Below are 72,089 nucleotides of genomic sequence, written 5' to 3' on the forward strand. Positions count from 1 at the left end.
GGAAGAAGACAAAAGGAAGAGCTTGGGAGAGATGCATGTGACGTGGGATGGGAGCTTGATTTGAGGGAAGACTTGCATCCAGCTGTGGGGACCCAGGGGTTGTTCTAGTGGGGAGACATTTGAAATCGACACAGAACTATGGCTGGGATTTTACTAGAAGGGGATGGCTGGAGAAGGGAAGAGCCTGAGCAGTGGCAGGGAAGCAAGGTGTGTCTAGAGAATGTCAAAAGTGTCTACCTAGCAGAGGCAAAGTGCACAAACAGCAACCAAGGGTGAGGGAAGCCCTCCAGGTAAAAGTAGATGGGACGTAGTATGAAGTTGTTATGGTTTAGATGTGGTGTCCCCCCAAAGCTCATGTGTGAGACAATGCAAGAAGGTCTGGAGGAGAAAGGATTGGGTTATAGCTTTAATCAAATCAGTGAATTGATCCCTGGTGGGATTAATTGAGTGGTAACTGGAGGCAGGTGGGGTGTGGCTGGAGGAAGTGTGGTTCATTGGGGGGTGGCTATGGGGCGTATATTTTGTATCTGAAGAATGAAGTCTCTCTCTGTTTCTTAGATCATCATGTGAAGCTGCTTCCCTCTGCCACAGTCTTCCGCCATGATGTTCAGCCTCACCTTGAGCCCCAAGGAATGGAGTCTGCTGTCTATGGATTGAGACCTCTAGAAATTGTGAGCAACCAAATAATCTTTTCCTTCTCCACAATTGTTCTGGTTGGTTCTTTTTAGTCGCAACAGCAAAAGAGCTGATTAAGACAGAAATTTAGCAAGTTTGGACTTAACTTTAGAAGACAATGGGAGCCTGAAACACCCCTGCTCCCACACATACACATCTATTGACTCCCACCCATGGCAGGTCATCATCATCTTCTGGGAGTCTATGAGAAAGATCCTGAATCACCCTACATCCATTAAATAAGACTACCAGGGACACTTGAAAACTATTCTCCTGAATAAATAAATAAATAAAAATTAAAAACTTCAAGTGATTTTTATTTTCCAGTTTGGGGAGTCACTTGTGGATCATTCCTGACCAGAAAATGCTATTTATTCATCAAAAAAAAAATCTATTGAGTCCTTCTGACATATCAGATATCATATGAATTACTGAAAATACAGAGAGGAAGCCAACAGACACTGTTTCTGTTTTCATATGGTTAGCAGTCTGGCAGGCCTAATCAACACTAAATGGGTAATTATATGAATTTTATAACTGTCCTAGTTACCATTGAGAAAAAGTGTGGGGTTCTGTGAGAAAGTGTAACAGGGGCTGAAAATTCTGATTAGGGGAGACCACTGGGAGGAGGTCAAGTTTGAGCCAAGACCTGAGGGCTCAGGTAGGAGAAAAAGTTTTGAAAGCCACTGTAAGTAATTCAGGGTACAATGGTGAAAATCTGAAATAGGGGCTGAAGAGAAGAAGAACACGGACCTGCTTCTGCTTGCTTGGCATGGTCAAATTAAGGGAAAATACTACTTAAAACAGAAGAATAGTGAGCTCTCCTCTTGGTAGGACTGTGTCCACCAGGTTTTTAATGAGAACTGATGCACTGTCAAAGCACGTAAGGCTTGGCTGGAGGCTGGAAGGGAATCCTTATTAATCTGTCATTTAGTGCAACAGAAAACCATGTTTCTGCTAGGACATTTAAAGTCTCCAGAACAATCTTATACATTACTCATGTACAAAGTACAAAAAAAAATCACTGTTTTCCAATTTTAGGAGAAAAAAATGCCTGTGAGATGTCTGGGTTCTAAAATATCTCTCTAGGTAGAATTTTTGTTAGCCTTTATTGAGTTTGAGCTACCTATGGAAGCAAGAAATGTTAACAGGGACTTTAATTCCTTTTTATTTACTTGTTATTTAAACTGCATGACTTTCTGTACTCATTTCTATGGAACTAATAATTTCTTCTATTTAATTTGTATTTACATTAAAAATCTAACTATTTAATCTGCGTTTAGATTACAAGCTTAGATTTCTCTTTGTGTTAGTTTTCTGATTTATATACAGACTTATATCCCTGCACAAGGCTTAATAATTTGCTTTGGTATTTACAGCATAAAAATAATTCCTGACTTGCTGTTCAATTCGTATGGAGGGTAGAAGGAAATGGCTGTTTAATAACCAACTGATTTATCAGGTTCTACCATTACAAATTTAGGGCAAATTCAGGTTACAGAATTAGAGTTATCTTTCTCAAATGAAGCCAGTTCTAAATTTCACTTACATTCACATGACTTTACTCCTAGACTAAAAACTTCTCTTTCCTTTGTTGTTTTCCTCTTCAAGGAAGTTGTAACCCAATTTGGAATCTCTATTTGGCTCACCATGATACCACGAGTCACATCTGCTCCTGGAGGCTCTTGGAAGCTAGCAAATTTTATGGCATCCCAACTGAGTGCTTAGTCACACTGATGGGATAAGGGCTGGACCCCATTCAAGTCAGTTGGGGTCTTTTTCCTAGGAATCTCGAATGCACTAGAAAAACATTTATTTTTTCATGTGATAGATATCTTCAGTTCTGTCAAAGGAAAATGTAAGAAGTGGCTTGTTACATAGGAAATTTAATTGGAGAGCACTTTGCTCTTGATGATAGAAAAAGGAGGAGCAGCACAGTGATAAGGGAAAAGTTATGCTTGAAAAGTTAAATCAAGAGACTCCTTTCAAGTTCACTGTGGTATCAGCTGGTTAAGGTCAGGCTGTGTTGGTTTCCGCCCAGCTAAGCAGTCCCTGAGCTACGTGTAGCCCTCCTGCCTTGTGGTTTCTGTACTCAGGGATGGTGAAAAACAACTTAGGGAGGACATCCAGACTTGTGTTTTGAATAGCTTGAAATGTTCTTATGATATACATATATAAGTAGAGATATCAGATAGGCATTGAATGTGGGCCTTTGAGACTATTTTGAATGAAAATATAAATTTGGACTTAACCTCATTAGGGCAAATCTAAAATTCTACCACTTAACTTTCCTTTCCTACATTGAGCCTCTAGTTTTTATTATGTGATTTTTTATAATAAGTTTCTTCTGGAACAAACTTTTGCATTGCTAGTGCAATACTGTACCAGTTTACCAAATGTACCAATTTATCTTCTTCATGGAAATGTATGACAGTTCTTATTTCTGTGCATCATTAACACTATTATTCTAAAAATCTTTGCTAATTTTATACATAAAGAATAATGGAACAATCTGTACTTCTGTGATTGTTAATATTGAACACTTTTCATTTGTATTTCTTCGTTACCAAATTGCCTCTTCTTGGGATTTTCTCTTAGGAATTCAATTTTTAAGTTAATTACTTGTGAAAGTTTTTTTTTTTTCACATAGCAAGACGATTGTTCCTATAAATGCCATTTATGTTAAAACATTTTTTCCCAGCTGTCATTTTACTTTTAATTAAATTTTTTTTATTGTTGTTGCTTTAAACTGATATTTAACATTTTTTGTAGTTCAACCAATCATCCTATTATTTTCCTTTGGGATTTAAAAATAAAGTTATACACCAAATATTATTTTAATATTTACTTGTTTTCTAGTATATTAATGATTTCTTTGAAATATTTAGTGCAATTCAGATTTACTTTCATAGATAGATGAGACCAAATTCTATTCATTTTTTCTAAGTAGCTAAACATCATTCTAGCACAATATGGTTCTGTTATGCATGTTTGTTCTTGATAGCAATTTAGGTCACTTACTTACATAGAGAAAATAACATACCTAAATAGTTTAACATGAATATGCCTCTAAAGGGATTACAATATTTAGTGATGATTTGGAAAAGGTGTACTCTCTAGTCTTTGAGAGTAAAAATAAAGCCACTTAACTTTATTCTTCCTTGACTGTTTAACTGCTATTTCTACCTTCTCTTAGTAGGAGATCAGCCTCGCAGAGGCCATAGTGAGAAACCACTGGTCAATGTCCTATAGTCTTAGCTTTCCAACATCTCTAACTTAACCCTTTCCCTTCCTGTTCCCTCTGTTGGTACAAGATGAGACCAAGCACATATCTTTAAGACTCTAAGTTGCTTCTTATGAATTACTCCTCTGTGGGAAGCAAAATTTGGAAACAAGAACAGTAGATCCATTTCTCATTTCTTTGGAACATGTTCTATTAAAATATTTTTTATTTTATGCATTTTTTTATTTATAGTGTCCCTATAAATCTAGAACAAAAAATCATTAATCTTCTTGTAATGGGTTAAATATTTATAGTTCTATTTTATTAAAGTAGCATAGCCCAGAAGTAAATGTAATTATTTATTCATTATATCTATGACTACCTCTCTTTGTATAGCTAGCAATTAAAAAATAGCAAAATCTGGTTAGCAATAAGGGAATCCTGTACAGTGTTTTACAGAGAACACTGGGCAAATAAGCATTTGTAGTTCATAGATACCATGAAGATAATGTTTATAAAATAATATTTTCTTTTCCTTTCATAGTCTTGGATTCAGAGAATGATGGCTTTCAAAGTGATTATTGTCCATTACAAATCTGATGATATCTTCTTCAGGTGAGTGTTTTCTATTCCATCCTTTTCACTTTTTTTCCCCTTTGTAATCTTTGTTAATCTACCCACCAATTAACAATTCACTGAAATGTGGATTCTCTCTCTCTCTCTCTCTTTTATTTGTCATTTTACATCTTTTCTACAATGGGAGTTTATCAACTCAAAGTATTTGAAAAGAGAAAAAAACAACAAAAAGATAATTCACTAACTGTTCCAGAATATATTATCATTCTATCTCTAGGCACTTGCTGTAAAGAATGAGCAGAAAAAGCAAAATTTCATGTTACATTAGGAAGCAAGATCAAGAGAGACTTGGAGCTCTTTGTGGTCTATTTTTTTTAATAGTTTAGAGCAAGGGTCTTATGCTGAGGTCCAGAAGTGACTTTGTGATGTGGAAGGAAGGAAAAGCATGGGTTTCTAAGTATTTTAAAACCCACTGCAAAATTTGGCTACATCTGATTATTTTTTGGAGCGGGAAGGAGTTTTGTAGCTTTGATCATGTATTCACAGGCATCTGTGACCACAAAATAGTGAAGAACCACTAATACAAAGTAACTAGAGTTATAATAAATAGACATATGCTCTTTTGAGTCCTGTAAGGAAATTAAATTTAAACAAGATATTTCTTTTCCTTTTTTTCCTTTGGCTTAATCCCCACTTTGATGAATTTAATATCATTAGAGGATTTTTTTTTTTCTGAAACTTAACAGAAATGAACAACTTAGAAAATACTTTGAGCTCCCTGGACTCGTGAGTCAGCTGAAGGGTGCTAGAAGTATTCAGTACAATCTTTCAGAAAAGGAGGGGATAAGGCAGCAATCAGCAAAGTGGAGAAGTACTTTTCTTTCTCTGAGCCTGTGCCCTGCCTCACCAGCTGCTGTTGTCATTCTGGAGGCTGAGAAGCCCAACAGATTTAGCATAAAGAAGGTTAACTGCCAAGCATCATGGAAAAAACAGAATCCTTGCAGGATGTTCAAATCCCCTACCTAAGTCGGCGAGAGGAGGGCATACAGTAGGAGCATGAGCCAACAAAAAATACGAGCTGAATTCCCAGAAGGTCCAATGCCTAGTGCACACTTCATCTCTCAACACCTGTTTTTATGAACACTTCAGAGAGAAATGTGGAAAGCACTCATAATGCACCCTGCAAATTCTGCCACAACCATGACATTCTGGCAGAAGCAGAAAGGGGAAATGAACTCCCCAGTGGGCATTCAGCTTAGGGGTTAAGTTTGATGATCATCGTATATCTCCTGTCACCTGTTTACCCATTCTATTATAGGACTCATGGACTTATACATAAATCTTGGAATCCATTTTTAATCTTCTTAAAAAATACATGGGTCATCAGTTCAAGTATATTTCAGCTCTTTCCTGTGAAATTTATTTCTAAATTGTTTACTTTCTTTCCATAAATGTTTCAAATATTGTAAGTCCTGAACATCAGTTGTAGATGTATTTCTCAAATTTATATCCCTCTTTCTTTGGCTCTCATGATGACCTTTGGGAACTTTCAGATTAAAATCCAATCAATATCTCAATATCACAAATCAATATCACTAAGAGATCACAGGATAGGTAACTATTTTAAGCTTTCTCAATATTTAGCAAATGCAGAGTAGTTTATACAGATTATCTTTGCAAAGAAAAGTATTTTGTATTTAGAGAAGCTTATGGGAGAAGAGGTAATGTATTACTTGGGTCCATATTTTAATAAAGAGGATTTTAATGTAAATTCTGGATTTCAATTAAAATATGTCAAAAGAAGTCTGTTATAATGATTATTAGGTGCTAAACAAACACAGCCTCCATGGAGGAAGACCAAGATCCTCAGAGCAAAGAAGAATCTGCTGCTTCTGTCTAAATTTGATTCTAGTTATTTAGGGGTTTTGACAGATCCTGTGATATTAGACAAAACAAAACATTGGGATTGGCTTTGTTCTCCAATATGATTTTTTTTCCAGATGAAAGAACTAAAGTAAACCACAAGGCTAAATAGTGGGCAAAGGATTTATAAAATTCTGAATTTAGGTATAGCTATGGAAAAAGTTGACTTCAGGTTAATGGCACAAAAGATTGAATGATGTTTCTCTATGATTCTACAGCCACATGACAACTTCAGAATTTTTTTCTTCTCCTCCTCCCCCTCCTCCTCCCCCTCCTCCTCCTCCTCCTCCTCCGCCTCCTCCTCCTCCTCCTCCTGCTCCTCCTGGTCCTCCTTCTCCTCAGCCTCCCCCTTCCCTTCTTCTTCTTCTTATTCTTCTTCTTCTTCTTCTTCTTCTCCTTCTCCTCCTCCTCCTCCTCCTCCACCCCTCCCCCTCCCCCTCCCCCTCCCCCTCCCCCTCCTCCTCCTCCTCCTCCTCCTCCTCCTCCTCCTTCTTCTTCTTCTTCTTCTTTTTGTGGTACTGACATGCTAGACATAGACTCACTAAAGTTGCCCGGGCTAGCCTTGAACTTTGATCCTCTTGCCTCAGGTTCCTGAGTTACTGGGACTACAGGCAAGCACCACTTTACCAGGCTCTTTCAGTGTTTTTATAAACAATTCACTTGTGTCTTTTTTTCTCATTTTAAAGTACAGATTCTGCCTGCAAATTGACTAGTTATAATTATGGCAAAAAAAAAAAAACCCACACAACACATTGATCTTGCTATTATAAGGAGAAAACGTGGAAGTAGTATCTAGAAACATCATCTTGGTATATAAAAGATATCATTATTATCACAGGGGAAAAGATGGTAGCAATATTGGGCCAGCATAGTAATATTACATGTATATGTCATCTTTTGTTCTGTATTTGCCTTCGAGAGTAAGCAAATGAATTTCTCAATATCTCACCTCAAGCTTCTTAGGTTATTACATTGAAGGCAAAATGCTTTTGCAAATAAGATATTTAAGATTTTTAATGTATTTAGAGAACAAAGTTAATGGTTTTTATAGAATCTATAATAGACAAGAAGGAAGAGATCAAACTATTTTATTGTTTTAGCTAAAATGAAACAAAATTAGAGAAAGATACAAATCACTAAATTGCAATTGTAAAATAATTCCACAAAATAAAGTTGAATTGAAGCATAAATTTCTGCGTACAGATTATATATTTGCAGGCTTACAGATTTTTATCTGAGGCTTTAGGACCTAAAATTAATATTGTTTTAGTTCTACAGATTAAATGTTGCAGGCATGATATCTTGTTAATATTGAAATAAACTTGTTTCCTAAAAATCATTATTTTACTGGATTATGTCAGCTGCAGGTCCTCTCTTGAGAAAGGATAACCTCCTTCTTAAGCCAATCAGAATGAAGCTCTCACAATCCTGCCCTTCAGAGGCTGGGGTGGTCGGTTGTTGTGCTGTATAGGGACAGGGTTTTCTCCTTCAGCATTTGAAAGAAGACTGCGGAACTGTGCCAGCTGGAAGGATGAAATATAAAAGAATCAAAAGCAAGCAAGTCACACAAAGCACTTTCCTTCCATATAATGAACATACTGTAATTTAGAAAACTGAGTTGAGGATTGCAATATTTTCACCATTGGGAATTGAGGAAGACCAAGATCCATTATGGTCCTTTAAACTAGGTATTTTGCTTAAGTTATCAATGATTGGGTTACAGAACACCAACTTTCTCACTTGTCAACTGGGGGACTTTGGGCAAATGACATATACTTGGTGCCTCACTTTTAATATAGTACCTACTTCATTGGGTTGCTGTAAAGATTAAATGGGCCCATACATGGATAGTACCTAAATGTGCTCAATACTAGAGTACCTACTATGTGCTTGATAAATGTCAGAGAGCAATAGATACGGGGCTTGTCCTGCATGTGTATTATGAGAATTGTCTGACAAAACACATGCAAGACACCTAATAAAAATATTGTTCAATCAATGATAATTCTTATCATCATCATTGTAAAAAACAATTAAAGAAACATTTTTAATATTTAAAAACTTGAGAGTAGTGGGAGTTCTGAATTCCACGTTTTCTATTTTATGCACAAAGTAAAAACAGTATAATAAACATGCTTTTTTTGGATAATTCAGAAGAGCTATGCCAGAAATGAATCTTTTTCAGTTGGAAAAGAAAATAAACTCCTCAGAAACCTGATTGAAATTATAATAGCTCCAGCTGGCACTGTCAATTGAAGAGATAGTTCTGCTTTGCACTCCCCATTCCCACTCATTCACTCGGATACGCTACCTGTTCTGGGCTGATGCTGATGGTCTCTCTACAGATGAGCCAGGTTACACTCTCATGGAGAGGAGGATGAGTCAGAGAGCCAGCATAGGTCCAGTAATCCAGGGAGGAGGGAAGGAGAGTGGAGGGGTCAAAATTTGTAAACGGGGCTCGTTTGCCCTGGGAAAAAAAGGAAAAACCTGTATCATTATTTTGTGATATAAAATAGTTATATCAATGTTACACATATGTACTATTTACCTTGTTATATATTATCTAGAGATTTTAGCTAAGAGTTGAATTGACTGTCTATATATTATTTCCTGACTGGTATGTTTGTGGATATACAAACTAAAAACAATGGAAAAGGCAGAAGATGAACTATATAGATGTTTTAACTAAAAATTTTTCATCTTCATTTGGTTGAAGATAAACAAAAGTTCAAAAAATATTTAATTTCCAATATAAAGCATTTCTGTGTCTCTAGAAATGATGCTAGATTTTGTTCTAGAGACAGAGATATTTATTGACATGCAAATTGGTAATATATTAGTCTTCTCCCAGTTTCTTTTTGATTGGTTTTTTATTTGTATGTGAAATAAACTGATATTTATACACTAACCTTTTATGTATAGGCATTTTTGCCAGACTTTTATATCTGTTCTGTTTTTTAGCTGATTCTTTTGAATTTTCAGGGTAAATGTCAATTATTATATTATTTGTCCATAATAATAGTTTTATATTTGCTTTCCCAATATTCATCCCAATATTTGCCCTTATTTCTTTACTATTATATTTATTCAGACTTTTAATTATGATGTTTAATTGTGATGGTCACAGTTGGCACCCTGTGACCATCACAATTAAACATCATAATTAAAATTAAAATCTTTCTTCATTGAAGTAGAATGCTTCAATTGTTTTAAAATTAAGTTTGATGTTTGATTCTAGTTTCTAGGTAATAATCCTTTTTAAAGTTTTTATTAGTACATCATAATTATATGTAATAGTGAACAATATTCTTCATCAAATTCTAAAAGTTTTCATTTATTTTGTTTTGTCCTCAAGAATGGGTATGGAACTGGGTATGGTGGCAAATGCCTGTAATTCCAGCGGCTTGGGAGGCAGACGCAGGAGAATCATGAGTTCAAAGTCAGCCTCAGCAATTTAGTGAGGCCCTAAGCAACTTGGCAAAATCCTGCCTCTAAAATATATATATATATATATATATATATATATATATATATATATATATATATATAAATATAAATACTGGGGATGTGGCTCAGTGGTTGAGTGCCCCTGGGTTCAATCCCTGGTACCAAAAAAAAAATAAAAAAATTCAATACCCATTCTTTTTATTCTTCTTTTTTTTTAATCTAATGCTCTTCAAGCATGTAACAAGTTGGTGATATAATTTCCATCTTTAATTTGTTTATATAATGAATTATATTTAGAGATTTTCTAATATTAATCACATTTTAGGATAAACTCTACTAGTTCAGAAACATTACTCTCTTGATACAATGTTGAAGTTGATTTGCTATAACTAATTTTAAGATTTCTTTTACCTATATTCCTAAGAAAGATTAGCATACAGTTTTCTTTTTGCATTATTCTTATCTGGTTTTGGTATTAAGTGTAATTAAATTGATGGGGCGTATTTTCTCTGTTTCCTCACCTAGGCAACTGATACATGATTATTTCTTAAAGGCTGAGGAATATTTTTTTCCCTAAAATGATCTAGGCTCAGAATCTTCTTTTAATGAATATTTTTTGACAATCTCTTTGATTTATTTTTAGGCTTTTGGTCTACGTAGGTTTTCTAGCACCCTTTGAGTTAGTTCTCTTCATTTTTTCACAGATCATCCATTTTATATGAATTTTCAAATTTACTGGCATGATGTCATATTTTTTTTCTTTTATATCTTCAGTTATATCCTCTTTTTTTATTTCTAATAATATTTTGTAATGTGCCAAATTTCCACTACCAAATTTGCCAAAATATACTATTTTTTGTTGGTTATTCTAAATCATCAACTTTTTCTTTATTGATGAAAATTTATTTTCTATTTAGTTATCACTTTTCTTCATTATTTTATTATTTTGAATTCTGATATTTATTCATTATGCCCTTATATTTTCTTTTCATATTTTAAAATATATCTTGGGTATTTTTAAATATTCTTTTTTTCTCTTTATAATATACTTATTTAGCTTTAATCTTTTTTGGAATTAGCACAAAACATACTTATTTTATATAAAAATATCACAGTTCTCCAAGAAATCTCTGACTCCGTGGTTTGTTTGCTGTAAAAGTGGGAAAGCTAAGGATGGATATTTCAAAAAACCGATTTTTTTTAAAGTTTTGTTGGGAATCATGATTTTCAAACATTGCCCATTAATGGTATCTCAAAAGTATACTCTTTGTGTCTAAGTTTTTGTACTTCTGAAAAAATATAGATATGTTTCATGAAGTAGAAAAACATTTACATTTCATTTGGGTTTAGTTTTTCAAGCAAATTTGGTTGACTCAGTAACCTGCTTTTCCATAGGCTTCATCCTGCTAAGACAATAATATGAAAATGAAACAAAACAAATCCTTGCACTGGGGTTTTTCTTAGACACAGACAATTTGTAAGTAGGACTTTGATTTTCAAATTAGCTTTTACACCAGTCTTCCTACTCCCACTTCAATAAGCAATTAAATGATTTTTTTACTTCCCTGGATTCTTGTTCTCAGAATTTAACTTAGTTTATTTACCTTGGTTTTAACTGCATTTAGAGCCTCAAGTATTTTCTGGAGCTTTGGGTTGGCCTGACCAACCTGGAGATTAAAAAAAAAAAAGTGATAAAGATTATAATCATGAGAATATTGTTGAGCTAAATCAATCCTTCTCCTCCCTCCCTCCCTTCTTCCCTTCTTTCCTTCCTTTCTTTAATGTACTACAGTAAATGAAGAGAGGTTTGGTACTTTTCTCTCTGCTCTAGGGGAAGAAATTTTGTTAGTGTTTGTCTTTGTAGGCCCTTGTACTCTATAGATCATTCATCAGGTATACTGGCAGATAAAGTAGCAAACAGATCTTGTTTTAAATTAAATTATGAGCAAGATAATCAAAGCTACACAAGACAAAGTGGATATTTAGCAAAACTGTGATATGAAAACCAAACTTTTATTTTTGACCTGTTCTGTTTGTTATGATTGGCATGTCTTTGGCATACTCTGAGTGCTCAATCAAGGTTAACTTGAATTATATATTTAATTTCAAAGTCATAAAACTTTCCAGAATAGAGGATTTGAGCAACATTCACTACTTTAATAATCAATTGAACTTTCTAGGGAAAATTCTCTTAATATTTCCTTCCTGATGAGATAGTAAATAAATAATCCCTGTCTATGAGGTAGGAAGTTTAGAGAACAGGTAATTTGGTATAAGGAGCCTGCTTATCTGTAGTTATAAGTAGAATAGAAATGTTCTAAAAAGAAGAACTCAAGTATCTTTTGCCTTCTGTCATCCTGTTCTGAAGTCTGATTGGTAAGAAATAGCATTAGCAGAGCAGGGTGACTACCTGTAACTCACCTTCATCAGAATACCAATAATCGCCAAACCATCAGCCTTGGAGACTGCTTCTGCAATGCTAGGATACTTTGCAGAATTCCAGTGAACAATGTGACACTAAAAACGACAATGTGGTTAGTTATTTATACAAAGGTAAAAGCAAAAAGTAAGTTGCAAGTCAACTTGACCATATATGATAATGTGTTCAGACAGACAAAATGCATGGGAACTTTTATCCAGTGGGTAGGAAGGTCTACATTCCACTCTTAGGAAGAGTGTACTGATGACAACTCCTAGGACCAATAGGTAAGATTTATTTTCCTACAATATCATCAACTATTCAATGTTAGTCCTTTAACAAAAAGATCTCTCTCTGGCATGAAAAGATCAGGAAATCTGATTGACTAGCTCTAGGACAAAAACTGAAGTAATTTCCCTTCACATGAGGTAATTTGCGGTAACTTTGTGAGAAGGGCTGCCTGGCTTGCCTGGGAGCCATGGCCAATGACAGAATCTCTTGGGCACATCAGAACTCTTGATTCCTCCTTGCCAAACCTGCCTTATTTTTCCCTTCGTAGGAAAAGGTAATACTATCCTCTAATTAATCAAAAAGTACCACAGTTATCATCAACTTCTTATTTTCTACATCATATCTCACAGAGGATATCTCTTCACTTGATCATAACTTTGAGTCTTTGCATTGGCTGTTGATTTTCTCTGGGATTTCTTTCCTTATGGTCTTTGTATAGCAGACATTTGTCTTGAGTTAAGGCTGAATTCAAATACTACTCCTCAGGGAATCCTTTTTTGATTATCCAATATAAAATGACCATAAATCATTTCTCGAAATATTGCTTATCTAATCTCTCTTTTTCCTTTGCTTCCTTCCTTTTAACATTTTTCTTTATCAAAATGAAAGCTCTGATAGCAAGTATTTGCTGAAAATAATATCTTGTGTATGGCAAGTGTGCTCGCTTGTTCTCTCTCTCTCTCTCTCTCTCTCTCTCTCTCTCTCTCTCGTGTGTTGTGTGTGTGTATGTTCTTTAAAAACTTATTTATTTATTTATTTTTGGTACTAGGGATTGAACCCTGGGGAATTTTTATCACTGAGCTACATACCCAGCCCATTTTATCATTTTATTTTTTTGAGACAGGGTCTCACTAAATTACTTAAGACCTTTCTAAATTGCTGAGACTGGCCTTGAACTTTCGATCTTCCTGCCTCAGCCTCCATAGTCACTGGGATTGCAGGCCTATGCTACCATGTCCAGATCAATAACAATTTGTTGAAAGAAAAAAGAATAATTAGTACAATATATCAAGAGAGGTCACTTCCCAGTCATACTTGAAGTGTCATCTCATTACTTATTAGAGTTTTCTTTGGTGCTGCCAGTCTAGATTCTGTCTCTACCCTTGATTATTCTTACATCTATATCCCCAGAGTGCTTTCTGAATATTCACACTGGTATTTACTACTACGTTTGTTTAATCATAATCACTTATGCATATCTGTCTTGGTTGAGGAGTACTTGCTTGTGTCTTATCTGCAAAAATGTAACACTGCTGAGCACTTCCAGTGTGAAAGGAGCTGACCTAAGTGTGCCTTATATAGGTTTACTCATTTCTTTCTCTTCAACAGTTGTTTCAGGAACATACTAATATATTATCTTCACTCTCTAGATAAGAAGATTGGGACACACAGTAATTTCTCCCAAAGATGTACCACCAGTGAGTGGAGGAACTTTGTTTTGAACTCTGGAAATCAGCTGAGGAGCTCGCATTCTTCACCCCAAGGCTGTGCCACCTCTTAACCTGGAGTGTGATAGGTACCCACTTAGGTTTATTGAATGACTCGTTGAACTTTGTGACTAACTGTCTCTCATCATTAGCCTTGATTTTATTTACTTTTCTCCATTTAGATGAGAGAATCACTGATTTAGATTTCTTGAATACTACCAAGGATCCTTCCAAAAGCAATACTAATTTAGATTCCTAGTTCATTTGATTTTAATCTACCTTCAATTTTCTGGGTGAGAAATGGCAGATGAACATTTAATAGATTTGTGCTGCATCAAAAGGTATCATCCAAACATTACAATAAAACACAAAGCAAGTTATATTTGTGTACAGTTCCCAAATCCTCTTTCATAATAAAAGATGCATTTACTCTCTACTCTCGCCATCTCTTTTGTGAAAATTTGTCCTGCATAATCACTTTCACTGGTCCATGAGATACAAGTATGATGCTATTAATTATTAAAGTATTTTTTGTAAGAGAATAAGAACACAATGGAATAAAAATCAGAAGACATTATAATTATCCACCAATAGGGGCCAATTAAATAAATTCTGATGTATTTATGGAATTGAAATAATACACAGATGTTAAACGAGGTGTTAATAAACCTTTTGATTTGGAAAAATAATCATGATAATCTGCAAAGTGGGAAAAACACCAAGTTTCAAAAGTATATGTATTATAAAACTTATTTAATATAAAGTTAACCTGTATATATGGGCATATATGTATTATAGATTTGCACATAACCTCCCTTTGAATCTTCCAGACCCTGGGTTGAATCTAATGCACATGTGCATATTTTTTTCTGTAGATACACAGATAATAATGTCTTGAAATGATCACAGCCTCCCATATGAGGGCAGTTCAGGAAATGATAGTCATTGGGTAGAGGCTGCTGCAGCTAGAACCTCACTAGGTGTGTGCTCCTCCCTGTGACCATTGCTGGGATTGAACTTGACCTCCTTGTAGAGACTTATTATTGAAGTGTTTCTGCCTGGCCACACCCACAGGACAGGTGTGTCCAAACTTGAAGTCTAAGTACAAAGAGAATAGTGATGTTCCCACTTAGGGTTAGAATTTCAAAGGAAGCTGGGCCATCAGTGTTATGTTAGGTCATTGCTATTTTAGGCATTTTCAGAAGAGGTAAATTCTGGGCTCAAAGTGCTGCTCCAAGTTCAGCTATGCCTTTTCACATGAAAAATGTCCCTCAGTTGCCAAACATAGTGCATCTGTTTGATTTTAATGGAGACTGGGAGTTCCTCACAGAGACCAGAATGCTCACTCCTTTGAAATCATTATGATGGTGACTTATGTAGTAGCGGAGCTACTTTGGGGAGTACTTGCAGTGTAAGTATCTCTTACTGAATTACATTACCTCTCCAGCATATTTGACTCCATCCACTGTGTGCTCAGAACCATACTCATTGGTACTGCCCCAGTGAAAATGGAACTGATTGAGTCTATAGCTGTCAGAGAGAGGACCACCTTTCAGCACTGGAAGAAAAGGGAACTTCTGTTAGTTGGATGATCATAAATGCCAACTTATCTTTGCACTTTTTAATATACCAACACAAATTTTTCTTTAGTAAAATGAAAGCAAACAGCATTGCCAAAGTTTTCATCTGATTTCTAATCCCTTCATCTAGGACAATGGCATGTATATGTATGGTGTATCTCTGATTGTGGCTTGATAAGACAGAGTTCATGAGCTATAGACAATTCCCAGCACATGAGCACAATTTTATCTATTTATACTTCCAAGAAAGTATACTGTGACATGAATGGATTGTATGATTAAGGGCTTTTCATGAATCTCTAATTTGCAAGTTTATTCATTCCTTCTTTCAACAAAGATGGCATGTGTTGAAGGCTAGAGCAGTTTATTTTGAGTATCAAATTGCTTATCACATATTTTGTATTTAATCATGACATAACCATGCATGCTAGCTTTATTGAGAATCCCTGGCCAGGGACCAAAAGAAAGCACCTGTGAGGCAAGGTTACTTGAAAAACTTTTATATTGAATGGCCTGTCATTTTGGAGAGTCTTTACAATCATAAGTACTTAAGCTCACATGATACCAGACCTAATCTAATATTAATAAAAGACATAGCACCCAATGTACCTTAGGATTGGAACCTCATAGGGAAGTGCTAAAACAAATTTAGCTTTATCATCAGTAGAACTATCTTTGGGAATTGTTACAACCTATTCAACAAACATTTATGAAAAGCTGTCTATGTAGCAGGAAATATGACAGATTTCAGGGTAGGAGGATAACTCAGTTGTTTCCCATCTCTTTTCCCTACTGTGTTCACCCTCATCTCAATTAGAATATGTTTGTCTTTTTAGTTTTATATTCATAATTATTTGTCCCTTAGACTTTTGGGGAAAAAGTAGTTTATACTGAGAGAGTGAAGTGAGCCTAAAGATCCTGGGATGGCCAGAAGCGACAGGATGGTGTCATTGAGGAGGAGAACAACTGCTGGATGTGGTGGTGCATGCTTGTAATCCCAGTAGCTCAGGAGTCTGAATCCGGAGGATTTCAAGTTCAAAGCCAGCCTCAGCAAAGGCAAGATGCTAAACAACTCAGTGAGACCCTGTCTCTAAATAATAACACAAAATATGGCTGGAGATGTGGCTCAGTGGTTGAGTACCCCTGAGTTCAATCCCTGGTACCCCCCACCAAAAATATCTTTACCACTTGGCCATTTTCTAGAAATCCAAAATGCCTCACCAGATAAAAGCAATGTTACACATTTGCACAAAATACTTGGGGTGGCAGTTTGTGTTTCTTAGCACTTTTGTTTCAATTTCCCCAATAGATTCTAAGGAAAAAAATAACAGAATAATTTTAGGGCTCACCTGATTGGTTATCATTGTCATCAAAAGTCACATGGAAGGAGTGTCCCACATTGATAATTTCCTTAGCAGTTGCTGGATTGTAGGAGACACTGATAGGTTTCAGAGAGGTGTCATGTTTGGTTTCGCTGGTCTTGATGTCAATAGGAGACTGGTTATTTCCATTGGCAATGGGATACAGCTTGCTCCATTGCTCAGGACCTACCAGGATGAATATATGTATACAATTAACACTTTATACCGAATGCTTGATTCTAAGTTTGAGGACTCTACCTGTTTGCTTATTATAGTTTATTCAGCTGTCTTAAATGACATTCTGTTAATTGGAAATTCTGTCTTTGGCAGTGTCCCTTTTCTAAATTATCCTGTAAAAGTTTGTCAGCATCAGTGATATAGGCTTATACACCTAGTCTATAAGATTAGACTATAAATATCTTACTATAAGCAATAGAGTGCAACAAGCATATATCAAATACCTTTTATAGATAGAGGTACTCTAAAGAACAGCTAAAAGTATTTGCAAAGATATTGTAATTATTCAAAACAGTCAACTCAAACTATTGAATTGTATATTATTTTAAAAACTTCATACCTCATCTATTAGAAAAAGGAATAACTGTGGCTGTATATTATTTTAAAAACTTCATACCTCATCTATTAGAAAAAGGAATAAGCTCTTATTTTGATTCACAGGAAAAGCAGTACTCTTACCATTTTCGGCATCGTATCCCCAGTCTAAACTTGCCATGGTCTTCTAGTTTTCTTTCTCTGAAAACAAAAATAATACCTGGAATAACCAACTGCAACTGTGCAACTTTCACATGGGGTTTTTATAGAAACTTCTCTGCCCTTATGAGGCCACTATTTCATCATCTCTCTCCTTATCAGGAGGTATATAAAAAAGGTGTTGTAACAAAAATGTCTGCAAAGGTTAGCTCAGCTCTAATTATTTTATTTTACTATGAAAGATATCAAAATTATAGATTTTATTATACCAAGTCCTCTTTCTCTTAGGCTATTCAAAAATATTGTCAAATGAAATTCTTTGTATTTTCCAAATTAAAATTATTTCATGTACTTAAGTTTTCCAATTCCACCCTTGCAATACTAGATACTATAATCTAATAAGAAGATTAGTTTGCATGTTTACAGGGTGAACTGAGCTAGTATCATGAAATTAATTTAGAATTAGATAATGAAATTACTATTTGTAATATATATTATTCATAAAGCCCTTCATTCTGGAGCACTATTGGAATTCATAAATGGAGATTTATTAATACCAAAGTGAAATATTACATATATTTATTTTATATAAAATAAGTCTACTAGGATAAAAGCCTTCTTATTTGTAGTTCCATACAAATTTATACTTCATTTCAAGCTATTTTATTTTACTAACACACTCTATAGAGTAAGAATTACCATTTTGTAGTAGAGAGATGTTCAGAACTTCACTTCAGCTAGCAAGAAGTCAAGACTTCTGCCTCCAGTTAACTTGCCTCCCTCACTGTATCTCTGCGAAATGCCACGCTGGTGAGTTATGAGGTGGATGAGCCCCTAATTCTCCTTCTTTTCCCACAATTCTCTTAAGATCAATTGATAACTCACATCTATTGAGGTATAAGAAGGTCCACAGGACTTTTCAGGGAGGCAAAGATAACGGATTAGGATGTGTTGGTCTCTGGCTAGGTCCTTGTTTTTCAAGGCCTAACATGTACTCACTGGGGCTACAACCAGAAAAATAAGCTTCCAAAATAACGAGAGTTACACTTCGTTTCACAAGCTGGAATTGCCTAAGCTGCCTGCAACCCCTGAAGGAAGAGGGGGTCAGGAGCCATTTTTGGCAAGACTGACTAGTTTGCTCCTCTGTCCTGATGGTAGAACTCGGCCTTGTGTGAAGAATGGACAATGGCTCATGAATAATACTGAGTGGGAAGAGGCTAAGCTTCCTTTCTATGGCATTAATAAGCATAGGGGGACATGGCTTAAAAGGGACCTTCTAAAAATTTTAAATTTTAATTTACTAGTAAAAACTGGATATTGCTGTATTTATTCTGATTATAGATGTTTTTATTGTGTACAACGTGGTGTTTTGAAGCACACATACATGTGGAATGGTTAAATTTAGCTAATTAACAATTGCATTATCTCACATAGCTATATTTGTGGTGGTAGCATTTAACACCCACTCTGCATTTTTTAGTAATACAATAAATTGTCGTTAACCATAGCCACCTCACTGTACAATAGATGTCTTGAAATTATTCTTCTATCTAACTGAAATTATGTGTCCTTTGGCCAACCTCTTTAAACTATAAAATTGAATGATTATATTAATCAACATATTTGGAAAAAGACAACCCCCACTTCATTACATGATTACAATATGATTCATCACATGAATGCCTTAACATTCATTTAAAGTTTTAGGTACAAAATTACTTAACTATTATGACCCTTTATTTTATTATATTCTTAGGGTGTGTTTGAGTACTCCCACAAGCATAAAATTAAATAGAGGATGTAAAATTTAATGAGCACCTATAGTTTAATCCCTAACATCCTCCAATTTACCTTGATCCCTCTTTTTTTGCTCAGAGTCTTTTCCTCTCCCAACTTAATATCTACACTAAGTTCAAGATGTTTAATTTTGCATTCATTTCAATTTAATCCATAGACTTCTTCCAGTATGCTTTTCCAGGGTTATAATCTTTGAACTGATATATCAAGAACGTGTTCAATCTACATAGCCTCTGGTCTTCTAAACTGCATATCTCCTAAGGTGATCAAATCCAAAAACATATATGGGAGAAGGTTTTTTGTTTTTATGGATAGACTGTTCTGAATAAATCCATATGCAATTAAAACTTAATCTTGAGCAACAAGGCTGTTTAATATCTATAACCATCTCTAAAATGATACCTCTATGATGGTAGGACCTCGTCTATTTTTTTCACCACTGAATGCTCCTTATCTATAATCTGGCTGGAAAATAGTGGTGCTCAATAAATGTGGAGAGGAGAGTTATATATCATTTTTAACTTCAACTATTTTATTTTTATGAAGACTGGAAGGACAGAATGCTCCTCAGGGACTAAGCCTGCCCAATGCATTGATCTAAACTCAGCAGTGTGTGGCACACTGATGTGTGAGCATGTGAGTGAGCTTTGCTAGAAGTAAACTCATGATCATATTTGGACTAAGGAAAAAGAAAGTTTCCCCTCGCTGTTCTATTAATGGGAGAAATGAGGTGACCAACTGTGTCTGTCAGTCATTGCTGGGAGAGTGACAACCTTGGTCCTTGTAAGTGTCAAATTTTTTAACACTTTATAAATGTCAAACTTTAACTCTTCAAATATGGTTTGAATTTTTGACATCTACATTTTAAAAGTTCATAATTCTTAAGGATTTTATTACCATGATTGAAGGAAATTTCCAACCTTGTATTTCTTATCTGAGAATATTTTATTTTTGAAAACAATTTTCAAATCTGCTGATGAATATTTTTTATTAACAACTAAGTCAACTCTGCTGGATAACCACTTTAATCCATAGCATAGACATAAACATATTCATAGTGTCTTAAATATTCATGCCTCTGAAAACTTTGAATTTTAAATTGTCTAATTCACTGACAAGCTTATTGAAATTACTGGTTGGAAAGATACACTGAGAATATGGGTTTGTCAATTTTTAAGATAATAGTTAGGGATTTCTTCTACTGCACGAGTGGCTAATGTGGATGGGCACGTTAAACATACCATCCTCATATTTATCTTTAAAACTGAGAAATATCATTTTTATCTTGTGTTTATAATTAGTTGGGGAGTTAGTATGCCCTCCTATAACAATGACAACATTAAGTAGCATTTTTCATTTAAAAAGAAAACAATATAAATGCACAATGCTTTGTAAACCATAAAACACTGCACAAATTTAAGTGGTCAAGTTAGCCTCAAAAAAAAAAAAGTTGATTTTAATTCTCAGGAAAATAGATGATTATATAAAAACAAAACAGTGCAAGGGATTGAATGTGGTCTGAAATTCAAACAATTGCATAACAGATATTTGCTTGTGGCATATTAAACTAAGCTCTGTGTGTTTAGAAAAATTCTTAAGTGTAAAATTTTAAAGGAGGTCAAGGTCAGTCCTGTCAATCATTTTTGTCCTAACTTCTTTCGTGAACCTTTTTGTGGTGTCTATCTAAAATTATATTAACAAATGTTCCAACTCACCTAATAACTTCATTAGCTCCTAAACCTTTTTATCAAAGACTAGATTTCTAAAATACATTCACAATTAAATATGTCCTTTTTCAATCTAGTATTTCTTAATGTATAATTTGCAGATCACCTGCCTCAGATTCACCTGAGGGTGATACTAAAATTTATGTGTGTGTATCTAACTCAATTTCTTACTTTGGTGAAATGATCTTAGCCAATTTGGGTGGTTAACAAATATCAATCTCTTTTTTGTAAATATAGCCTTATTATAGATACCTTGGGGAATATTTGACTCTACCCCCCAAAATCTATTACTGAGAGATATATATTTAAATGAGGGCAAGTCTCTGGCCAAGTTCCTCATCTGGACAGCGTTATTAGCAAACAGGCACATAACTTATCTGAAGTTGCAGGATACTTGCAAGTGACGCTAGCCACTGGGACCCCTCACAACACTGAGGAATGGGACCTCTCTGCATGTGAGGCCTGGGATCTGTGGTTTTTTTTTTTTTTTTTTTTACCAGGCCTTTCCCTGGTGATAGTTGAGAAACACATTTGGGTACTTCTACAACTCCTTTTTAAATATTCTAAATGACAGCTGATGGACATGCTTTGTCCTTTAGGAAACAGTGAATTAATATTCATTTCAGCAGCCACTTCACAAAATACTCATTCTTGTATTAAATTAGTCTCTTTTCTCATCAGATTTCTTAAGTTTATAATGCATTTAGTAATATCCAGAGAAAAATGATTTTTTTTCATTCATTTTTGCCATACCCTTTCAACTATCCAGTCAGTATGTTAAATATGGGCCAGTAGCTTGCTCTGCAGTAGTGTCTGTATCAAAAGCTCAGGTCAGATCCATTATTAAGTAGACGCAATGCTATTTGGCAGGGGAAATATCCATTTTTGCATGCAGGTGGTTGTCATTTTAATTTGTTCTTATCTGATCCTCCTTCTAGTAGATTTATTTAAAAATAAAAAAGGAGGCAAGTGTGCTATTTGAACTAGTAGTTTGCAGAATGACACCTTATCCAAGGGCAGAGAGAGAAGTATATTATGGAGCTTCTCTTCACTGATCTTAAAATAGTGAACAAAAATACATAATGGACTGAGGTGACATTTACAGTGTTCCTTCAGTCCCAGACTTCTTTTGCTTCACAGCTATTACATTAATATAGAATTCTTTATCTGTCTAGTGCACTTTCTTTCAGCAGTGCTATTTCTTTTGTGTGTCTGTGTGAACTTGGGTTAACTCACCTTGAAGTTTTTTTTTTAAATGAGTATTAGAGATACAGGCAAGCAGCAGATACACTGTAAGAGACTTTATTTTTCCTGGGTGTACTAATCATACAGAAAGCTGTGTGGGCTATGCTTGAGTAGGATGGGGGAGGTAACTGCAGCCAGAGCGAGGAGGACCCAGGGCTCTGCCAGAGCTTCCAAGACTTCAACTGATGGATGAAACCTATTAGCTAATCAACCCTGAAGTCACAGGGCATAATCCTCCCTAGGGATTTTTCTGAGAAATAGCTAAGGGGTAAACAGAATGATTACAGCTGCTTTTCAAGAAAGAAGTACTTTCTTTTAGAATAGTCCCATAGAATGGGGCTTTATCCAACTATAGGTTTAACTCACATGATCCTATTTATTAACTTTTAAGAAACCTGTGATTTGGTTAATATAAATGTCAGTTTTTCTATTTCAAAATGAAAAAAAATGAATTTCACAGATGAGGAAGCTAAGCCCCTTGTCGAAAGTCAGATACAAGCATTAAAATTTCTTCAAACCCTCTCAAGAATTCTTCCTTATGACAAATTATTGACAAAATCAAACTAACAATAGCTTTTTTTCTTCCATCACTTTTTACTTTATTATCATAAAGAGTTCATTCATATGAGAAGCTATCACTTCAAAGCAGTCATTATAGTTTCCCTAAAATAGGTCCTGTATGTCCATGTAGACAGGGCTTGGTTCTATCTGTGGGAGGTGGTGGTGGGATATGGATCATCCTCTCTCCCAAATGAATGCATGCTGTGGACTCTCCCATTTCCAGAGCCAGCCTGCCCCAAATCATGGTGCTCTCTCATGTATTCTCACGGGGCTACTTCAGTGCCTATCTTTCCTATTTGTTGTGGAGAAACCAAGCTACCAAGGTTTATACTCCCTTATCCCAGTGTAGCTTGGGAAGGCATATTTCTGCATTTCCATAAAACCTTCATTTTTTTCTAGTCTTGGGGTAAAGGATCAGAGCACAAAACAGAAAAGAATAGTTCCTCCTTCCTTCTACTTGTTGGATAGAAAGCAAGCAAGCAAGCAAGAAAACAAACAAAAACTAGTAAATTTGTGTTAGAGTCCCTAAAAGAAGATTTTAGAAAAGATCCCTATCCTTTTAGCTAAAGCAAACTAGCAAGATTTAAATGAAATTCCTTTTTTTAAAGTCTCTCTCAATATTTTATTTTCTTTTTTGATTCCTTTTTGATCCTCACTCCCTTCTGCAAAGGATTACTTGGGAAATTAATTGTTATGGTTTAAATAAAGGTGTCCTCTGAAAGCTCTTGTGTTAATGCAGGACTATTCAGAAGTGAAATGATTAGATTATGGGACTTATAACAATCAGTTCAGCCTAGTTTGAATAGATTGACTGGGTGGTTATTGTAGGCAGGTAGGGTGTGCCTGAGGAGGTGGGTCACTGTGGGGATGCCCTGAAAGGGTTCTCCTCTGTGGCCCCGTCCCTCTCTCTGCTTCCTAGCTGCCATGAATGGAGCAGCTCCTTCACCACACTCTTCCTCCATGATGTTCTGCCTCACCTTGGGCCAGGGCAATGGAGTTGGCCCACCATGGACTAAACCTCTAATATTGTGAGCTAAAATAAATTTTTCCTCCTCTAAGTTCTTCTTGTCAGGTATTATGGGCACAGAAATAAAAGTATGGCTAACATATTAGTTTAGCTGATAGAGGCCAGAATTTCCTCTGTTTTTCTTTCTGATTTTTTTTTCTCAAATTGTTCTAGACCAAAGAGAGTTACCTGAATATATAAAAAATATAAGCTGATCTCTAAGATAAATTTAGCTATAAGTAGATGATGGGTTTTAAGGACTTTTAAAGATCTCTGGTTATTAGAGTATGACTCTTCCTTAGCAACAATTCCCATAGAAAGAGGGCATAGGATTTGGTCCTCTGGTTTCTTAGAGCTCCTTTAGTTTATGGAATCAGAAAATTTTGGAGAAGCTACTTAGGCAGCAGTTCTCAACTGGGATTTAAAGGCCTTACGTTTCAAAACTCCAGGGTTATAAGTGAAAAGGTGTTAAATGAAAGGATTCTTTTTGTATCCCCTCGCACTGAGTTTATCTGGCACTGTGGTGGAGTCCCTCAATAGGCAATACTTGGAAACTGCAATGATAGACCTAATTCCTTTAAGAGCGTCCTGGACTCTGCCTTCACTAGTTGGTAAGCTTCCATATAACCTTTGTGCAACTGCCTGAGGATTACAAAATGAGGGAATGACATGTTGGCAAGTGTCATAGTTTTCCATCATCACCTAGGAGGCAGCCGGAACCAGTCTGGTGAGAAAGAACTCCAGGAAAAACACCTCCCAGGTTCATGTCAATAACACTTTTAAAATGGAGACCCATAAGGTCCAAGGGAGTCCTAAGGACCTTAATAGTTAAGAACCATACTCTGGTTAGAATGAAGTCATGAGTGTAGACTTCTTAGAACAAATAAAGCTGGTTTTCTACAGTGATCTGATCTGGGGAAGATGAATTCCTGGCAATGTTCTCAGTGCCTCCTGCTGGTAATTCCTAGGGGCACTGGCCAGCCAGGGTTCACATTTGCTGTTCTTATACTGTGGTCTTTTGTTGCTCCTGTGGAAAGCTCTGGGCATTCTCGTAAACTCCCCTGCAGATCTGGACAGAGTTTTACTGTGCAGTTGCTTGCAGCTGGCCCCAGCTGTTGCTACTCTTTTCTATCATATTTTATTTTTGTGTTTTAAGACTGTTTTTCCATTCCTCCTCCCACTTCTGATTACTGGTGAACATGATATTATTTATAAGGGCCACTGGCTTCTTCCAAGGGATGCTTGACTATTTATATAAAGCCATGTCTGGATAGGGGACGGACTGTGCCATTTCATTTGCTTAATAATTTTTAAAAGAACCATTTTCACTTTAAAATCAGAGGCACTCCATGAAGCTTTGCTTAAAGCTTCCAGTCTCTAAAATGTGTTGGAGTAGTAGTAAGGGTGCAAGGAAACATCTTTTAGCAGCTGCTAGATATAATGAAACTTGAAGAAAAGAAAGATAGGGTGTCTTTTATTAGATCAAATATTGACAGCAATGTTCTGACATGATGGACATGCCTTCTGTATGAGCGAGTATGACATCCACTCAGAAAACAGCCCAGTGGGGAGAGAAATGCCAACCATAATAGATGTGACCTTTCAGTGCTTTGGCCATTGGCATTGCCCAGGGGTAATCCTAGATCACCCATTTTTCCATTTGGATGTAGCTAAGACTGACAGGGCAGGTGTTCTGCCTAAGGCAACTGATTTATGATCAGTTTTCAGTCTCCTTCCTATTGCCTCTTCCAAAGCAAGCTCGACAATCCAGTTCTTTTCACTCCCTCTGCAGAGAACCCAGAGGCAAGGACCAGATGTATTTGTTATTAATTATAAGGCTGCTTGCTGTCGAACCAACGTAAAGATCAATAATAAATTGTTGTACCTTAGAGATATTTGGCGTTGCTATTAAATTCAGTAGGATTAAAATGCAGCTACTGACAGAGGACTTGAACCAAGTGTCTAGATGAAGCTAAATTGAGCACAACTTAATCCTTTCATCATAATACGAACAAGCAACAAAACAAATGGTACCATAGCAGTTGGGCTTTGCCTCAGGCACTATAACTCTGGTTGCTGAAATAAGCTCTAGATTGATTTTTGCAACATAGTTACTCATGCAGTGTCACTGATGTCACCAGCCTGTCTCCTTAAACATAAGGGTTGCATCCAAACCAGTCAACCCATTTCTAAGGGATGGATGGAGAGTTTGGAACTCAAAGACCTATGACTTCAAAGAGAATAAGATTTGGAATAGATGTCACTGAAAATGGCAAGGGAGAAAACCACATTTGGCTCTAATCCGTGTGACAAGTGGCACTTGCAGAATCCTGCTCCTTCTTTTTATATGTCCTCAGCAGGGAAAGAGCTTAAAACCAGTGCTGGGGACATAAATTCTAGTTACATCTTGGAATAGACATGTGAACCTGTCTTTTCTGGTAGCTGAATTTAGGTTAGTTTGAATATCAGACCTACACTTTTATGCCTGGTCTCTGCTCTGTCATTTGTCATCGGGAACAACTCAGCTTTCTGGACAGGCTCTAGTCCTCCAATCTGGACTCTGACTTTGCCTTTGACGTATGGTTGGCCTGTGTCACAGCCACTGACTGCTGCCTGTCTCAGGACTCACGCTTCCTCTGCCTGCCAGTTCAGCCTGGCTTCTAGTCTAGGACCCTCTTATCCTCTGCTGTTCAAAGACCATTAATTGAATTCAGGCTCAGGTAACAGTTTGGAGCATTGGCTGAGTTTAGGTCTGGAGAATACTGTCCAGGGATCCAAGCCTTAGGGAAAGAGTACATTCTAGCTTGAGCCAGGTACAAAAGGCATTGTGTGCATGCCAGTGGTGGAAAATGTGAGGAAAAACATCTGGCCTAAATGGGAGAAGAAGAATATGGGCCATTAATTGTGTGTCACACTAAAACTACCATAAAGCTGTGAACTTCCAGCTCAGCTGACTTGGACAGCATTTGCATCTTGAGTTTCTGATCCATTGTTAAAAAAAAATCACCCATAGATGTTTTAATGTATAACTTCAATTCTTTTTAATAGGCACTATGTTCCTGTGGTTCTAAGTTCAAAGGTACAAAAGGGTTTAGAATACCCTTTACTCTTATTGAAAGTTTGAGAACCATCCATAGAACAGAGGAAACGGAATTGGAGGAGGAAAGCGGAGAGGGAAAAATAAGGTACTAGGGAATGAAATTGATCAAGGTATATTGTTATATCCTGTTGCATGTACATATTTGTACATATTTGTACGTGCAACAGGATATAACAATATACCTCAGGCTCAGGAGGCTGAGGCAGGAGGATCACAATTTCAAAGTCAGGCTCAGTAACTTATTGAGGCCCTCCGCAACTTAGCAAGACCACGTCTGAAAATAAAAAATAAAAAGGACTGGAGATGTGGCTCATTGGTTAAGCACTACTGGGTTAAATCCCCAGCACCAAAATAAATAAATAAAAACATTAATTAATTTAAAATTAATTTAAAATATCAGTGTTTCTTAAACTGCTTTCCCCCATTTCATTTGAAAATTAAATATCTCTCTACAAGAATAATAATTCAAAAGTTCCATTGGAATTAAGTGTGGTTAGTAGCCAAAAATCAAGAAACAAAATTGCTTTAAAGAAAAGAAAGGAAATAAGGCACATAAAAATCTGCCAATCTGTGTGTTGGAGGAAAATAAAATACAATTCTTCAACTCTTAAAAAGCTTGGTGAACTATAAAGCCATTCACAAATATAACTTATTACAAATTCCTAGGTGCTTGTCTGAAACCCTGGGGACACACATTTCAGAATTCAGAATTTTTCAGATTTTATGAAAATAATACAATGCAAAGTCTAAACTACGTCAGTAATTTCCTTCATAAGGCGTGAAGGAGCATATTATTATTTCTGTAGTAAAATGTGTGAATATTTATACTAAGTAGAATAAAAAGTAGATTCATGTCAGCTTAAAGCAGGTTTTACCCACAGATGAGTTCAAGTTAAGCCACGTCAGGTTTTTGCAGGAAAACCTTTGGTTTTTAGATATTGGGATTTCAGGACTGGAGATAAGAAATTGTGAATTTGCATTTTCAGCCCCTGTGCTGAGCAGGTCAACACAAAGGCAATGTGGGTTGCAGGAAGACCATATAGACGCAGGGGATCTGAACACATGATCTCCATTTACTCCTCAAATATATTGTCAAAATTATTCAGTTCTATAAGCCTCCGTGTTTTCCTCTGAACACTGAGGGAAAGACTCCTACTTTGGAGGATACAATGGTCAGCTGCTATTATTGTTCATGAGAGGTGGTTTCTAATGAAGTAGAACACAAACTCTATTTTTTTATTGTTTCAAATTTGAAGGAAGCAGGAGAAAAGTTTAGGGATTTAGTATAAAAATCCCAACAAACTTCTTACAGAAAAAAAGGATGAAGCCCCCAAAGCTTTCTCTCTGGCACTTAATTTTATTAAAACCTGTTGGGCTTGGCAGGGCAGCACTGATTGAAGCTCAGAGTCAGGGAAGTTCCAAATAGCCACTCAAGTGAATCTCCAAAAAGGGTACCAAGGAACTGCACAGTGAGTTGATCCCAACCTTAACCTGGGGAGAGAAATCCAGACCCAGGTGGCCTGTCTCTACCCTACTCATCATCTTGTAGTTCTATTTTTAGCCTGTGAGAGTGACTGTGAATTTATTTATTTCTTCATGTAACAATTCTTTTTGAATGTTGACTAAGCAAACTTATATGGAAATATTCAAGAAATACATAGACATGGCCCTATGTTCATGGGTATTATAGTTTATTGTGGACTCACAGTGCACAAGAAAATAACAGTAGCCGCCTACAAGTTCTGGCACATTCTCTAAAGGAGTTAACTGGGTGGGTGGTGCTAAGGGCCCCTGCAACCTGGCAGTTACATTGTAACGATGGGGCAAGATCCATGACTGTAGAGGCCCGAGCTGTTTCTCCTGCCTATAACACTCCACCTCTGTAGAGCCACTGGTCTGGCTCTCCTCTTTAATCAGGTTTCAGATTTAGCACCACCTCTCAAAACAGCTTCCTGACCTCAATTAATGTCTCCATTTTTGCAAGTTACTCTCCACCTGTTACCCCAGTTTATTTCTTCAGAGCTTTTTAAAATCATTTAAGATCATCTTGTTTATTTTTCACTTGTTTATTATGTGCTTTCCTCCTCTAGGAAGAAAGATTCATGAGAGTCATGAACATTTTATCCAGTATCTGTGGATACCTAAGCATTGGTTGAATGAATAAAGGGAAGAGACATTGCAAAGGCCCTTCGGTAGGCAAGAGCTTGGAGCCTTAAATAGAATTAGATGTTTCAGTCTTGCCACTTGAATGGCTCCCACTGAATCTGGGCCCCCTGCCATTCACACCCTTACCTTGTTCTCCCCTATGTTTGGTCACGTGACTTTTTAAAAATAGTTTAAACTGCTGAATTTTTAAGGGGTTTGTTGCATGTGAAGGAACTGAAACAGAGCTAAGGCACTGTAGAGAGGTGGGCTATGTCCCCTCTTCATAAAAAGGTGCTCTGAACTCCCATTTTTACCCCGTATACAGATTGCAGAATCACATCAGTTACACATCCATTGATTTACATATTGCCGTACTAGTGTCTGTTGTATTCATAACCCACTTGAATCAAAGTGTGAAATATGATATATCAAGAACTATGTAATGTTTTGAACAACCAACAATAAAAATTAAAAAAAAAAAGGTGCTCTGAGACTGTAATGGGTCACTAACCAGGGCCTGGATACAAAATAAACTAAGGACACTGTGAAAATTAGTGCCTGGGAAAGGGAGAGTTCCCCTTCCCTCTCCTCCCCTTTCCAGACAGCTGGTTTTTAAGGAAACTAATTAGCAACATGCACTCTTACATTTTGGATACAAAGGACTTTCCTTAGGATCTAATAATTTCCTTTGAAAAAAACGCCCCTTTGAAGGCTGGGGTCCGAGGCTAGAGATTTACCTTGTAAGAGGATCAGTCTCCTCTATTGCAGTCAGCTTTTGTAAACACACTTCCTGCCTGGAAACACACACAATCATATATCGTTTTTTTGAAACCTTGTGCACAACCATGTATCATTTTAGATTAGAGAATTTATGACACTAGGTAGTCTATAGACGTTGGGAAAAACTGGTTAAGGGACTCTCAGAGTCTGTAGTGCTGATCTCCTCTGGGCCCGCCAGTGTAAAACAAAGTTTGGTTTCTCCCACTCTTCAAGTGCCCTTTGCTGCTTCTTGCTTGATTTTCCCAATAAGATGAGCTTAGGGAAGTGGATAGGAGCACCTGACATGTGTATGGTTATTTTATATTAAACCCAATGGTAAATTACTAACAAATTTAAAGGGGCAAGATCCATGACTGAAGAGGCCGGTGAGGAGGCTATTCCAATGATCTATTGCTGCTTTGACTAACGGTGGAAGAGACCCTATGCCAGTTTCCAGGCGCATCAGGGACATCGGAGAAACTAGTTTCCTTTTCTTGGAACACTCTCTTGGAGGCCTGCGCCTCCATTCAGAAAGCTGGTTATTATACTAAAGAGATCACAGGAGAGGCCTTAAGTCAAAGATCACCCCATTCATGAAGAGGGGACATAGCCCACCTCTCTACAGCCAGAGTCCAGCCTGCTATGGAAGGCCTCAGATATCATCTCTTATTCCTCAAAGTAGCACAATAAGGTGATTAATATCACTCTACGAGAAAAATGAAACTTAGATGGCTTCTAGAGCTTTGTTCAAGATTTCACAGAGGTGGAGGTGGTATTTTAACCCAGAGCTTGACTAATTCCAAAAACCAATGTAAGAGGTTGGATGGCTCTGGATTAGTGAAATGTGAGGATCCTGGTGATATGTGAGAAAAAGGAAAAGTTGTGTTATAATTAGAAAGAAGAGGAAAGGAAGGGATATTCCAGGAAAGCAACTCTTCATCTTGATTCTCTTTACCCAAACTGTATCCCTCCAAAGAAGTGTGACTTTCAGTGACAATGGCTCCTAAGTCTGATCTCTGAAGAACAGTCTCATTTAAGTTTTCCATACTTAGGATTGCTTCAAGTTATGTTAAAACTTGTTTGTAGTAGTTAATAGCAGAAAACTAAAAACAAATTATATGTCAAACAGTAGAAGAGTGGAGAAATACATGTGGCGGTGTTATATCATGGAGTAAGAACTATGCATCATGCATCAATATAGATAAATCTCAAAAATATAATTAATCAAAAAGCCAAATTGTATAAAATCAATTATATAAAGTTTAAAATATGCATTAAAATTAACAAATAACTTCGTTCCATACTATGTAGTGACAACATAAACAGTGTACTTGAAAAAAGTAGCCACCAAATTCAGGTCATCACAATCACCTCTTGGGGGTGAGGGAAGAGAAAGAGAATAGAAGGTGAAGATTAAAAACATCTTATTTTCTTCTTCTTCTTCTTCTTCTTCTTCTTCTTCTTCTTCTTCTTCTTCTTCTTTTCTTCTTCTTCTCCTCCTCCTCCTTCTCCTTTTCCTTCTCCTTCTTCTTCTTCTCCCTCTTCTTCTTCAAAAAATGAAGAAATAGGACAGGTAGAAACCAAAGAAATGGTCTTTGAGACGGATTTGGCGAGATCAACAGTCAAGGTAAAGTTGCTCTGAGGGTCCAGGTAACAAATTGCAATACCTGGGGCACATTCATCCCATTAGTTCACAAAGTACAATATAGTAGCTTGAGCACAGCCAGGACGGAAAGAAACACAGTGTCACTTGATACCTTGAAGTCATAGAGAAAGTAATCACAGATTGTGCCTCAGTCAGGAAAGCCACATTCCAAGTACAGTTATCAGCAGCCAAGATGGAGGGAAAGTGCCTTTTAAAAATGGCTTTTGAGGTAATAAAAGCCATAAGAGGAAGGCTGGATGTGTGGACATGAGCAGACTTGTTTCTGAGCACAGGAAATATCCTGGAGGGTGCCAGTAATTGACTGGGTGATGTTCTCACTGGGGTGGGGTGTGAGGAGGATCTGTTCTTGCGAGCCAGATCTATGAATCAGTGACTTCATTTGGTGGATGAGGCCTAGGGGAATTCAAATAACACTTAAAAATAGAAATACCTGAACTAGCTAACATGTAAGTAAAAATAAGGTTCGGTGAAATGCAAATGATGACTTCAGGACCTGTCTTATTTTGATTGGTCAAGAAGATCTGGAAGAAGAAAGATGATGAGCTTAAAACTAAAAGAAAGGCTGACATGAAGATGGAGGGAGGCAGGAGGGGAAGCTGGAGGAAGAGAAGACCAGTTTCACTGAGGGATAGCTTCTGTTCACTTTCATCTCTGCAAGAATCCTGTAGAAGCAGGTTGTGATGGGACCTCACATATCATTGACAACTTCGTGGGACAGTGGGGTTGCAACAAAGGTTCGTTCCACTAGTGTCCGTGATAGTTGCACATATATTATGACTGATCATTGTCCCCTTTCTATACCCTAGGACATGCATCTATTCTAAAAACTGAGCCTGGAGTAAACTCTACTGGATCAAGACCCATTTACTGGTGTTATACATGATATATCAAAAAGGAGACTGAATTCCTTGGAGGAACATGGAGAACAAATGCTGACGCTCCACACAGATTACATTTCCTGGTTGCAGCATTTGGTTAAGAAGAAGAAATTTAAAAAGAAACAAGAGATAAAAGATACAGAAAACAACAACAACAACATTCAAATCCCATTAAATCTTTGCCAGTCAGGTTTTGGAAACTCATTTCACAGTTCTTCTATAAATCTTTCCAGAAAGTGTGAAAGTTTGTACTCTTTTATCTCCTGCAACTCCACTTGTTTGAAATATTCACTCACTCTTTGTGTCTTAAATAAACCCAATCAGATTTTGTTTATATATGAAATACAAATTTTCCCTAAAAATACGCATATATAAACACCAAAGTCACTACTGACCTTTTCTTGTCAATCTATAAAGTAATTGAAATTATTCTGGACACTCAGCATTAAAACTTTTTAAAAAATTAGAATAAAGTCAGAAGTGTATTCAAAATGTAATGTGTAATTCTTGTCTTCTATCCCTCACAACTTTTCCTCTCTGTAAACTCTCTGTAAATGGCACTAGCACCTTCCTTGATGCTTTCTTGATGAAGAAATCTAGGAGTCTTCTTTGAATATTTGCTTTTCCCAAACATACAGATCAGGTCTCTGGCAATTTTAAAAGTCTTTTCCTCCTAAATGTAGTTTAAATCCATCTGCTTTCTCATCATCTTCTACCATCGCCATTTTCCTTTTGTAGAACCACCAGACCTTGGCGAGCTGGCAATTGGGAGAATTAATTCATGGTTGGTGATGGTCAGTGGCTACTGACCTCTCTGAAGTAAAGACCACCCAACTTAGAAATTTAGGACTTCCCACGTCATCAAACAATGAGTTCACACTCAAAGACCACGAGATACTCAAGAAGACAGTCATTGGATATGTCAAAGATATTTAAAAGGAGAATAAAGCAGAAAGTGTCAAAGAGAGAACATACACAGAATACTTGGTGCGGTGTCTGGAGTGCAGTGGGTGCTCACTGTACGAAATCTTTATTTGGATCCCTCTCTATCCTTTCGGCTCTGGATCAGTGCTGTAAGCACCAGTTCTCCAGCTACTGTTATCCTGAGGACTGTGCTGATTATGCAATTTGTTCTCTCTGAATAGGCATTCCACAGCTTTGTGTTGCGAGTTTATGAAACATCACATGTAGAGGTAATGTAGTAGTTTTCCATTGCTCCTATGATAAATTACCAAAAATTTAGTGGCTTAAAACAATATAAATTTATCCTTTTAACACTTCTGGGGGTCACCAGTCTGAAATTCATCTTAGAGGCTATATTCAAGGTGTCAGAAGTGTTGTACCCCTTCTGAAAGCTCTGGGGGAGAATCTGTTTCCTTGCCTTTTTCAACGTCTAGAAGCTTCCTGTATTCCTTGGCTCATGTTCCCTTCTCCATCTTCAAAGTCATCAACCAAGAATATTCTCTCTGGCTTCTCTTCTGCCTTCCTCTTATAAGAACTCTTACACTTGCATCAAGCCCACTTGAGTGATTTAGAATAAATCTTCCCATTTCAGGATACTTAATTCAACTACATCTGCAAAGTCCCTTTTGATATGTAAGGTAACATTTTTGCAGATTCTGGGGATTAGGATGTGGATGTCTTTGAAGGCCAGTATTTAGCTTATCATAGGTAGGGAGAAAGGGGCAACTTCTCCAGAATTCATTAAGTAATAGTAGAGATTGGGGGTGGGAGTGGATGGGCTACCCAGGAGTAAACAGGCCAACTGAGTGTCCAAAGATGAAATTCTGCACTCAGTGTGATTGCATTGGCATGTTTAGGTGGGAGATACAAGGAAATTAGCTCATACTGACCAAAAAAAAAAAAAAAAGGTCCAGGGAATTTGCTTTATAAAATGTGGGTATAAGGCTCATTGAAGAATCACATGGCCTGAGTTCAATCCCTAGCACTAAATAAATAGATAAATAATAAAATGTGGGTATGAGGGATGGGGCTAACAAGGGCAGATACTGGTAGTTGAAATAATAGGGTGAACTAATAAGTTTCATTACTACTATGAAGGTGATCATTCTTTAGATATTTTCCCACTGTTTTTAGTTCATGTTAAGTGACTAATTATTCATCCATTATTCTCTTTTTTTAAGTGGATAATACATCATATATTGCTCTGAGGAAAGTATCATTGCTGATGTCAATAATAAATACTTGTGCAGGAATAATTAAGAAGAACTGAAAATGTTTGGCAAACTGATTATCAATAAAGCCATTTATGTAAACTATTCACCTTTAATTCCCCTGTGGCACAGTAGCATGAAGAGGAGTCAGATCGATTTTGGTGTAAGCTGTATTTTATTAGGGCTCTTAAGCCTACTTAAGTTTGCTTAGCCATTGAGGTTGCTATTTTGTGGCAAATCCATCCAAAATTTAGGGGAAAAATAAAACATTTTCCCTTTCCTTCCCCTTTCCTTTTCTTTCCTTTCCTCCTCTTGCTCTCTTCCCCTCTCCTCCAAGAAATAACACTTCTCTTTTTCTCTCTTTCTCCTTCTTTCCTTCATCTCCATTCCTCTCTCCCTCCTTCCCTCCCTTTCTTCCTTCTTCCCCTCTGTCTTTCTTTCTCTCTCCCTCCCTCTTCTCTTTTGCTTGCAGAAAAGCTCTATTTCAGGCTGGGGATGTGGCTCAAGCGGTAGCGTGCTCGCCTGGCATGCGTGCGGCCCGGGTTCGATCCTCAGCACCACATACAAAGATGTTGTGTCCGCCGAAAACTAAAAAATAAATATTAAAATTCTCTCTCTCTAAAAAAAAAAAAAAAGAAAAGCTCTATTTCTTTTTTTATTCACATATATTGCACATATTAATTAGGCTCAGTATGATATTTCCATACATACATACAGTATTCACTAATCACCCCTCTTCTTTCCCCACAATCTCTGGTAATTACTATTCTGCCTTCAGGTTACCCTTTTTTAAAAAGGCTTAAATGAAATATTTTCTTTTCTCAACACTTTTGCTTTAGGTAGCTGCATAGTTTTACTACTAATGACAGAAATTCTAATTTTCTAACATATCATTTAAAAAACAAACTTGGCCCATTGTGCTTCCAACCCCTGGAGTGCTGTGCTCAGGAGCACAGCACAACAAATATTTCTGTTCATACAGGTGATGAATGATGTCAACAGGTCCATCTGCTAATCATTTAAAAATGCAAATTTACTTTCAAAGTGTTTCTATGAGAATATTATTTCTTTTTTTTTCCAACTCAAAACTTTTTATTATCCTGCTAGGGAGCCCTTTACAAAGGAGCCCATGGAGCAGTGGGGTGAGGTGGCAGCACAGGGACTTTTCTGACAGCTTTAAGTGGGGAGTTGTAGTCAGGTGGGAGGAAACAGCCCGTCTCCTGCTACCTGACGGCACTGACTTTGGCCCCAAGGGGACAAAGTGTGGGTCTACATCACCTGGTATACAGAGCCACTCTGCACATTTCAGCTTCACTCACCTTACCAGCCAGGCCCCAAAGTGCAGGGGAGATGGGCCCAACTGCTGGGAGGTCCTGGAAAGGGGAAAGAGGAGGCTGCATGGGTTGGAGGGCACCGGCAGATGGGCACAGCATCCCAGTGCAGCTTCTGGCAGATATCTAAAAGAAGGACCTATCCAGCCTTCTGGAACATTCTAGAGGTCAAAGGGGAAGGCTCCAGGGTAGTAGTACACCCTATCCCACCTCAGAACTACTGGGAAGAGGGCAGTTTCCTAATCCACCTCTGGTCAGGGTGTTGCCTTGTCTGGTGGGTCCTTGTCCACAGTGGGCATTGGGCTGTGGCAAAAGGAGCTCTAGAGCAGGCAGGGTCTTCTCAACAGGGGGACAAGAGGGTGCTTCAAGGGCAGGGTCACAAGCCTAGGGGAAGGGGGCAGGGAGCTTCTGAGTAGTCAGTGAGATACAAGCAGAGAGCCCTGCCCTACACTCGAGAATATTATTTCTTAATTACAAACTTGTCTGCTCCTTCTCTCTGATTAAGGGTCAGCAATGCTAGAGTAACTTGCCCACACTCTGGGCCCTTCTTGCCTCCACAAATGCTGCCTGCGCTGATGGGAACTGTTTTCCTTTTGCCTCCAATACATCTATTAATGGTGCTGCCATTATTGAGGGTCAGAGTGTAGCCGTCTCTCAGAGCTATCCTTCCCCTTCCTGAAGTTCCCAGGCAGGAATTCTGCCCATATCGGTCCACTTGTCCTCTGCCATTCCTTCCTGTTTTATTCTCCTTTCCTTACCATTGCCTCTCACCTGCTGGCATAAAATCACATCCTAACTGGCAGCACGGCCTGAGCCTTTGTTCTTTCAGGTCTACCTCAAGTCACACTGTGAGAATCATAGTCCTGAAGCCCAGTTCCAATCAACTCATTCACAGTCCAGGAACTTTCAACAGCTTCCCACAACTTTGCTTAATAAGTGAACCCCAGACATAGCACACAAGGGCCTCAAGCCCACTTTTCTATATACATTAGAAGTTTCCTTTATATTGTTGATTTTTTTAATAAAACAGGGCTGTCATGTCCAGATTTACACTATACGTCTCTCTCCACCTTCAGTATTTGACATCTGCTGCTCTTTCATGTGAAATGCTCGGCTTCCCATTCAGGACACACATGATGATGTGAGATTACACAATGTCTACATAATGAGGTGAAGTGAGGTGAATGATGTAGGCGTCATGATGTATGTTAGGCTAGTATGTTAGGGTTACTTGAACACAAGCACTGCAATACCATGATAGTTGATTTGTTAACTAGAGGGCTAGTAGGTAGTATGGATGGGTAGTATATAGAGTGTGGATACAATGAACAAAGGAATGATTCACATTCCGTGTAGGATGGCATGAGATTTTATCACTACTGAGTGTAACTAAGCACTTATAAATGCCTTATTTCTGCAAATTTCCATTTAATATTTTTGGATGATGGTTGACTGCAGGAAACCAAAACAGAAGAGAGTAAAACCAGCTGATAAGGGGGAACTACAGTATTTCTTTAATGAATCCTTCCATGAGATTCATGAAAGTTGGAAGCATCTCTACATGCCATAGAATTTGTATTGTATGTTCCTTATGACCCTTTTCACATTCAAATCATGATTATATATATATATATATATATTTGTCTCCCCATCAGATGATAGACTATTAAGTACTTGAAATCAGAGACAGAATCTTATCAATCCTAGGATCCTTCATTTTGCTAAGTATATATTCATAAATACTTGTTAGATGTTGGAATGAATTAACAAATGAATTGATTTTGCTCATTTATCTCCATGGAAGGTTAGTGATAATGAGAACAAACCATTTGATTTCGCTCATGAAAAAGATCCATTTGGAAGTGGAATAATAGAACTTTCTTTTTTTTATATTTATTTTTTAGTTTTTTTTAGATGAACACAATATCTCCATTTTATGTTTATGTGGTGCTGAGAATCGAACCCAGTGCCTCATGCATACTAGGCGGTTGCACTACCACTTGGGCCACATCCCCAGCCCCAAATAATAAAACTTTCAATGAAGCAAAACAGCTATACGACACACTGAGCTAGACAAAAAACAAACAAAAACCAATCTCATCTCTGGAAAACATGCCAGAATCTTAGTACACCATTTTCAGCAAAGAGATACCATCTCTCTACCAAGACTTGGTCTAATCTTAGTACTAGAAAACTGAAACCTCCTAACTGGAGAATAAATGAGTTCAATTTTCATTAGATCATAAACTGTGACAGATCTGAGGGTATCAAATTAGCCCAAGCAGTAGGTCCTTCTTAGTGCCACCTAGAGGTATGTGGAGAGAGAGGTGCTGGGATGGGGGTAGGTGCTCAGCTTCCACTCATGATACTGGCAGCAACAGCTGCCACATGGCTCTCTCCCTTGGTTCCCAAAAGACAGATGAGAAAAGCTCCAAGAACGGAAAGATCCAAGATGAAATGGGGAGGTGTTTGGTGAGCTGGGGTAGGTCTTAGGAACAGGATTCAAGGTTAGGTCAGAGATGCAGCTGAGCATCTCCTGGGGAATAAACTTCCAGGTGCCACATTTCAGAGCATCACGAAAAAATTACAGGCACATAAATCTGAAAGTAGATAGCTTCAGTTCAACCATCATGGATGTTGAAAGGTGAGATTAAATGATTCTGAAACTTTGCCTGGCCTCATGAACCTCTATGACTTAAGAAAGTGAACCCTGCTTGGCTGGACAGAACTTTCCTAATATTATTATGGGAAAAGGAATTTCTCACATTGCAGGCTGGGGAAGCCAAATATGGTCTTTATGCTGCATGCAGTGTTCTGCACTCATCTGTACATAGGGCTTTTTCTTTAAAATTAACATTTGGAAGGATTGGAAAATCACTTTACATACTTTGTGTTTTATTCTAGATAAATTTATAAGAGGGTGACCAACTTTTAACATCTTCTCTATAGCCTTTGCTTGTTAATTTATTTTTAAACACGGGGAGAACAATTGTGGCCATATACACATAAGAAAACACAAGAGATCAGGAAAGATGACAATTTGCCTATCTATGGCCCAATCTCGATGCCAACATCTGACTGGTAAGGTTCAACCAGCAGAACAAGCAAGGCCCAGGAGCCTCCAAAATATAGTCTTAATAACAAACAGGTATAGGTTTTGTTGTGTATAGGCTCAGGTAGAATGCAGGGGCTCCCAGCCAGGTGGAGGGTTGCTAATTTTGCCTGAGGTGAGAAACTCAGAACTCTGGTTCCCTGAATAGGTACTAGTTAAACCTAATATATTCCTAAGAATTTTTAGAGAAAGTTTTCCTCTGTCAGTTTCCAATGTGTAGCCTGCTTTGTGCTGGTCAACTCTAACATCCTGTTGAGGAACTGTGATTTTGAGCAGAACTGATATCAATCCCCACAGCTGAGCAGCAGGGAAGCCCACCAAACCCACTCTCATTCAGAACATCAGGAGGTTATCTTTCCCTCTTTGCTTCCAAGGAAGCATTTTCACTCCTCTTGCAAAATCTCCAGTGGTAACGACTGTGTCTGGAAATGCAAACCAAAACAGTGGGAGACCAAAATTGAAAACATCAATATTATTCCTTGTAGAAATGTAAAGTGTTACAATCATTAGTTCGCAGTTCTCATTTAAATTATAAATAGACATAGATTTAAACAGCAAAAATCTCATTTTTAGGAATCTACACTATGAAAATTTAAAAAGAGTAATTGGAAACACACACACGCGTACACACACACACACACACACACTCACACTAACTGAGTCAGTGTTTCCAAGAGTAGGCATTTCAAAATAACCTAACAGAGGATGGATGAAATAATGATACAAGGCAACTGTGTTTGTGATATTTTAAGTGTTGAAAGCAAAATTCAGAGCAAAAGCAAAATACGATCCAATTTTGTTTATAAAGCTTTCTTTTTGCATATACAAGCTTATGCATGCAGTGAATTGACAGTAGAAAGATAATACAATCTGGCAGCATTTGTTGCCTTGAAGGGGAGATGATTGGAAGAGAGAAGAGTCAGGACAGATTACCAAATTTTACTTGCTTTACATTGGTATTGTTTGATGATTACAATGAGTATATATTATTTCTATAATAGTTATATAAATTTTTTCTCAAAAGCCTCATATTTAAACACTTATATGAGGAGAAAAGCCATTTCTGCAATTTCTATGTGTCTACTGACATGGCATGTCAATGGAGCTGGGTGCAACTTTGGAGTATTATTTTATTGCCTTATAAAATTGGAAATCGCCTGACCAGATGAGAAGTTATTTTATTTTATGCTACCTACACGAACATTATACTCTTATGAAAGAAAAGTGTGCTTGTTTGAAAAAAATCAAGGGGAAAATTTCATGACATAAAAAGTCATTAAAGTGAATGGAAAAATTAAGCTTGAGGGATAATTCCCGAAGCAAATGAAAATCCTTGCTTCATGTTTTTAAGCCTGTGGTTCTCAAACATTAGTGTGCATCAGAATCACCTGGAGAGCTTGTTAAAATACAGTTTGCCCAACCTCGCCTTCAGAATTTCTGGTTCAGTGGGTTTGGGTTAAGAGAGGAGAATTTGCATCATGTTCCCCCATGATGCTGATACTGATGCTGCTGGTCTGAGAATCACACTTAGAGATGACTGCTTTAAAAACATTATTGTATGTCCTTTGTCAGAAATGGCTGAGATTTCTAGGAGCAGGACCAGTGGCCAGGAAAGATGCAGATAAGTCCTATCTGGGACATGGGGTTGAGAATATGTATTATGGACAGTTTAATAGCTGCCTGCAACACTACATATGCTGTGCAATCACATTGTATGTTATAAAAAACAAAAGCACTGAACAAATCAAAAGGATGTAAGGATGATGGAGAATTATTTATATGCTATTGAATCTCATTTTCTCTTCATTGCTTATAAGAGAATATGAATTGTATAACTTTTCAGTTAGTTACCCATAGTGGAAATAAAACCAGAAAACATTGAAAGCAAACAGAAGGCAGAATTTTGTGAATTACATTTAAATAAAATGTTCCTGCCTGTCTTTAGTGGTAGTACATATTGCTTTGAACATGTGGAAATTTAATTTTTCTGAATAAAGAAGTATAGAATGTTTTTGACGATTGTGCCACACATTGCGACTGAAGCAGTTGACATGCACAATATGCTTTTATCAGTTTCTTGATAAATTTTGTCAAGATTCATCCCTCTTAAAACCAATTTTTTTTTGGGGGGGGAGAAAAATATAAAAAAAGAGAGAAATTTCAGAGATTTGTAAGTTTTTACTGTTGGGGGTAGGGGCAAAGCCCTATCCGTTTAGGTGGTCCAAGAGCTAAGTATTAAAATGAAGAGGTTCCAGACTTTTCATAATCTTGTCCCCGCAGGTCCTCCCTCCTAAAACCAAATAGGACTCTACTTGGACCAGTAGCATGCCTCTGGATAGACTTTCTGGAGAGGATTTTTGGGTCATGGGTTTCTTCCAGGGAGGCTCAGAAAAAAGCTTCCCTTGCAGTTTGGGTTTGAAGATCATAGATCAGTGGCAGAACAGGACACCTAAGAACATTTCCAAACAATCACCACTTTCTTCTCTCATAATCTTGGGCTCCTTCTGGGCTCTTCCTTTGGGAGTTTCCCCTCATTCCAGTTAAACTGTATATCATAATTGCATGGCCACCTCAGACAGTACATTAAAATACCATGTTTACTTTGTGAAAGCTCTTACTTTAGGGAAACCAGAGGTCAGGATTGCAGTTGGTTGACAGATCTGTGAAATGGCTTTGCCCTTCTACCTCCTTGTTCATATCAGATTTCATCCTGCTTACTATCCTTTTTTTTTTCCCCCAAGTTCACAATTTCCTAACACTGTTTTTCAGCTAAGCCACTTCGGAGATCACCCTGGATTCCTAGAACTTTCCAATCTGACATCCGAATTTGCCTAGCCTTGGCTAGTTAACTACCTTGAAAGAAATTTACATGAAGTCATTATTGGCAGGAAATGGCTTAATATGTTCCAGTCCCATCCATGTGTTATGTGGTGATTTTAAACTCAACAAATCTTAAATAAAGGGATATGTTTCTGACGATTGTATGTTATGGAGTGTATAGGCTGGTAAGGGAGAGGTTTTGGCCAGAGCACCTTCCCAATGGAGTAGTCAGTACTCCATTGACTAGAGTACTGACCACTCACATGGTAATTAGTACTCTAGTCAATGGACAGGTCCATGGTTAGTTGGCCCTGTTGCTTTTTACTAGGAAACATAGGAGCAATGTTCTCTTTTCAAAGTGTCCTTAAAATCTCTACCTGAAGGAGAAATGAATGGGCACCTGGCACTGTGATGGGTTGTTGACCCTTGTTACCCATGTTAATTTATTTCTTGTTGGAAGTTATGTTTACTTATGAGTAAGAAACTATTATAGTTCTGGATCTTAATGGAAAGGGAAGGGCAGGATTATAGTTCAACAAACAGTCAAATGCTGAGTATGGATCCCTGGGTTTGGGCTATACGGGGTGTGGGGTAAGGTGTCTGGTAGATCACTTCTTTTGTAGCAAGAAATAACAGGGCACCCACCCTTTTGGAATCAGGCTAGGAAATTAAACATGCAGTTACCATTTGGTTCAGCATTTCTACTTCTGGATATAAGTGGAAAAGCAGGGACTTCAACAGATATTTACATATTTACTTTCATAGCAGGATTATACACAATAGTCAATAGTGGGAATAAACTGAGTATCTAATTGATAAACAAATGAATAAATAAATACATTATTGTGCCTGGTTTAATATTTATTTATTTTTATTAACTTTTCACAGAAGTGATTTTAGCAGTCCTATATTAAGGATGCATAATTTCAAATTTATATTATCAGATCGAGACACAAAAATAGATTAAGTATGATTGACATATATAAATAAAAGCTCTTCTTATGTTTTAATTGATCTTGGAGGTATTAAACTTATGTTCATACTATTCTAGATACTTTTAAGACTTTTACTTTTTAACCAGGTGTCATAATTACTATCATTTTCAGGTGTTGGCATGTAGGCCTACATAGGAATGGGATCTCTGAATATTGTAGGCTTTAAATATATACATATTTCTGAGCAGAAAATAGCCCAGATGAGGCAGCATCCTAAATCACATGACATTATTCTTTCTTACCTTTGGGGCACCAGAATCTTGTTGCAGTGGTCTGGTAGAGTCTACTGAATACAAGTATTGGTCTAAAGCAATAGTAGAGAGATGCTATGATTTACAATTTTATGAGAAAAATAAAATGCTTTGCTGAGCATGGGCAAAGATACTTTAGGGAACGAGAACAATAAAAATTTTATTATACTGATAAGACTTAATTGCATTCAGTGAATTATAGAGCACCCAGATTGTCATATTTACTTTAATTTCTCTTCACCAAAGAATATTTGAATTCTTACATTATTTTTTTAAAAATTATATTTTAGTTGTAGTTGGACACAAGAGCTTTATTTTGTTTATTTCTTTTTATATGGTGCTGAGGATTGAACCCAGCACCATGTGCCAGGCGAGTGCTCTACTGCTGAGCTACAACCCCAGCTCTCAATTTCCACCTTATTTTGGCTAAAAGAATGTGGCCTGCATTCTACAGATTATTTTAAATCCCATCATTAAATAGTCATCAAGTACTGACTGTGTGCTGGGTGTGGTGGTGCACAACTGTAATTCCAGTGATTCAGGAAGCTGAAGAAGGAGTATTGCAAGTTCGAGACCAGCTTTGATAATTTAGCAAGGCCCTAACTCAAAATAAAGTATATCTAAAAAGTAAAAAAGGGCTGGAAATGTAGCTCAGTAGTAAAGTGCCCTTGGATTTAATCCCCAGTACTGAAAAACAAACAAAACAACCCAACACACTACTGACTGTGGTTGGGCCCTAAGCTGGGTTCAGGGGATAAAAAATGAGTAAGAAACTCACAATATAGTACAGGGAAAGATGTGTAGTTAGGTAGTGAGGGGGGTAGGTATTGCTACTTTCTGAGGGAGGTGCTATGCTAATGGTTCCACATGTGTTATTCACAATCTCTTCAAAACAATCCTAGAGACAAGCTTACTATTACCCTTATCTTACAAGTGAGGAAACAAAACCACAGAGAAATGGAGCAAATTGACCACTTTGGTAGAACTGTAGTTCAGACCTGAGTCCAGGGGATACACAGGTTTTGGGGGGCCCTCTTAAAAATACACTTCACAACAACTAGATAGCTATTATAGAATAAACAACAACCAAACAAAAACCCTTCTGAAAACAATGTCATCAATAATGTGAAGAAACTGAAATCCTTGCACATTGTAGGTGAGAATGCAAAACGGTACAGACACTGTGGAAAATGGTGTGGCATTTCCTCAAAAAATTAAACATGCAATTGCCATCTGGTCCAGCATTTCTACTTCTGGGTACAAACCAAAAGAAATGAGAGCAGAGACTTCAACAGATATTGCATATTCACTTTCATAGCAGGATTATGCACAATAGCCAAGAGTGGGAACAAACCAAGTCTATTGGCAAACAAATGAATAAGCAATACACACATACACACACATACATATACAGGAATATTATTTGGCCTTGGAAAGGAATAATACATGCCACAGCATGGATAAACTATGATGACACTATGCTAAGTGAAATAAGCCAGGCTCTAAAGGACAAAGACTCTAGGATTACAATTCCATAAGGTACCTAGAATAGTTAGTTACAGAGATAGAGTAGAGCAATGGTTGTCAGGACCTAAGGGAGGAGTTGTAGTTTAATGGGAACAGACCTCCAGTTTGGGAAGGTGGAAAAGATCTGGACATGAAGAGCTGTGATGATTGCACAATATTGTGCATGTATGTCGTGCCACAAAACTGTAACCTAAAGATGTATAAAATGGTGAATGTAATTTTACCAAAAAAAGTAAATGCAAAATTAATTATAAAAATTAGTTTCTAAAGCAACTATTTGGAAAAAGAAAAGAAATAAAAAATCTGACATTAAAAATGTTAAACACCGAAGAAGAAACAGAACAAAAAATATAGCACAATATTTTATATTAACTCACAGCCTGACATAATTCTGTCATACCTTTTACCTATATTTCAGGGTCATAATATTTGATTAACTCTTCATATGGCAGACATTTTGTATTATTTTCTATGGAAAGAAGAGGAAGAGACTCCATTCATAATTCTAGAATGGTTGATTAAAATTTGTTTTGTATTTGTTATTGATACCAGATGCAAAAAACTTCATATGCATTTGAAATATTTCTTCAGGCCTGTGCCTTAGAACACAGGATTGTTTAATTTTTGTTCTATTTCCATTAAAAAAATTTTAAAGTATGATGTGGTTTTCATCATATATCAGACAGTATCAGATATATTTAGAGGAGAGAACTTTCATCTTGACTAATATCAGATGAAAACCAAATTCTCTGCCTGCAGTTTCACACATTTGGCAGGTAAATAATTTAAAATAGATTAGTACTGTCTGTGTACCTTTCATAATCTGTTTCTTTTCAGTAGCCCACAAATGTCTGAATCTAGGAGCTATTAGCACATTTTGATATGGCTTTGAGCCCTAAATATTTTTTTATTATGCAAGTATGGCTAGCAATAAATTATAAATATGTATACAGAAGTGACTAGGAACCCCGTAAATACCCACTGTGCTAAGTGGGTATTTATTCTAATTTATTCTAAATTATTCTAAACTCAATTTCCCTGTCTGGATCTGAAAAATGCTCGAAGCCTCTCCACCACTTGACACAGGAAGTACACTGACAGGTAGAGAGACTAAAATGATAATGGGTTTGACTGATTTGGGGTAAAATATCATTTGTAAATTTTATGACAATGTAAACACATTTCTAGGGCCCTTTCAAGATCTTGGAAGTAGACCAAGCAAGTGGACCAACCTGAAGTTTAAACATCGTTGTTTTCACCATAATGCCACCTCAGTGTAATTCTGTTGGACTCCTACATTTTTGCTTTTTGCTGATGTACTACTCACCTTCAGATAATTAGAAATCACTGGGGTAAGGGCAATGAGAGAAACCTAACTAGACACTAAGGGCACACCAAGAAGGACACAAAAAAGTGCTTTTGCCAGAAAGGCCCCAGAGAGAACCCACCTAGCTCACACTGGTCTGTACTATATTAGCACAGTCTCATTTCCTGTTTTTTTATTACCTCCTTCAGAAAATTCACAGTGCCAGTTCTGTCCTGCTAGCATATCTAATTCCATGTTCTAAAATAAAGTATCCAGTAAATAGCACTAATCATATAGGGAAAAGTCAATAAAATGGCAATTGGATAATTGACATCAAACCAGATATGAAAAGTACAAAAAAACATGTGAACCCCAATAACAAAATTAATTAAATTTAGCCAAGTGATAAAGAATATTAACATGGAGGAGGATTTTCATAGACCAAATCAGACAAAAAACTTGTTAAAGAGGTAACTTTAAAAATTGGGTAAAGGTTCATATGATATATCAGGTTTCATGAAGAAAATGACCCGCATGCTGAACCTTGGATCAGGTAGATCACCTCAGGTGGATGTAATACCTAACTAGGTCTCTGCTCCTCTCTCTCAAGTTTTTTAATTGCCATTTCAACTTTGGCCTTGATTCTCAATACAGTTACCTCAGCCCAATGAGGTTATAAGTCTCTTCTCTTTATTTGACTAAGTGACTTTGCAATTCTGGGAAAAGAGAAATAACTACAGGGATGTTAAGCTCAATCAAATCTAGAGTGTTAGTACATTTATATTAAGTCTAGAAACCCAATTTTATAATCACTGGAATAATCTATGAAGATTGTTTCTTAAGGTACTTGAAACTTGTAATAGAACCTGGCATATTAGAAAATTAGATATATGAACCATATGAAAAATTTTTTGTGAGTCTCTACAGAGTGGTTTTGTTTTAGATGGGGTCTCTCTAAGTTGTCCAGGCTACTTTCAAACTTGTGGGATCAAGTAATCCTCCCACCTCGGCCTCCCAGGTGGCTGGGATTATAGGCATATGCCACCATATCCAACTGTCTTCACAGTTTCAATGTTTAAGAGAAAATTATTAGAACACACATTTGTTCTATTCCTTTTTGAGTTTTCCTTAGTTATTAGTATTTTCTTCCCATTTAAAAATATTTATAAAAGACTAACACGGCAAGCATTTGAGATGTTCAAGAGATAAGTTTTTAATTAACATAGTTTAAAATATTTAAAGGAACTCATTTAGTTCTATCACCTACATTGCCTAAAGGAATAACCATTGAGTATTAATCAAGGAATAAGTAAATAATAATTTATATTTCTTCACTAAAATTTCAAGATTTTTAAACTTGTTAGACATAAAAGTTTAGCTGGGTATGGTAGTGCACATTTGTAATCCCAGCAACTTGGAATGCTGAGGAAGGAGGATCCCAAGTTTGAGACCAACCTGGGCAACAGCAAGACCCTGTCTCAAAATAACGAATAAAAAGGGCTGTGAATGTAGCTCACTGGTAAAGCACCCTTGGGTTCAATTTCCCATGACCCCTCCTGCCATAAGACTTAAAAGCTTAATAAGAAATTGTTTTAAAACTTTTCAACTTTAATACATTGAGAGTAGTGAGCTCTAGAGGTTCTTTTGGTGGCTAGGCACAACATAAGAATGTTTGGGCAGATGCAAGGCAGAAGAACTCTATTACTTACAACTCCAAGCAGAGAAGTCTTCTGGGCAGGGCCAGGCGGGAGGTAGTACCTACAAACAGAGTACCAGCAAGCTAGTGTGGACCAGACAGGCACAGCTTATGTATGGCAAACAGGGTGAGGTTAGCTAATTCCCTGGGTTCCCCATAATTTTTGTGGGTTCCAGGGAAGAGGCGCTGTCCCCTTGTCTGTTGTCTGGCCCTGTAGTGATTAGGTTAGGTACTTAGTATCCCAAGAGTAAAATGCCCCTGATAAAGGAAATGGTTGGGGTGTGGACTTAATCAGCTGCTCAAGAAAGGGAACTGGCCAGCCTCTAGCCAGGGTGTCAAAACAAGATTAAGAAAGCACAATAAATTAAAAAGAGAAAAAATTCACAAATAAAATATATATAATAATTGAGTCCTTGACATGAATTTTGAGCTCAATTATTTAAGGTATTTGTGCGACTTGAGTAGTATAAAAGTCTGACCAGAATATTACAATTTTTCTAAGGGTTGAATTAATGAACATAGAAAATGTTTTATTATGACAGTAAAAAGAAAAAGACCCCATAGAAACATGAAGAGTTCCTGAAGTTTGGTCTGTAGCCAGTTCCTTTATTTATTTAGTGTTTCCAGAATACATTGGTCATGATGGGGACCTCAGTAGCATCTTCTTTGATTTACAGAGTGTGTTGAAGTTATGAGTTATGTTTTTAATGATGATTTTGTGGTCCAGGCTTTTCATGAGAGTGGCCACTTGATTGGTGGTAGCAGGAAGAAGTAATGTTAAACATTACCTTGACTAGATAATATATAATCAGTGGCAAATTCATTGCCAAAAACCATTTTTTTTTGGCCAGGGTTCCCTGGCCTTGGCTAAGCAAACTTAATATTTGTTGTACTTTAGAAATATGAGATACTGGAGTTTTGGACATTTGTTGATTAGTATCAATGATTTTTAGAGCAATGTTCCCTGTGTCCATTCTAGCAAGTCCCAAAGTAGTGATAAGTCCTCGTAATATAGGCATAAACGTGGCATATGTATCATAGGTATGAATGATCCTGGGTGGGGGCAGTAGAGAATGATTAGTATTTATTTAAATGGGAAGCCAAGAGAGACCAGAATGTATCCGTGTAGCTTCTGATTTGTGGTTAATAGAAGAACAAAGTAGAAGGGTTATACATCCTTATTTGTTGGGCCACATATAATCCTGTGGTGTTATCTTTAGGCTGGAAAAATCATACCTTATTTTAGGTAAATGGGAATATTAGAGAATGACACTAGAGGGAGAAAGTGGTTTTTGTTGGACATATGGTAATGGAGTGGTGGTTCATCTGTGATACATACTGAGGAAACAGGCAGGCCATTCCACCGGCCATGCAGGAAAATTTGGAAGAGGATACTTCTTCTACTGGATATTTTCCATTTCTAGAGAAGATGTGTGGTGTGATATGTGGAAGGATAATAGCAAGTCCAACAGTTACACATAGTCAATGCCTAATAGGTAAGCTCAGTCAAATGCATATGCATTTTGGATATATGTGTAAATATCCAAGGGCCTAGGGCAATGGGTCTATACTTTTTATGCCATTCAGTGTTTTAGAGTACAAGAGCAATAGACACTGTCAGGACAGGAGAGATTGAGGTAAAAGTGGGGGAGCTGAAAATGAAGGAGGGGGAAGGGAAACAATAGAACGACTAAAAGAGTTGAGTGTGATTCTGTTATACTTTGGAGAGCACACAATTTGGAGACTTCAGTAAAACTACCCTCTGGGCAGGAGAGGCGGGTGGCATTAGCAAGAACATGAATCTTAGAAGCATTATGGATACACTGGGTTTGGTTCCCAAGGGGCTTAACTTTAATGAGGTTTTGGAGTTGGATTACAATCATAAAGGACAGGACTGAGATGTTTACAGGATCACAGAGCAGGGCTGAGTTTTTGGGCAAAAAACCAAAAACCAAAAACAAACAAGCAAAAAAAAAAAAACCCATAAAACCAAAACAAAACAAATCTGGGGTCTCCTATGGGGGTGAGACTTTCCAAGTTCTGGTGTAGTTGGCTGAGAGGCAGAAGCAAATTTATTCCTAATGGCAAAGTTTTGAGTTGGGCCAGTGTGATAATGGGGTATCCTTCCCACTGGAGCCCACTTAAATTGATGGGGTCATATTTTTGTGGATCTATGGTGTTATAATGAGGCTGAGCTGTTTGCAGAATTTGAATACATGTTGGGCCCTGGGATGGATGTGCAATCATCTTTTAAGTCAAAGGCTTTGTGGATCCACAGAAAAGATGATATTGGGTACTGCTGTAACTGATCAATGTTCAATTACAACACACCTGAATCTTGCTGGCACCATTAAAATCTCAATCAAGGTAGCTGAATCTAAAAGTTGTCAACAGTACAAGGTTTTTCTGGTATGAGTGATGAGAGATGTTCTGCTGTACGTAGATCGTCAATCGTATGGCCCAATTTGCCCTTGGTTAGGATGTTTGCCTATTAAAACATCTGTGGTTGAGGTGGGAACTTCAGTGTTAGCCTATAGGAAGCCCCTCAAATTTAACCAATCACTGTGGATCTTTTGTCTGACTTATGAGTTGGCTGGTGATGGGGAAGTTGGTGAGAGTTTTGTGCAGCAGGGTTTGCATTAGCCAAACTCAATGGCATTTAGATCCCAGCATTTTCCATGTCTAGTTGAAATGGGGTTTGTTTAAGCCTTTAGATCACAGGACAATGAAAGTAGCCAGACTAATAATAATAAGATCAAGATCCCACACCATGATGTGCAGCTGTATCTGATAGGCTTTTTATTGTTTGGTGTTCGTTTCTTTCCGGCATGAATGATTACTATTGGTTTTGAAGCAAGAACAAAGGTCAGGCAGTTAGTGTAGATAGAGAAATCCAGCCTGGTCAGGAAGATGGAAGCTGAATAAGGATGGGAAGGTAGAAGCTGGTTCATAGGGGAATGGAATATTAATACCTTCAGGACACATCCCCATCACTCACGGCCAAAGTTACCTGCTTCTGGGGGATTGAAATGTAACACCTTCAGGACATTCCCCCTCCCCTAACCATAACCCGAAGGTTACCTGCCTCAGGGAGATTGTCCCTCCTAGCAAGAAATTATTAATGAGTATTCCCTGGGTGGATCCCCTTGAATTGCCCCCCTCTTCACTGAATGTCCCTAGAGGACAGGAGAAGTAATAAACCTGGAAATTGTAAAAAGGACAAGTGTCACCCCTCTCAGGAACATTCAGCTCTGGGTCCCCTTCTCTGTGGAGAAGTCTGTGTTACTATCCTCCGCTTGCCTAGGTTTTTCCTGGGTGTTCAATCTTCACATCTGAAGAAACGGAATTTGTCGTCACCAGTAACCAGTGTTATCAGTTTTATCATGGTGCGATAGAGTGCCAGTTCTATCATTACTTTTGAATGTCATTTTCATTTATGAACTGTAGTTATCTCCCATTCTGATAATGTACTCTTTCTGTAGAAATAGCCCTGAAGGAATAAATTCTTTGAGGGACTTAGAGGGGGAAATTAGGTTAATCACCCATTTTTTAAGAGCATGAATAGCATGGAAGATTTTTAGGTGGAACTTTAGGTTTGAATAGATCCTATAATGCTGAGTGTAGAGTGACCTATCATTAATGGATCAGCTGGATCATTGAAGAGAGCCTTAGATGTGCTGGCTGTGACATGAACAGAAACATGGGTGACACAGATTTTCAGGCAAGCACTTGCCAACTTTTGCTATGTGGATAGTGCCCATAGTTCTCTACTCTGTATAAGGAAACTGTCCTTTTTCCACTGCCTGAACCAAAAGCAAGAGCTTTAGCTAGTATTCTGGAATTTAACAGAAGTCACCAGTTGTTGGATTTTAAGTAGTGTGATAACCCAGTCTCTGTTTTGAAGTTGGGACACTGTGGCATCCATGTCTGCCTAGAATAGCCTCTAGTGATTCAGATTTCAGAATTTCTAGAGATATTCAGAGATATCATCTACATAATGCTGGTGGTGAGTAGAAGCCAAATGAATATATTACCTAGCTCTTGGTGGCAAAGGTTATGGGCCATGGCAAAGCTGTTTACCCCAGAGGCAAGCAGGTAAAGATAGATTTGGTACTTGGAAGATGATAAATTGAGTCTGGGAAGTCTATAATGGGGACAAAATAAAACATACTGATGAGGTCAATTGTAGCAAGATATTTCATGATGAGGGTGTCTTTGTTTTCAGTCACCTCATTAATATTGCATATTTGTCCTTTGATGGGAGAAACTTTGGCATGTGGTTACAATAATCAATAAGGAACCTCCATTTATTTTTATTGACTTAGAGGATAGGCAAACTTGGACAATTAAGGGGAGAAATCTTGGGGCTTATGACCCCCCTCTTTTATCTTGTATTACAGGCTGTAACTCTTCTGTCTCTTATTTTAACTGGTATTGTGGGGGTGTCAACTATTTTAACCAGCACAGGCAAATAGGTGGGGTTTTGTCTGGCATAACTCACTAATAATGGCACAGATTTTTATTTATTTAATTGGTGCATGGCCCTGTGATGGCATCCATTAAAATTATGGGAAATTTGGGGCTGGGGATGTGGCTCAAGCGGTAGTGTGCTTGCCTGGCATGCGTGCGGCCCAGGTTCGATCCTCAGCACCACATACAAACAAAGATGTTGTGTCCACCGAAAACTTAAAAATAAATATTAAAATTCTCTCTCTCTTTTTAAAATTATGGGAAATTTGGATTTAAGTAATAAACACGAAAAGTTTTCCAGTGGAATTGTTTCAAATGTGACATCAAATTTAATTAAGTTGTCTAGGCCTTGAGAACAAGTGACCTAAATTTGAAAGGACATTCCTCATGTTTAGAAGGATTCTCAGTTGGCACTATTTTTTCAGTTCTTGATTCTAGGAGAACCAGGAATTAATGGGAATTGTGCAGACTCCAAAAGACCACCAAGGTATTGAGGGGGTGATCAGCTCCCAGTAGTGGCACAGATCCAAGAAGTGTGTCAATTCTTAAGATAGGGGTTTGGGTGGTTGACATCAGTGCAAATCAGTAAGGGATTGGACCAGAGATAATGAGGCTGAGGTCCTGAGGGGCCCTTGGGATGTGCTTGGGACCACCCTGAGGATGCAGTACACTAATGGAAATCAGAATATCTTGCTCTTGTTGAAGTGAGTGCTCCTAAACAGAGTCATTAATTGTACCTAGACACCTTAATGGCCGACAGAAGGCCTCCTGGGAATTTCGAGATGGCAAGGGGTTAGATGGAGGCCATGGAGCATTAAATTTATTGGGAGGGCCTCACTGGGAAGTAGTTATAATTGTTTCTTTTTTATTAGGGGAGCTTTATCACTGATCCCTATTCCCCAACCCTGTTTATTTTTTATTTTGAGATAGGGCCTTGCTGAGTTGCTGAAGTTGTGATCCTCCTGCCTCAGCCTCGAAGTCACTGGGACTACAGGTGTGCACCACCATGCCCGGCTATAATAGTGGTTACACAGACATTTGGATGAACAGTTCCTTCATTATGGGCTGACATCTCTGTACTATCTAATCTCTAAATGTATTAGTAGGACTAAGGGAGCAAGGTGGCCTGATAATGAGATAGGAGCACCATGTCAAAAGAATTCTTTTGCTTTAGCATTGGCAGGTGCTGCACCAGTTATAGTAATAGAGTATTCTCCCTTGGAGAGTTCTGCAAAATGATACTCATTGCACCATGCCAATTGTATGCATTGTCTGAGCCTCCTCCAAAGTTTCTCAAGGGGGCTAAACCCTATTCAGCAATAAGAGTTTTGCCCCCCTTTCAAGCCAAGAAACCCAGTGTATCAAGGGTAGGGAACCCCAGGGGTAAGCTTCATCAGACAAAGTGGGGCCTTTTTCTATGTCTGATTGACTTCTATTTTACTGGTGAGTATTACTCTGTTGTGGCTTCTCATGATCATGGGAAATTCGTGCCTATAAGGTCATGTGGCTCCTAATAAATCATGCAATTTTTGATCTATAGACAAACCAGATAATTATCTCATTTTGGCTTTAGTAAATAGTCACTCTGATTTATGGTAAGCAGACAAAATAGTAAGTTGGCCCTTTTAAAATTATCTTTTTGAGGAAAAACTCTCTTCATATTCTCTGTGTTTTTTCATCTGGTAAAGTATGTCTTTCCAATTTGATTTCTGATGGTTTACCAACCACCTGGACCTTTTGGGTGGTGAGGGAGAAACCCTCTGGAGTTTCCAGTGACTTTCTTCATAGGAAGCTGCCTCTGTTTGGGCCTCCTGCCCAGCTCACCTCTGAAGAGCTGGGATTCACATTCATAGAGGTGAGGTGGCCTTCTTCATAGAGCGTTGGCCTATTGGTTTGCAGTGGTACTTAATAGTGCTCATGGACTTTGGCAGGCTTTTATATTGTTTGAATAATGGGGCCACTTCAGCTGGTGTTTTAGGAATGCAGGGATAAAAATCTTCATTTCCTTGGTACCCTTGAATTAAACATTGGCCACTGTCCTCCCTGGGCACAGTCCACAATGCTTTGTGTGCTGGGAAGCATGAAGTTTGTGGCAACCAGAGTGAGAGATACAGCAGTGAAGAAGATACATCAGGCCTCTCCATACCTAAGCAATATTGGAGATGAGACCTGGGTGGTGCTATTTCTGTCGGTGAGGGGCCACTCTCTTCCAAAAATGTCCATCTGAAAAACAAAAAACAAAAAACAAAAATGTCCATCTGAAACACTTGGACATACCAGAGTTTTGCCCTGAATAATAATAAACACTGACACCACAGCAATCATGGGCCCTGGAAAAGGTCTCTGCCAAATAGTTTGTGATAACCAGAAACACAGGATAGACCTGGCTCTGAAAAGTGCAGTTTATGTGGCCTGTCATTCCTATTGTCCTAAGAGGGGTGTGTGTGTGTGTGGGGGGTCACTGGACTATTTCCATCAACTTCATATGTCTTATTTCACAATTTTCTTTCTAAGCCTGATTAATAGTAATTTCAATGACTATATTTTAACTTATTGTTTTCTTATCTTTTTGCTGTACAGGGGATTGAACTCAGGGGAATTCTACAATGGAACCCAGATTCTTGGAAGAATTTTGCTAACTCTGTTCTGTTCATTTTGTATGTGTCAGCACTCCTGTTCTAGGTTTTTTTCTTTTTCTGTAGTGGAGATCAAATCCAGGACCTTCTGCCTGCTAGGCAAGCACTCTACCACTGAGCTACATCCTGGCCCTTTAACTTATTCTTTATTTGCATTAAGTGCATAGATACTTATTGAAAATTAAAGATGATCTACTATAACAAGTGCTGTTGATGCAAAAGCCTGTCAATTTATTACAATTAAGTAATTAAAAATTTTTTTGGTTATTCATGAACACAATATATTTATTTTGTTTATTTATTTTTATGTGGTGCTGAGGATCAAACCCAGGGTCTCTCACGTGTGAGGCGAATGCTTTACCACTGAGCTACAACCCCAGCCCCTAAAATTAAGTAACTTCTTACTTAATTTTAAAATTAAGTAACTTCTTACTTAATTTTAAAATTAAGTAATTTCTAATTAAGTAAGTCCAATCCCTTTTGGTCCAATCCAAAAATCATTTTGAAAAATATGTATAAACAAAAAGATACATATAATCACATTATAATTGGTACTTATACAGGTGCAGGACTTAGGAGATGGATATGAAGATAAAAGATGAATAAACAAAAAATAATCAGCTTGGGAGGCTGAGGCAGGGCGATTGTGAGTTCAAAGCCAGCTTCAATAATGGCAAGGTGCTTAAGCAACTCAGTGAGACCCTGTCTCTAAATAAAATACAAAATAGGGCTGGGGATGTGGCTCAGTGGTCAAGTGCCCCTGAGTTCAATCCCTTGTACCAAAAAATCTACAAAAAATATAAAAAAGGGAGAAGGACAGAAAGAGGACTTTTGTGGAAAAGTGGTAGATTTCCCTAGACTGTGAGATGAAATTAACTTTACCTCCCGCACCTCACAAAAGTACATAAATAAAGGAACTCACAGTCTTGTCAGGCAGATACAGGGGGAGATATATGATTATACCACCTGATTAACTCAGTGATAAACACAAATATCAACTGCATGAGCGGGTTGTCAGACAGGCAGGCTGCAGATGCCTCAGGTAGAAAGCTCTTACTAGGAGAGCATTATCTGGATAGGTACTAGTTAACCAGGCAAATCAGTGAGAGAGAGCAAAGGCAATATCAGAAAATACAGAAGGTATAAGAGCACAGTTGAGAGGAAGAGAATGATTTGGAAAATTACAAGTACAACTTTGAGAGACCAATATTACTGAGGTTTTTATTCATTCAATTATTTATTAAACACGTCCCAAGTCTCATACTTACATGTGCAAATTGAGGCTCAGTGGGTTTGCATTTTGCCTGAGATCACAGAAGTAAATGAGCTGGAGTTAGGGTTTAAACCCAGGCTTTCAGATTTCACAAATGCCAAGTTCTTTCCCCTTCTTTTCTCCTTTCACAAATGCTGGGAAGGAGTTCTTGAATTAGATAGAGAGCTGGACCAGATAACTTCCAGGCTTTGAGATAGGGTTTCATGAATAGCATCACTAAAGTGCTTTGACTTTGCAAATAATGCTTTGATGGCTTCTGACACTCTTGGATGGTTCACCCATGACACCTGTCTACAGACACTTTAAAGATGGAGCAGTTGTTCTAAAAAGTTTCTGAAATAACTGGGCAGTGAGTATCAACTTCAAACACGCACAGGGAATGTTTTAATATCCTGTTCTTACGTAAATGCCAGGACCAGGCTGGTTGAAGGTCACTGGAGAGGACGTGAACTGGGCTGAGAAGGGTTGATCTGGGCAATATTTGAGAGCTGTAGATACCTGCATTTATTAGGAGTAATGAAGATGTGTTGGCCTAGAATTAAGCCAGATATTCAAAAGAAGAGGCAGGGTCTAAGGCCAAGATACTAGGAGCCATCAATGGGTAAAATTATCATTTTGAATTAAACTGATGTACATAGTGAAATGTCTTTGCGAGAAATCAGATTATTGATTAACTTATCACCAAAATATGATTCTGACTTGTTTTAATGATTTTCTTCACATTTTTCTTTAGTCGTTTACATGTTGATTTCTTACGCCCACAAAAGTTCATCTTTATAACAACTTTTTTATACTTCAGAATACAAATTTGATATGTTCTTAAAAAAGCCTCTCTAAACTTTTTTTTTCTTCCAGAAGTTTATAGGAATAGGGAACAAGTAGATGAAAAATTTAATTCTTAAGTAACTAGAAGGCAATCATGTTAATTTCAGGTTCTTTTCATTTTAATAATTGTCTCTTTAGAGCTATTTCCTCATCCTCTATGCAACTTTTAATGATTGGCCTAAATTTGGTAGAAATAATAGGAGAAAAGACATATAATTGAGCTAACTTGCAAGTCTGTGCTCAGCTTTTACTTTAGAATTGGTTTAAAAAAATGCTTGGGTGGTGATTTGTCCTACATTTTCTGAAATTATAATGTGCATTATTTTGGAAAATATTAAACTCTTTGCTGTGATTTTCCGAGTTAGTCCTGAAATCAGAGTGTCACAAAAGCATCATTCTACCTACTATAAGTAAAAATTTTAAAATGCCTCCAAAAATAAAAATTATGTTCCATAAATCTCAGAGGAAAAGAAGAGGTGAAAGTTGATTGCTCTAAGTCATCTTTGCAAGGGCTGCCAAGTCTGCAAACATACAAGCAATCTTTCTCTTGAGTTCAGTGCCATGACTCTGTAGAGTTCATTTGAAGTGCTGATCTGAGATTCTAGCTGACCATTTGGAACTATCACTCAGGATCCAAAACTCTGAAGCTGGGTTCTAAAAACCCTTATCGGCAATGTTGATATTTCTCTTCGCAGACCAGTGGCTCCGCTTGAAATTTAAGTCTGGTTTAAGGCTATTTAATACTCAGTATCATATCATCATCACTGGCTTTCTCTGACCACCTTGCCTTTGGGGAAATGTGATCATATTTTTATATAACACTGATTCTGCTTCATACAAAAGGGACACCAGAGAAAAAAAGATCAGCCTAATCTTTTAGAAGATGATGAACTAAAACAATCTCAGATAAATACTGTAGCCAAAATGGCCCTCTTTTGGTAGTACAATTTTATATTATTAGTGAATTTATTCCCTCTCATACATTGATGACATGTTGACAAGTATTAATTATTAGGAGCCCTGCTGTGTGCAGACATAGAATGTGCTAGAATGACAGGTTCCACCATGAACCAGCTGTGGTGGGGGACCATTGACAAAGATCCCAGTGTCTCTCAGATTTAGTTTCCTTGTCTGTAAAACGATAGTTATAAATACCATCAGCCTAGAGTGGTTTTGAGGCTTAAATAAAGTAATATTTTAAAGTACTAACACAGGGCATAGGAACTAGCAAGTTTTCCACAAACTACAGTTACTATTATATTTTTAAAAACACAATGACTTTGTATGATTGTATGTATAACTTTTGTGCTGAAGTAGTTTTCTACCTAAAATGTTTGTTTAAAAATGGTATTTTCCATGCAATTTTCTATTCTGATTGTATAAATCTTTAACTTTTTACAAATAACAGTTTTCCAAAAATAGTACCAACTTTGAGATCAGCATCCATTTAAAGATTAAAGACTTTGTTTATAAACTTAGTGATGCAAAAATAAATATATAAACACACAAACAAACAAATAAATTTAGTGATGCTCCGACAATTCTTTCTTTACCTTCAACAAATATTCTGTGCCGCAGTCTGGCTGGGCACAAATGCCGCAGTCTGGCTGGGCACACAATCACGAGCCACCACACAGCTTGTAGATTCAAACAGCAACTCTTTATTCCCGAACTCACACCAGCCGTCTACAAACACGTTCTGGGGAGATCCACGTTCTCTGCCCAAATCCAAATCCACTGGGCTTCTATCTCCAAAATATACTGTCTGAATCCCCTGAGCACTCAAGGGGAACTCAGGCAGCAGGATACGCCCTATTCCCAGGAGGAATAATCTTAAACCTGGAACGCCCTAAACTGGAACGCCCTAAACCCAATTATCTTAAACCAGGAACACCCTAATCCCGGATCCGCCCTGGTCCTTGAGCAAGGTCACCTACATTCAATGTCACTGCAACATGTCAGCAACATGGGGTACGCTGGCAAGGAAATTGTCATACCTACTTGGCTAATGGCTCCCAGCAATTCTGAAATCCATATATTACTTGTTAATAAGACATCATGTATTTCTAGCTTATGTAATGTGTAAGCATTGTAATTTTAATTATAATCATAAAATATGAATGCAGTATTATTTGATATACTGTATGTAATCATGTTAAATTCCTTTTAACCTTTTTCTTTTTGTCTGTTCATATTTTAAAATTGATAAATAATAGTGTATATATGGACTACCCTGTAATGTTTATCTATGTATGCATTGTAGAGTCAAACTATTTAACACTCATATCCTCACTGACTTATTTTTTGTGGTGAGAAAATTAAAGATTATTCTTTTAAGGAATTTTGAAGTACACAATACATTCTTATTAACTGTGGTCACTGTTCTGCGTACTAGATCACTTAAACTTATTTCTCTATAGTAACTGAAGCTTTGTTCAATAATGTAGCAGAATATAGATTAATAAGTAGCCTTTATATACACAAAAAAGGTCAGCTAAAAGATGCAATGATACAGAAAAATCCATTTGCATAGCAAAAAAAGAGAATATACTTAGAAATTAACTTAAGAAATGGGCAATATGAGAAGATACAAAAAAGCACACTTGGACAAATTTGGATGATTTAGTCATAACAGGTTAATTTATAAATCTGACAATCTTAATAAGACAGTAATGTGCACAGGAGAAGAGAAAACAATGAACAAGAATAGCCAGTAGAATTCAGAAAAAGAAAAGCTGTGAAGGGGGACCAAATTTCTTTCCCAGCTAGTAAAACATAACTAGTCATCCTTTAAGCTCAACACAATTTGGTACTATCACAGCAATAGACAAACAGCTCAATGAAAAACAACTTAAAATCCAGAAATAGACTCAATATATAGTATTTCTAAAACTGATAAATTACTGGAGAAAAGATGGGCTTTTAAATAAATTTCTGGAATTATGAAAGATAATTGAGAAAAGATAGAGTCAGATCAGTATTTCACCCCTTGCACAAGAAAAGATATCAATGGATCAAAATGGACCAAGGATTTAGAAGTGGGTAGGTGGGGAGAGAGAGAGAGAGAGAGAGAGAGAGAGAGAGAGAGAGAGAGAGAGAGAGAGAGAGAGAGAACTTATATGAGTAATTAAAGCTGTATGAATTATTTTATAATCCATGTTTAGGAAAAGACTTTCAACTATGATGTGAAATCCATAAACAATAAAAAAATTAGGCTACATAAAAATTGTTCTAAAGGTAAAAACCTCAAAAATGCCATTTTTTAGAAAAGGTGAATTGGAAGAAATATGGGTTTCAACACATACATAGCAATTTGGGCAGGAACTTGTGGGACAAATTCTAATTTTACTTTCTGTGCATGAAATCTTTGCAGAAGTTTTGTCTTACATTTAGTGCATCTCAGTGTGATTACTGAGACACTTTTTTTGCAGCCTTTGTACGTCAGTTCATTTTATGGGACCATATGAATTTCTGTCTGACAACTGACCTCTCCTAAAGCCATCGGAGAAGCTATTGGTATGTCCAATAGAGAACTGAGAGTATCAGCTCCCTATATTTTCTTTCTTATCCATTAGTTTTCTTCCCTTTTCTTTCTAAAAAGCCATTATTCCTTTCCTTCTTTGAATATTTTTTCATAGAATCTTTAATAAGAAAAAAACACGTGATTAAGCAAAGTAATTAATAAGATGGATATGCATATATTGGGTTATGAGATGATGTAAGACAATGGTTTCTTCCAGCCTCATAGCACTTTCAGATGTTAAAGAATGAAATATAAACATGGGTTCTTATTACAATGAACATGTGAAATCTCATACAATCCACTGTACTTCATTCTGAATTGAATTTAAATAGTTACATTGTGAATGTAACCATCTGTTTAATTGTGGTTCCATATCAATTCCTCAAAGTATGTCAGTGGGAGAATTTCTGAATAATAGTCACAAAAATCACAAAATTTGTATTCAAAGACCTGCCAAAACCAATAAACATTTCTTAATTTCTTTAGTTTTTTGTCCTTTTAAGCCTCTCTGTGACTGCCAACCTCCCAGCAAGTCTCTCAAAGGTCAGCAAGCTTAAATAAAGATTCCATAATTGAAAGGGGCTAAGAATGAACTCCTGCTGTATTCTGTTCAGACTTCATAGCTTGGTCTGTGCTTCTCAAGGAAACCAGAAACAAACCTTTTTTTCCCCTCCACTTACTCCAGTGTAGTAAGAAGAGGTTAGTGAATTCATTCTGGCACGTTCAGGGTCAAATGGGGATCAGGGACAAGGTTTGGGCCCATATAAATCTTGAGAGAATACCTGTCAGTGAATGCCCTAAGGCATTTGTCCTCTAGAGTTATCTCCTATGATTTCTTAAAGATTATCAGTTTTCTTAGCCCCCTGGTTTAGGAGAGCCAATGTTCTGAGGTACAAGTTCTGTTCTAAAGTCATTTATAGAGTGTACTCAAATGTACTGGCACAGGGACCAGCTCTGTACTCTAGGAAGTCTCTAGCACTAAGTGTCATAGAGGTTGGAAAAGTCAGATTTGTAAGGAGAAAAGGAAACTGCCATCCCCAGAGATGGTGCAGAACCACCCACAGTTAGTTGCCAAGGTTTGGGTAAGGCATTTAACAATAGCACTGTGAGGGGAAGGGGGGACTGAGAGATCTTCTCACTATACCCAAGTGTCCATAAATAGCCAGTCTTTTCTCTACCCTGGGATTAAAGAGGCTCACAGGGTAAAAGAAAAATCACTTCAAATTCTTCTATTATTAGTTGTCAAAGGAGCCGTCAGAAAGACGCATTGTATACATATCATACTCATGCATAAATTATAGCACATAGGTCATTGTGGAAGGAAGTTGGTTCTTCATAGTGACTTAATTTTTCTGAACTTGAGATTTAGATAATGAACAGAATTCCCATGTAATTATGTGAACATTTTAACTAGTATGTATTCTAGAAGAGATATAAACAAAAATATGACCTGATGAAAATGTTTGTGATCTTACTAAATGTTTTAAACTGAAATTACTGAAGGATAGTGAGTTTTCACTGCTGGTAGTTCTGATTCATATAGTATAAGGAACTATCTAGACATTAAAACTAAATATGAACAATGGCAATGAATTTAAAGTCATTCACTCATTTATTCAACAAATAGTTTTTGTGTTTCTAGAATTCTCCAGTCATTGTGCTAGGTGTCTGGCCTCAAGAAGTTTATCACTAGAGGAGAGAACATATTAGAACATGCTACAAGTGTGATAGCATCAGCTGATATGAAGGCATACCCTCTTTGCAGTGGGGATACCCACATTAGTCTAGGAGCAGAGGAAGTAGCACCAGAAAGATGAGTAAGTGATCAAATGGAAATAAGGAATCTCATAAGTGGCAAAATACTGCACGTAACAGAGAGAATGTTGGGTATACTATATATATACATACATACATATAAATATATATATAATTTTTACATATAAATATATATAATTTTTCTTTTTTGAAAGCAAAAGACACTGACACTGGTTTACTTAGCCAAAAAGTGAAGTATTGAAAGGACATTGTGATATTGTGTGTGTGTGTATGTATGTATGCAAGAGATGTATGAGAATTCTGTACTTTCTGCTCAGTTTCCCATGAACCCCAAACGGTTCTAGAAAATAAAATCCAGTTTAAAGAGCCAAACAATCAGAACTTTAAAATTTTGTTATAGTTATTCTCTTTGAAACAAAAGCTAATGATACTTGGGGCCTTAGAGAATATGTAAATTTCATCCTTTACTATTAGGCCTACACAGAATTCCCATTCAAAGGGGCAAAGTAGCCAATCTCAGGGACTATCCATGGCCTGTGAGAAGGCCTGCTGCGAGAAGTCTGTCAAGTGGGTTATGTTGTATGATTGCCAATTCTATGGTGGGGTCAGTTGGTTTACTTCTTTTGGCAACTGATTTAGGAACATGAAACAAATCAGTACTCTGATACATGAGCAGAAGTTGATTGTCTGAACTTGATTGCCACACTGAAAGACCACAAGGAAGGTGGGACCAAAGTAGGAAATGTTTAACTAAGGTGTAAACATAGTCCAGGTGAGTTGGAGGAACAGAATAAGTAACTGTTGATAGCCCCCAAATGGGTGGATGGGAGCTGAGTTAATGGCAGAACACATGGATTCCCCATTGCCGATTGGACAAATCTTATGAGAGTTCCCCTTTCCAGTTCCCTTTGTGTCACACGGGTCCTGTGCCTTTGGATTTATTCAAATAAGTGCCTGTCAACCCTGGACTTAACATCCTTACAATTGGCCTGCATCACTCAAGCTATCTGGATGAAGTCTTTACAATCTGCTCAACATGGTTGCCATTTAAAAAAAAAACAAAACAAAAAAACAGAGAACACATTGTAAAGTTAAAAAAAATTAATCTAAACATTACATTGATATAATGTAATGTTTTGAGCAACTAATAAATTTCTGATGTTTACAAAAAAAAGTGCATATCATAACATGCTCTTCAAAACTCTTGTAAAGATGATATGGGCAAGAGCAAGGATCCTGGAGGTAAACTCCGAATGTTCCCACCTTCTGCCATTCCTGTTAATTATTTCACATATTAATTGTTTTAAATCCTTTGGTGATGAGACAGAGGTTAATTAAGAAGAGATTAGAAATATATTGTAAAGTTGCTAAGGGACTAATATCTACAAACTTCCAAGACTGTTCAAACCTGTGAGCTTATCTTGAGATTTTGTGGTATGCTCACACATTGCTGATAGGCATCTTGAGGTCAATAAAGTCTTTTAATTCTCTATGACAAATTGATTTTAGCTCCTTGTACCTTATATCAGGACCTATGGGAGGTTATAGGTAAAACAGAGTTATTAAGGAGTATGAAGGAGGAGAGGACAGGAGAGACATGGGGTCTTATAGTCCTAACACATACATCTCTGGGTGCAATGAACAAATATGAAATACCTGCATGAGGAAATGTACAAATCAAGTTGAAATAAATAAATCAAAAACCTAAAAAAAATTAATCTATTTCATGAATTTATTAATTAGTCTCTCCTGGTCAGAAAATTTATTCTTCTAGAGGAAGCATATATAGTAAACAGATGTTTTTGCCAAGATAGAATTGCTTGAATCCTTTTCTGCCTCATTCTTAAATGTACAAATTCCAATAAGAATATATCTTTTAGTTTCTGAATGAAGACTTTGATAAATCAGATCATTTGGGGGTTATTCAACCCACAAATCTTTATGATGATCTTAACCTGTTTCTTCTGTGGAAGGCTTAATTACCACTTCACCTGCCTTTTGTTTCCATAATGTTAGCAGTGCCTAAGACATGATTGAAAATAAACATTGACTTCACTCATATTATGTTATATCCTCATGTCTTTATTTTATGAATTTGAAGATTCATTGATAAGACAAACTCACAGTAAGTTAAAAAATTAATACAGCCATGCAGCAAAGATGTGTGGAGCACCTGGCTTAGTTAGGCCCTGGCTTCTCCAAAATGAACAGTATGTCTCTCCTTTCTAAGATCTTGTAGTCCAGTGGAAGAGACAAAAATGTAAAAAGTTCAATATAAAGTGATGACTGCTAGAATGTATATAGGAGAAGCATGGCCAACCTCATGGAGGAGAGAGTGAGTAACTATGAGGTAAGAGAGAGGAAGAATCAGGGAGATCTCATTTTACCACACCATTGCTGGGTTTGACAAGGGATTTACAGGTTGCAAGATCATGAAATGTAAGTAGGATTATCTCTTGCAGAAAAAGAGAAGATGAATGTTGGAGAATGTGGTTGACATATTAATGACTATGAACTGAATTGAGACTTGTTCCAAGCAGAGAAAAATAGCACCTTTAAAAGCAATGAAGGAATGGAACAACATTTTGTTCTGAAACTATAAGTAGTTTGGTATGTATATCAGATATATTTTTTTAAATATTTGTTTTTTAGGTGTAGATGGACACAACACAATGCCTTTATTTTTTTGTGGTGCTGAGGATTGAACCCGGGTCCCGCTCGTGCTAGGCAAGTGCTCTACCGCTGAGCTACAATTCCAGCCCCTTATTGGATATTTTTTGCCCACAAAAAGCTAGTAACAAACATGCCCAAACCAGTGGCTTAACAATAACCATTTATTATTTCTCATGAATCTATGGGTAGGCAGGAGATTTCTACTGGGCTGGCCACACCTGCTGATCTAAGCTGGGTTCACTCATGAATGTGTGACCACCTGGCCTGCAGCTGGGAGCTGGTTGGTCTAACATGGCCTTGGCTGGATGATTAGTCTCTGCTCTAGGTGAATTCATCCTCCACCAAGCTGGTCTAGTCTTGATTTCATGGCAGAAGCCTGGAAGTTTCTTGGAAATCTTAGAACCTTCTAAGAGAGAGCAAAAGCACATAAATCCTCCTAATAACTAGTCATGGAATCAACCCAAATTACATTCTATAAGTGAAGCAAGTCATTAGGCCAGTGCAGATTCACACAGCTGGAAAAAAAGTAGCTGCTCCATGATAACATTACAAAGTATGGAGGGATACAGAACTGGGGTCATTTTAGCTATGGAACCATGACTCTATGTAGGAATGGAAGAAGTGATGATGGAAGAGTGGTGAGAGGTGACTTTGAAAGTTATATAGAACCCCCAGTTTTGTAAGTGGAGGAAAGAAATGTATCCTGGTAGATAATGAGGGAGTTGGAAGATGGGAGGCAGACAATGATAGGATCAGTTTGTCACTTTAGGAAAATAACTCTGGTGGCAAATAAAGTGGATGGGTTGGATGGAGCTGAACTTTTCCTTGTAAACAAATATCTGAGATGGAAATCTGCATAGTTACCTATTTATATCCTACCTCACTTCAAAAAAGATATGATGCCATATTTCTTCCATAGCTGGTATCAAATATATATGTATTTATGCCCTGTCTGCTTTTAAAAAGAATTTGAAGCAGCTCTGTTTGAATTCTGCCCAAAGGCCATCTTGGAAGTGTGCTGTCGTCCAACTTAGCTGAGCTATCCATAAATGAAGCTCCAGAGTTTCTAGCCAAAGAGTATTCCTGGAAGTGAAATAATAGAGGTGAATTTAGCTGTTTAAAAACACATGTAAGCTCTTTATTTAGAACTCTGATTCCATGGTGGCTGAAGAGAAAGAAAGGTATGGCAGGCAGGGAGAGTTCAAAAAGAATATTTACCATTCCAGTCATCTTAGGAAACGCTGAAGTAATTTCTGCTTAGCAGACACAAATATAGCTTGGTAAAACTGGTTGCCTGCCTGTAGAGCAAGGCTGAGATCACCAGAAAGGCCCTGCAGAGACAGCACAAGTAACTGGCAAAGTTAAGGTTGCTTTCCAGCCTCTGGCTAGCATTGGAACAAGCTTGAAAAGGCCTACTCTGCTTTCACTCTTATGAAAGCATATGAAATCAAAATAAATCAAGGGAGGGTCAGGAGAGGGTCAGTGTCCCTCTGTCTGTCCGTCTCTCTCTCCCTAAGTCAAGGGAGATTCATTTCTCTAAGTCAATGTTAGTCCATATAGTAGATTCTATAGTTCAAGATTTGAACTCTGGAGCCTACCATTTTCCTTCATTTTATATACATTTACTGAAGACACATCTAGTAGGTCTGTGCTTAACATTGAAGCAGCAGAGATTAGTAAGACACATCTTTGTTCTTGAGTTGCTTATAAACAGACACAGAATAAGCAAATAGCTATAGGTCTTGTTAAGTGCTAGTACATAATTGTGAACAAAATGCTGTGAATCATTGGGTAATAGCTCAAGTCTTAATTTCTCTCTGTTATCACTCCTATGTCTAAGAGTTCATATTCTTAGGACAAAGGGCAAAACAAAAATAGTGTTCTCACATGTTGCATACTAATACTTCCTGAGGTTCATTTAACCATGGACTTCTATTTCCAGATAATAGGCTATGCTTCTAGCTCATATGAATGTGTAGACATCTTTCATCCAAAATGATCCCAGAGTTTGCAAGACTACAAGGTATATAGATATCATTTAGATGTTTGTCTTCTCATTTATAAAGGTGATGCTAATAGCAAGTGTAATATAAGCCCTCCACTTGCTGGTGCAACCTCATTATATGCCTCTTTTCCTAGGGTTCTTATTAATACTCCTCTCAAAAGAATTCTGGTTTGAATGATAAATTATATGATCATTGTATTGATACTAATGACAGATCCTCAGTAAAATGTGACCTACAACATGGTTTTTCCAGTTGTGATTCTTTTTTTGTAAGTGCCAAGTTATCCATGCTTTCTTACATAATCTCTGGTCTCCTTTGATCAGGGATGTGAACTTTCAGGACAGCTGGCTTGAGTTGAGCATGTTGTTTGAGGTTGTGCAACAGCTTTCCCCAGAGCAGAGCTGACTACTCAGTGGAGAGATCATGACCATGGGGACACATCAGTGCCTGGCTACCAAGAGGCAAGCTGGGTCAAGTAACAGCTTGATAATTGCAATTTTGGCAAAAGGGACGAGAGGCACTCCTTAGAACACTTTGCACTAGAATTATAATTCACATACCAATCTTGAATTTCCACCACCATGTTAATGTCAATACTTGGTATATTTGTCATGCTTTCTAAAATATGTTGACAATATTGTCATGCTTCCTAAAATTTGCCAAAAATAAAGGTTTTGAATATAATTTTATAAGTTAATAGAACAAACATTTTCTGCCTTTGTTGAGTGGGTAGGAAGGGATTTTGGCCCCTGTTCTCTTTTCTTTTCACAAGTCACATATGGATTTTTTCATGTAGATCAATATTTTTTAATTATCCTCAGGTATTCTGTAAATTGCATGTGAGTCAACATTCTTTGGTTAGTAAGATTTTATGGTTTGGATTTCTATAAAACCTACTATTTAAAATAGGCTAAGTTTTAGTTTTAGCATGACAGGAACTACTAGAAAGAGTCTATAGTCTTTAGAGCAACACAGACCAGGTTTCACTCCCAGCTTTGCCTATCTACAGCTGTGTAACCTGCAGCAGCGGACTTACTTTTTAAACCTCGGGTGCACCATTGTCAAATGGGAATATGAGAATCTAGCCCTTTGAATTGTCGAGAGGATCATCACAGGGATTTCTGTCTTATAAGATGCTGAATGAATGTAGATTTCTTTTCTTTGTGTCCTTCTCCCAACTTTTGGAACATGACCACGTTATAATTGTAGGGATTTTATCTCACTTCCATAAAAATACTTATGATAAAAATTTTGGGACTATTAAATTCTTAGATAATATAAATGTCCTTAGAAGAATGGCACCAGTGGTTCTCAAGGCTTCAGAATTTGAAGACTCTCTTGTTAATTCCAATGAAGGAGTCTTTCTTAAAGAAATTTTTAAAAAATAGTAGTAGGTTGCTCCCTATTTAGAAAGTATTAAACTTAACTTTTGATATTTAAACTAAATATAATTTTTAAAACCTGCTGGCATTAATGTGAAAAATCATGCACAAACACTGATTACTCTAGCAGCAGTGAATCATGGTCCACATAATAATAATAGAAACTGGCACCTTGTTCTGGAATATATTGCAGCATGCGAGGGTGATTTAGAAGGGTGAACTTGGAGAGTATGTCCAAAAGGGAAAATTCTTTAGAGGACATATAAGATGCTCATGATATAAATCAAATGCTTTTTTGAAGTGCCATTTAGAGGAACAAATCTCTCTCCTACTGGGAGAACATATCCTCCACAGTAAGCACATGGAAAGATATTTGATGAGGATTGGAAAAGGAACAAGAATGCATGGAGGTGTTAGAGGTGGAAGAACGGGCTCACAAGAGACAGTGGGATGTCTGACATGAGGCAGAAAAACAGGTGCTGCACGTCAAAGGGAGACTTTGAAGGGGAAACTTATCCTGATACAATTTGAACACAGGTGCTCTATCGTGAAAATACCTTCTTATTTGTGCAAATGTCACTTTTGCAGGGAAGCAAATAACCACCCATTGTGAAATGGTGCTCTTACATTTCTGTCTTCTTTATCATCTTCTCTTTTTCTCCAAAGCACTTACCACATCAATTTTCCTTTGGGCTATCTATCCTCAGTTAAATACAAGTTCTATGAGGGCAGGATGTCTGTCCATGTTTTCATTTGTTAATTTTTTTTTATCTTTGACAAGTTTCAATGAGAACTTCTTGAATGAATGAGTGGGAGCTCACATGAATCAGCTATTTGGGGATGGAAAAGGTGGTTTTTTCCCCCTCTAGGAAAAAGGGAATAAAACATGTTAATTCTATTAAACCAAATTTATTGAATTATATGCTTGCATGTAAAACATTGGCAGAGTATGAAGTAGATAGAGGTCTCCAAAAACTGAAAAATATCATCCTCCTATATACTAGAAAAAGCCTCCTTACCATGAATAATTTGTTAAGTTGTTTTTGAAATACTTTGTTTCTGTTTATTTTTCTTTCCCAATATGAATATTACTGATATCGGCATATCCATCTCCATTTGATACATATAAGATGGCAATAAACTCTCCCCCAGATATGCAAGGAGCAAAGGACTATGATTTTAATCTTGGAGAGGGAATCCTAGATGAAAGCACAACTACAGAGGACAAGATCAAATGCAGCAGGAGTGAGACATAAACACAAAGAGTCAACCAACCGTACGGTGTATTATGGAAAGTGATTCTCATTTGCACCCCCATCTGCACCCCTCTGCAAAGGACAGAACAGTAAAAAGGACCTGGTTATGAATATAGGAAAGACTTATAAATTTTATTATTTGACAAATATTAAACAAGAAAAGTTCTGTTTAACAAATTGATTCTGGCTGAAGAAAAGGCTAAGGTACTTAACTAAGGATAAAACCAAAAAGCACAAAGATGTAGAAGTAGAAATTACATAGAAATATTTTTAAAACATTTTCTCTGCTTCTTCTTTTATCTTTTTTAGAGATGGACACAATACCTTTAATTAATCAATTAATTAATTTTATGTGGTGCTGAGGATAGAACCCAGTGTCTCACACATGCTAGGTAAGAACTCTACCACTGAGCTACAACCCCAGCCCATGTAGGAATATTAATATTAAAACTTTGTAAAAACTGCAGAGAACTATAATATCTATTGCATCTGGCTCTAGCATCAAATACATATTTCATTACAATTTTTACTAGTCTAAGTATTTTTGAAAGAATTCTTGGATTAGATATTAAAATTTTAGGGGGCTATAAGGAAAACAATCAGCTACTATTGCCTAGCAAGGAAAGTGATCTTTATATTGTAAAGGGTAGAGAAAATAAAAGGATTATAAGAAAATACAATGAACAATTTTATGCCAACAAATTAAATAACCTCAATGAAACAGACAAATTCCTAAGCGAATATAAACTACCAATACTAACTCAAAAGGAAGGAGAGAATCTGAATAGACCTATTACAAGTACAAAAATTAAATAGGTAATTGGTAACTTTGTCTACAATGCAAATCTAGGACCAGATGGTTTCACTGGTGAGTTCTGTCAAACATTTAAATAAAAAATAACACCCATCTTTTTTAAACTCTTCCAAAAAGTTAAAGAGGGAACATTTTCAGATTTATTCTGAGAGGGCAGTAATATCATGACACCAAAATAATAAAAATGGATCGCAAGAAACTTGCAGATCAATATCCCTTATAAATATAAATTCAAATAAAAACCACAATGAGATACAACTTCACACCCACTGGGATGGCTATAATAAAAAATAGAGAAAAAGAAAACTCTGCAGTCGTTCTTTGAAAAAATAAGCATAGAATTACCATATGATTCAGTAATTCTAGGTGTTTACCCAAAGGAATTGAAAATAGGGACCCAAGAAGACATTCGCATGCCAATCTTAATGAAAACATTATTCACAATAGCACAAAATATAAATGGCCCAAGTATCCATAAACTGATGAATGGATGAAATTTTATACTCCATACAATAGAATATTATTCTGCCACGGGAAGGAATGAAGTCCTTACATATATGAAACATGGATGAACTTGAGAATACTATGCTAAGTGAAAGAAGCCAGACACCAAAGGTCACACTTCTATAATTTTATTTATATGAAATGTCCAGAATAGGCAAATCAATACACAGCGGATTAATAGTTGCCAGCAGTGGGGATTAAGGAGGAGAAATGGGCAGTGACTACTTAATGGACATGGAGTTTCTTTCGGGGATTGTGAAAATTTTCTGGAGTTATTGGTGATGGTTCTATATGTTGCGAATATACTAAAAACCACTGGGATGTGCACTTTGAAATGACATAAATGGTGAATTTTAAGTTATGTGAACTTTATCTCAGTAAGAAGAGACCACAAGCATAAAGAGTTCCGCCTAAAAGAGTTAGGGAGACATCATCCAAAAACTTCTCGGTGACACATAAAAGGGAGGTAGAAATCTAATTAAAAGCAGGAATCTAATAAAATTGGTAGGACAGTTTAATACATTAAGTGATTAAAGAACTGAACAACTACCACAATATATATGGTCATTTACCTTCGAAAATATCTGAGGTTTGCTTGTGAATGTGGATGACTGGGCTCCCATCTGGCTTACCTGCCTGGCTTCCGCACTCACTAGGATGTGTGCAAGAGGAAGAGAGCAAAAGGATATGAACAAAGAGAGTTAAAGAGAGAGGAAAAATACAAACTCAGCCAAGAGAAAAGGGCTTGGGATAGAAGCTATGTAGACTTGGCCTTCAAAAGTCTTGCTGCTGGAGAGTTTTCATGACATGGGGGCAAGAGGGTGAGCTGCAGTGAGATGGAAACTTGTAACGCTATATGGTTTCTACCCCATCCACATGCTCAGGAGGTGTGTGACTGGATGCAGATGGATTTTTCACATTTGCTTATTTCTAGTAGGATTGCATCCAGATTTCCAAAACTGTGTGAAAGGAGAAGTGATTGAATTTTATTATCCTTTTCATCAGTTGTATCTATCTTTATATTACTTTAAAACTCAACAAGTGGAGGGTCAAATCTAAAATCATATTAATAGGTTTTAAACTTTGTTACGTTAATATCAACAGCTTATCTTATACTTTGAATTATTATTTACCCACATATTGATTTGATCATCATTCTTGGGTCATTTGGAAAATGTCGATTCACTGAATAATAAGCAAACTGAATGAAATAACATAAAGA

At 37.1% G+C, this 72,089-nt stretch overlaps 1 protein-coding gene across 1 annotated transcript; it reads right to left on the reverse strand.

Annotated features, from left to right (window-relative positions):
• Positions 1-7,468: 7,468 nt before the first annotated feature.
• Positions 7,469-47,937, reverse strand: Ca1 (carbonic anhydrase 1). Its single transcript, XM_046458637.1, has 8 exons — positions 47,743-47,937; positions 17,619-17,675; positions 16,911-17,108; positions 15,421-15,539; positions 12,266-12,361; positions 11,449-11,511; positions 8,709-8,864; positions 7,469-7,920 (listed from the first exon to the last, which is right to left on the reverse strand). Exons 2-8 carry the CDS (start codon positions 17,653-17,655, stop codon positions 7,804-7,806), a joined length of 786 nt encoding a protein of 261 aa, XP_046314593.1. The 5' UTR covers positions 17,656-17,675; positions 47,743-47,937; the 3' UTR covers positions 7,469-7,803.
• Positions 47,938-72,089: the final 24,152 nt, after the last annotated feature.

This window comes from Marmota monax, unplaced genomic scaffold (assembly GCF_021218885.2).
Source record: "Marmota monax isolate L192 unplaced genomic scaffold, Marmota_monax_Labrador192_F-V1.1 WCK01_AAM20220418_F8-fsc00147, whole genome shotgun sequence".
In the NCBI taxonomy this organism is placed as follows: domain Eukaryota; kingdom Metazoa; phylum Chordata; class Mammalia; order Rodentia; family Sciuridae; genus Marmota; species Marmota monax.

Excerpts from the sequence above, each read along its gene's own strand:
- Ca1 (XM_046458637.1), bottom strand. The coding sequence starts at position 17,655 with ATGGCAAGTTTAGACTGGGGATACGATGCCGAAAATG. Across the intron at positions 11,512-12,265 it reads TTATTGGTATTCTGATGAAG|GTTGGTCAGGCCAACCCAAA; the intron begins GTGAGTTACAGG and ends TTTAATCTCCAG. Across the intron at positions 7,921-8,708 it reads TCAGCATCAGCCCAGAACAG|CTGGCACAGTTCCGCAGTCT; the intron begins GTAGCGTATCCG and ends TCATCCTTCCAG.